This window comes from Camelus bactrianus, chromosome 14 (assembly GCF_048773025.1).
Source record: "Camelus bactrianus isolate YW-2024 breed Bactrian camel chromosome 14, ASM4877302v1, whole genome shotgun sequence".
In the NCBI taxonomy this organism is placed as follows: Eukaryota; Metazoa; Chordata; class Mammalia; order Artiodactyla; family Camelidae; genus Camelus; species Camelus bactrianus.
The window spans coordinates 16,198,058-16,270,146 of NC_133552.1; the positions used below are offsets into that span (position 1 = coordinate 16,198,058).

At 39.8% G+C, this 72,089-nt stretch overlaps 2 protein-coding genes and 1 long non-coding RNA gene across 5 annotated transcripts; 2 read left to right on the forward strand and 1 right to left on the reverse strand.

Moving 5' to 3' along the window:
* The first annotated feature begins 13,371 nt into the window (after positions 1-13,371).
* On the forward strand, positions 13,372-28,807 carry LOC123615776 (uncharacterized). The gene is made up of 4 exons (XR_006723460.2): positions 13,372-13,969; positions 15,499-15,686; positions 18,517-18,712; positions 20,313-28,807. It is a non-coding gene; the product is annotated as an uncharacterized LOC123615776 (long non-coding RNA).
* Positions 28,808-38,996: 10,189 nt separating this feature from the next.
* MED4 (mediator complex subunit 4) lies at positions 38,997-53,018 on the forward strand. Of its 3 annotated transcripts, XM_074378182.1 has the most exons (8): positions 39,000-39,181; positions 45,161-45,227; positions 46,855-47,025; positions 48,157-48,214; positions 49,257-49,343; positions 50,540-50,671; positions 52,391-52,570; positions 52,760-53,018. In XM_074378182.1, exons 1-7 carry the CDS (start codon positions 39,057-39,059, stop codon positions 52,561-52,563), a joined length of 813 nt encoding a protein of 270 aa, XP_074234283.1. In that variant the 5' UTR covers positions 39,000-39,056; the 3' UTR covers positions 52,564-52,570; positions 52,760-53,018. The 3 variants fall into 3 exon arrangements, with proteins under 3 accessions (XP_074234284.1, XP_074234283.1, XP_074234285.1); XM_074378183.1 differs by lacking the exons at positions 52,391-52,570; positions 52,760-53,018 and adding an exon at positions 51,773-52,384 and having other exon boundaries at positions 38,997-39,181; XM_074378184.1 differs by lacking the exon at positions 39,000-39,181 and adding an exon at positions 40,241-40,318 and having other exon boundaries at positions 52,391-53,018.
* A 3,452-nt stretch (positions 53,019-56,470) lies between these two features.
* Positions 56,471-70,459, reverse strand: NUDT15 (nudix hydrolase 15). The gene is made up of 3 exons (XM_074378185.1): positions 69,921-70,459; positions 66,029-66,225; positions 56,471-59,323 (listed from the first exon to the last, which is right to left on the reverse strand). The coding sequence occupies exons 1-3, from the start codon at positions 70,304-70,306 to the stop codon at positions 59,163-59,165; spliced, it is 744 nt and encodes a 247-aa protein (XP_074234286.1). The 5' UTR covers positions 70,307-70,459; the 3' UTR covers positions 56,471-59,162.
* Between the last annotated feature and the right edge of the window lie 1,630 nt (positions 70,460-72,089).

A 72,089-nucleotide genomic window follows, 5' to 3' on the forward strand; every position in this document is an offset into this window, starting at 1 on the left:
AAAGAGGAACACAAGAGAGAGAGGAGACTGTATCAGGAGCAGCAGAAGCAGAGAGGAACTTGGTAACGACAAGGACACCTGGGCTGGTTGATGAACACATAGCCTGGTCACAAGAGACGCCATGTCTCATTGCGACCGTTCAGACTCAACGAGCCCTGCAGCTCTTTGGTAGTGTTTCCCAGCTTCCTGTGCTGCTTCACCATAACCTCAGGATCCAAGGTCGCTCGTCTGTTCCTTGCATGGCAAAAGAAGCTAACCAACATGCTCCCTGAGCAGTTTCACTAGGTCGATTCAACAACCATTTATTAGCATTTGCCGCTCACTCACTCCATAATTTGAGCACTGCTTTCTCTGCTGGTAATTCACCAGCTGAATCTCTATCCTGACCTGCTTCCGTGATACAGTTTCTAACTTGTGAGGCCCTGTTGGCACCTCAAAAAACTACCAAACAAACAAACTCATGATTTCTCCCCTCTCTTCTCTCTTTTCCTCCCTGTCACAAATACGTTCCTCCTCTTGGGTTTCCTGTCTCAGTAATGACGCCGCCTACTCCCAGTCCCTGTGAGGGGTGATCTTTGCCACATCTCTCTTTATCAGCTTCCACAGTGAGTCAGCATCTGCTGATGCATTTGTTCCCTTTGTTCTCCTTATAACAGCCTTTAAGACTGCCGGTGGCCTGGCCCTCCCTCATTGCCTCTCTTCCCTCACTGCTCTCCTTTGCTCACTCTGCTCCCAGCCACACTGACCTCCTTGCCATCCCTTGACCAGGCCACACAGCACCCTGCCCCAGGCCTTTTGCATTTGCTGTTCCTTTTGCCTGAAATGCTTTGCCTGAGCTCTATGCCTCATCTTCTTCACATCTTGGCTTAAATATTCTTGTGCCACCTTCCTCATCACTTTATTTAAATTCTAAGAACTTGACAACTGACTCTCCTTAACTCCTTCTACTGTTTTATTTTCTTCATACCTGTCTAATATGCTGTATCATTCACTTATTGTTTTTATTTATTGTATCCTCTTCTCCCCACCTTGCAGTGTCCTCTGTAACATGTGTGCCCCACAGGGGCAGGAAATTTTATCCCTAAGGTTGTAGTGCCTGGCACATAGTAAACATTCGCTGAGTATGTGTTTAATGAATTAACTAATGACTCGATTTCTCCTTGACATCATTATTTTTCTTTTTAAATTATTTCAAGATACTTTATTCTGAAAACAGGTCACCACACTAAGCTTCTGGCCCATTCTGCCATTGCACAAGCTACAAATCCTTACTCAGCAGCCAAGGGGCACTCTTTACGAGCATATTTAAAGAGTCAATAAAATTCATATAAAACAAATGTTCAAAAAGTTTTCATAGCCTGCCATTCTTGCAGTCTTGCTCCTCTGCTACGTTATGGACATATGCTTCTGACCCACATGGAAAAATGACAAGTCTGGCCATTTGAAGCTGCCATCTGGCATGAGTTTTCCATAATAAGCTCTATGTCTTGGCCCTTCTCAGCCATGAAGGGCTTAGACTTGTCAGAGAGTCTTTCGATGTTCTCAGCTACCCTAACCGTTCTTTGTCCTTGCCACAAAAGGCAGTATCCTGGGCCTTCTGGAAAAGCAGAGTCCCATCTGGTTCCTTCAGGAATAGGTCAAGACTGAATCCTTTCAATCTCCATAATCTTTTTCTTTTATTTCTTGAAGACTTTGTCCTTCTTTCCTAATAAGTAAATATCACTGGAGGATGATTAATTTTTGTCTAAAGCCATGTTGTATTCTGCTTTTTTTTTAAGCAACTGCCATTATAAAAACAACACATGTACATTTCTATAAAAATCTTTAGATGTAGGGGAGGAAAATCACCCAAAGATAATCACCATTCCAATTTTGCCATTTCTTTCTATGAATATGTATTTCTTGCTTTTTTCCAGTTAAGTTTATAATATAACAACATGTCGATGTTAATACAAAATTCTTCATATATATAATTCTGAATAAGTATTTATTCTAATTTAAAATTAGGACAGTTCTTTCTTTTTCTTTTTATCATTCTCCTAAATTTGGATATGTATTCCCAATTTCTTGCATTAAACTAAAATTAAGATTAACCTCTTTGTGCATATGGTTTTTCCTGACTTTGGGATTATTGTCTCGGGGTTCCAGAGAGAAATTATTGGATCAAAGATTATGAATGATTATAGATCTCTACATATGTACAACCAAACTTCTTTTCAGAGGTGTTTTCCTGAAGCACCTTTGGATGCAAGGAATCACTCAGGCTACTGCAGTCATTGGGGAGTTTGTAGGTATGGCAGTTGTAGAAATACTCAGGGCTGGAACCCAAGCCATGAAGCCAAGCCTCATGTAATATCAAGGAACGAACAAGAACTAGCAGAACCATATAGGCTGATAATGAAAGTCATTCAGGATGCAGGGGAGCTCTAGGGACCAGCTTGTCACCTTGTCACCCAACAGCAGTTGCAGCCCAGGAAGCTCTGCCCTAGAGATCTACCATTAACAACTGATCTGTTTCATCATCTGTTCCCATTACCAGTTTATCAACTCCTTTCATATTTTCAACTTTTTCTCCATAGAAGCAATCTGATTGCCTCAGCTAATAGTTGTTTTGCCTATTTAGATTGAGTTTTTATTTCAGGCTACATCTTTGTTCACTTGGACAGATTATATTTCTCTGCTGTCAGTGAAGTGCCCATCTCTGTCTCAATCCTTTGTGAGTTTAGGGGAAACAAGAACATACCCCCTGCCCCCCACCCTGTGTTCAGTTTATGGTAATCTGCTCATAATTATTCAAAATGTTTAAACACCAATGGCCTGTTCCAGCCGATGTGCCATGGTGGAGTGTCCCTGCCAGGCACCATCCCTCGATGCGAGCCCAGCGGGCTCGGTGGTCAGTCTGCTCAGTACCACTTTACATGCCCATCCAAAAGGTGAGAGATCATGGCAACACAATTCGCAATAGCCAAAAGATGAAAACATCCCAAGTGTCCATCAACAGATGAAAGGATTAATCACAGTGTGGCATACCCATATAGTCAAATAGCATTCATCCATTAAAACAAATGAAATATTGATACAAGTTACAATGTGGATCCACCTTGAAGGCACTATGCTAAACGAAAGAAGCCAGAAACTGAAGATCACATACTGTGTGATTTCATTTATATGCAATATCTAGAATAAGTAAATCCATAGAGACAGAAAGCAGATTGTTGGTTGCTAGGGGCTGAGGGAGGAGAGAATGGTGAGCAACTGCTTTACAGATATAACTTTCTTTTTGGAGTGATGGAAATGTTTTGGAACTAAATAGAGGTTGTGATGGCACAGCATTGTGAACATACTAAATGCTACTAAATTGTTTACTTTGAAATGGTTAAATGAAATGGTTCACTTCGATGGTATGTGTTCCACTTGGGAAAAAAAAAAAGATGCTCAGCAGTCCCATTTCTGGAAATACATCCAAAAGAATTGAAATCAGGGTCCCAAAGGGATATTGGCACACCCATGTTCATAGCAGCATTGTTCACAGTAACCAAGAGATAGAAGCAACCAGAATACTCATTGATGGAGGAATGGATAAACAAAATGTGGTACATACATACAATGAAATTCAGCCTTCAAGTGGAGGAAAATCCTATAACAAGCTGCAACATGGATGAACCTTGGGGACACTGGACTAAGTGGAATAAGACAGCCACAAAAAGAGAAGTACCAGCTGATTCCACCTACATGAGGTATCTAAAGTAGTTAAATTTATAGAAATAGAAAGTAGAATGGTGGTTACCAGGGGCTGCGGGGAAGGGAGAAATGAAAGCTTGTTGCTTAATGGATATAGAGTTTCAGTGTTGCGAGATGAAAAATTTCAAGATCTCTTGCATAATAACGTGCATAAGTCTTCTGCTGTACTTACACTTAACACTGCTGAACTACGCACTTCAAATGGTTAATTAAGATGGGATACTTTATCATGTGTTTTTTTATTCTATTTTTTTTAAAACAGTAGAAGGGTGCTATACACGTGCTAATGACAAGTAGGCACTGGCCTTCCTTTTTATTTTTGCCAATTTTATAGGCTAAATTGGTATCTAGTTGTTGTAAGGTCCATATCTTTTATTATCAGCAATGTTCATCCATTTGCTCAACAAAGATCAGATGCTGTGCTAGGTCCTGGCGATTTGGTGGTTCACAGGACAGCCCTGCCCTGGTGGAGTCCCTGGGAGAGGCAGTCCCTACGCCTTCCCACTTTTCATGAAGTGAATTAGAATGGCATCTGTGCTAAGCGCCACAAAGGGGCTCCATGAGTGTTTTATGATTTGTATGGGGGTCCTGGCCTTGTCTGGGAGATCTCCCTGAGCAAGTGAGATTTCCAGTGAGAGCTGAAGGGTGAGTAGGAGTTGGTTAGGTCATAGGAGTTAAGGTATGGGCAGGGATGGGTGAGGTAGGTGCTTGGGTAGTGGGGGAGGGAACATCAGTGTTTCAAGTTGAATTGGGAAGGAGATTTAAAGGATTTTCATCTTTAAAATGAGAGGTCAGTGAAGAGTGTGTATATTTGAGTTATAATCTGATTAGTCTTTAAAAAATGATCTCTCTATGTAGGCAGTGCAATGATGGGTAACTAAAGTGGGTGCAGGGAGGCCGCTTAGTGGGCACTGCACTGGTCTTAATGAGAGACAGTGGTGCCTTGGACTAGGGTAATGACAGTGACAATGGCGATGATACTTAGGAGATGCAATTGATACTACCTTGGAAAATATTGGATTTGGGGATGTAACAGAGGGTGAAGCAAATGATGACTTCCAAGTTTAATATTTTAATGCATTTTTTTTCATTTTTGGCTAGCTTATTCAATTCATTGCTCATTATTTATTAACTAGTTTCAAGAAGCTTCCTTTTGTATGAATGGGATATTAAAGATAATAAATCCCAAGTTTGTTTGCCTTTATTCTTTTGAAGTGCAGAAATTTAAAATTTTCATATAATTAAATATTTTCATTGGTGTTATGTTTTCTCATACTCTTACATTAAATTTACCCAAGTTATTTTCAAAATTCTTTTGATTGAAGGCTGACTATATAAACAGTGCTGAAATGAACAAGTATGAATTTAAGTTTGATGGCTAGGAGCACCTAAATTAGCTCTTCAAAAAGGTGTCAAAAGTAGTCTGGAAGCACCATGCCTCCCCTCCATCCATGAGGTGTGGCCAAAGTGAAAACCATTATCTTTAAATTTAACTTTTGGGTAATGAATATACATTTCATGTAAAGGTACATTGTGAACAATCTCATTCCCACCTCTGTATCCATTCCACTCAGCACTCCCTCCTTGCAATCACTTTTATTCATTTGCAGAACCTATTCATGCAAAAATGCAAATGTTAATATACGTTCCTATTCTTTCTGCTTACTTTTAAAATGAAAAGTATGCTGTACACATTGTTCTGCACCAAGATTTATTCACTGAAAAATATATCTTGTGGCCCTTTTCATAGCAGAATATAGAGTTTGCCCCCATTTTTAGAGCTGTGTAATATCCCGCTATATGGATGTACCCATTTATCTGTTCAACCTACTGAGTTCAACCTTTTTCTGTTGCAATTTAGGACTGAATTAACAGGTCAAGAACAACTCTAAGATAAATTCCCACATATGAGATTTTCTGGAGGCATTGGCTAATTACAAAAACTGCTTCTGGTTCTTTGGAGCCTGAAGATTATGATTTTGTGGGTTTTCATTAAGAAAAAGAATATAAAATTATCCGATTCAAAGTAGGTATGAAATGAATATTTATATAGATTATGAAAGGAAATCACAATTGACTACTAATTTTGAAAAGCTAAAATATCCATGAATATTCTGAAAAATAACATAATAGTTTTTACTAATTAACTACTTAAGGTACCTCTATAATGCTTGCTTTCTCTCTTTTTTTGGCTGCATACACCTTGATTACCTCTTCATGTGGCTACAATTTTGTAATGTCATCTTAAAGAGGCAAAGGAGAAAGATAATTCGGGCTCTCCTTTACCATGTTTGATTGAAATTTTTGAAATTATTTTTGACAGCTGGAATGCATAAAGCATTCAGATCTCACAAACATGCTTGCCATTTGTAGCACTGCAGTAGATTAGAGCCCTACAGCCCAGACATTCTGATCAATTCTATTTCATGTGATTCTCATTTAAAAAAAGATTGTAAGTATTTGGTACATTTATAACTGCTACATTGTCAAGTGTATCCTAACAGGTAAGAATATCCACTTTGACCAGGTATCTGTTAGAAACAAAACATTCTACTTATGGTTTTACATATCTAATGATTAAAATAATTTTCCACAGATTGCCTTCTGGCTCCATATATTTCAAGCCTTGCTTCTTTTCCACTACCTATATTCTGACAACCGGCCCCTTAAGACATGTTCATATTTCAGTGTGACCCTGGCCCTGTAACTTCTAGTCAGAATGGCAGGTGGCTGGGGAAGTGGGTGGCAGGAGTATTTGTGGAAACCATTCTTATACCAGGACATCAGGCAATAACCTGGCTATAATGGAAGTGACTGCATACCACACAAATATATCCTACTAAATCCAAAGTTAATGTATCCAAGTCAACTTCCCTCTAGCCTGGTCCCGAAAGTTCTTGATGCCATTTCAATGCCACGCTTCACAAGAGAAAGTGCAATGGAGAGGAAGTCTGAACGGAAAGAGAGCAGTGGTCTTCACCAATCGTCATTAAAATACCTTATTTTGCAAAGTTTTCAAAAACAACATAACATGTTGAAAAACCCCTGGGACTCTTCCCAGGGCTTAGAAAGGGGCCGGTGCAAGTGAGGGGTCCTGAAACATAGGCTTCACTAGTTCCAGGGTAAGTCTGCCCTGGGCTATGTGCATTTGTAATTTTGGTAGATATTTCCAAATTGCCCTCCAACTTACTCTTCTATCTACAGTGCAAAGACTTCCCTTCTCAAGGTCTTGACCACAGGGTGTGTTATCAAGTTGGTAGGTTTTTGCCAATCTGATGGGTAGGGCAAAACAACTTAATAGTTGTATTATGCATTTTTGAATTATGAGTTAAACTGAGCATCTTTTCTTAGGTTTAAGAGTCATGTGTGTTTCTTTTTCTGTGAACACTCAGTTCATTTTCTTTGCCTTTTTTTCCTACTGGGTTGTTGACCCTTTACTTCTTGATGGCTAGAAACTCATACTCTGGTAGATTTGCTTTTTACCTTGATAAGAATTGCAAATCTTTTTTTTTTAACCTGTTTGTTTTTCATCTTTAATTTTCTAAAAATGTGTATATATATTTTTAATTGAAGTATTATCAGTTACAATGTGTCAATTTCTGGTGTACAGCACACTGTTCCAGTCATGCATATACATACATATATTTGTTGTCATACTCTTTTTCATTAGTGGTAATTACAAGATACTGAATACACTTCCCTGGGCTATACAGAATAAATTTGTTTTTCATCTGTTTTTATATATAGTAGTTAATATTTGCAAATCTTGAACTCTCAAATTTACCTCTTCCCACCATTTCCCCCAGTAATCATGATTGTTTACTATGTCTGCAAGTCTGTTTCTGCTTTGTAGAGAAGTTCATTAGTGTCTTCTTTTTTCTTTTTTTAGATTCCACATGAGTGATACCATGTATTATTTTTCTTTCTCTTTCTGGCTTACTTCACTTAGAATGACAGTCTCCAGGTCCATCCATGTTGCTGTAAATGGCATTATTTTCTTCTTTTTTATAGTTGAGTAGTATTCCATTGTATAAATATACCACATCTTCTTTATCCAGTCATCTGTCAATGGACATTTAGGTTGCTTCCATGTCTTGACTATCGTAACTAGTGCTGCTATGAACATTGGGGTGCATGTATCTTTTCGAATTAGAGTTCCCTCTGGATATATACCCAGGAGTGGGATTGCTGGATCATATGGTAAGTCTGTTTTTAGTTTTTTGAGGAATCTCCATACTATTTTCCATAATGGCTGCACCAAACTACATTCCCACCAGCAGCATAGGAGGGTTCCCTTTTCTCCACACCCTCTCCAGCATTTATTGTTTGTGGACTTTGAATGATGGCCATTCTGACTGGTGTGAAGTGATACCTCCCTGTAGTTTTGATTTGCATTTCTCTGATAATTAGCAATATTGAGCATTTTACTGTGCACCTACTGGCTATTTGTATGGCTTTATTGGAGAATTGCTTGTTTAGGTCTTCTGTCCATTTTTGAATTGGATTATTTTCTTTTTGTTATTAAGTTGTGTGAGCTGTTTATATATTCTGGGAATTAAACATTTGTCTGTCTCATGATTTGCAAATATTTTCTCCCATTCCATAGGTTGTCATTTTGTTTTGCTTATGGTTTCTTTCACTGTGCAAAAGCTTATAAGTTTAATTAGGTCCTGTTTGTTTGTTTTTCCTTTTATTTCTATTGTCTGGGTAGACTGCCCTAGGAGAACACTATTAAGATTCATGTCAGAGAATGTTTTGTCTTTGTTTTCTTCTAGGAGGTTTATAGCATCTTTTCTTATGTTTAAATTGTTCAGCCACTTTGAGTTTGTTTTTGTGTGTGATGTGAGGGAATGTTCTAACTTCATTGATTTACATGCTGCTGCCCAGTTTTCCCAGTACCACTTGCTGAAGAGACTGTCTTTTTTCCATTGTATAATCTTGCCTCCTTTGTCAAAAATTATTTGACCATATGTCTGAAGGTTTATATCTGGGCTCTTTATTCTGTTCCATTGATCCATATGTCTGTTTTTGTGCCAGTATCACACTGTTTTGATTACTGTAGCTCTGTAGTATTGTCTGATGTGTGTATGTTTTTGTTGTGGTTTGTTTTGCAAGTCTGAAGTTTTAATTGTTACATTGTTTACTTTATCATAACATTCTCATTTTTCTTTATGATTTCTGGATTTTTAGTTGTAGTAGAAAGGTCTTTCCCACTTTAAGATTATAAAGAAATTCTTTCATCTCTTCTTCAAGTATAAAAATGATTTCATTTTTTATTTCTGAATCTTTAATTCATGGGAAGCTTTTTAAAATTGATGGTTCACATGAAGATTCAAGGTTCTGTAGAAGTTGGAATTCTATATATTAATTATGGTACTGTTCCTAAGCCTTACGTAAAAAAACTGTACTTCTAATTTATTAATATTAATAATAATTTAAAGCTTAAATATTAATTTGTTTCCTTCATTGACCTAATATTTATTGAACACCTATTATGTGCTGAATTATTATATTTACCCATGTTGAAAACAATGATACTAGGCATGAAAGAGTTCCAAATAAAGACAATACTACTCTCAGAAATAGAAAAGAATAAAAAAATGCAATGCTCAGTGGCCAGAAATAAAAATTCTTCATGCTTCCCAGACATCTTAATATTTATAGCATTACAGATGGTTCTGTCCTTTCTTCATGGCTGGTGCCACATGCTTCCTGTTTGAGGAACTTATCCTTCAGTGGAAATGAGCAACTTTCCTTTGTGGTGCAGGTACTTATTTTCCAAGAAAAGATCAGATGTTCATCTCAGCTGGAAACACCCACTCAGCATGTTTTTTCAAAGGGTTTGTTACTCTTGCATTCCAGACATGTCCAAACTAAACCCCGGTCAGAAAAAGACCCAGCTCTGACTTCCAATGCAACTTGTGGTCTTTTACTCTAGAATTAGATCAGACAAATATGTTATTCTTCATTCAGAATTATAATTTTATAATTATGCAGTAATTTTACATTAATTAATACCTAGTCAATATTGATCATTAAAATAAGTAGTCTTTATTCTTCTCTGGTGTTCAAAGATGACTCACAAACTGAATTTACTCAACACTCAGCTCCATGGTTCTTCCTCTGGTACTTAACAGAGCTCTCTGAATAGATTCAGGGAACTGGATTATTGAAGAAGTGCCACCTCTGAAGCATAAGCAGAAATGAAAGGGCTAAAGTCGTGTTAGAACCGAAAGGTACTCTGAGATCTCTTTGTTCAACCCAGTCGTTTTAAAGATAAGGAAGCAGACATCCAGAGAACTCTGAGCCTGATGACATCTTACCTGTATTTCTCCTAAGTCATCACACCCATAAATAAAGGAGCGACTTAGCCCTCTTCATTTTTATTTAACTCATGTCACTAATCTGTTAGTTTTGTTTCTTTTTAAAAATGTGTAAGTGTAAAAAAGTTGAGGGAAAAAAATCATCCCAAATTTCTCTCTCTAGGGACAATCACTGTTAAAAGGCATCGTGACTTTCAGTAAAGGAACAAGGTTTGGAGCCAAATAGTGCGAGGCAGGGAACCCCATCACGTAAACTTTCTGAGTCTCAGCATCTTTAGGTCTAAAAGAGGAATAATGGTATTCACCTCATAATGAAGATGAAATGCTTTATAGGTAAAGCATTCAGCTCAGTAACTGGCATGGTTGTATTCAGTTCATGTTAGCAATTGTTAGTATTATAGTTGAGATAATACTCTACGTTTTTGTACCATGGCTTTTTCACTTATTGCATCCTATGCATTTTTCCAGGTCATCAAAGAATTTTTTATTAATACACATATTTTATGCCATGGCCCTCTTTGTCAAGAAAAAGTGGAGTTATTTTCCATTCCAAACCCAGGGTTGCGTATACCTTCCCCCCAACAGAAAAAAAAGCTGAATCAGCAGCTGCCAACAAAAGAGAAAGGAATCAAGGTTTAATTAAGAGGAACTATTTTGGAATAAGCAGCTGGATTTACAAGGGTGTGTATGAGAATGCTTTGATGCACGCATCTGAAGAGCAAAGGATATAGAATAATTGATGGCTATATTGGCAGATCAAAGTGTCTCAAGGGCATTGCAGGCTGTGGACAGAGGTAAATCGTTTGCACTTTTCCTGCATTTAATGTATGCATGTTGTGAGCATAATAATAATTTGTACTCACACAGTACCTTTCATCTGGGGAGGAGCTCAGGGTACTTTGAAGATGTTAATAAGAAAAAGACCTGCTAATTACGACTGCTTAAAAAGAAAACCTCTCCTTTCAGCATGTTTACATAATTGCTGGGAAGGTTCTGACTTAAAGAGATTTGTTATCACGGGCGAGTTATTTCATGTTCTCTTTTTATAACATACTGTTGGATTTAAGGTACAGAAGAAAAGATCTTTCTCTGGACACTCACACCGGGTGTAACGAGGTAATTCAGCTGTGACGTGCTTGATTTGAAGATCACACATTTACCCTGAAAATTTGGGGATAGGGCAGAAAGTAGTACCGTGTTGGATATTTGTAATGAATTTTCAGTTATCAGACAGAGTCATAGACTAAACCTAGCAAAGCAAGCTTAGAAGAAAAACAGAGCATTCCCAGCCCTATTTGAAATTATACTTGTTGAAGGAAATTCAAATAGCAAAAATCGTGGAGTTCTTTGTCCCAGTGAACAGGATGATTTTAAGAGCTCTGCAGGCTTCTACCTCAACTTCCCTACACCACACACACTAAAGCAAGTCCCTCCATAGATGCAGTCCCCTCATGAAGCCTTCTCTAATTCCAGGTGTCAGAGTTGGAAAGCTCCTATCTCTCTGCTCCTCGGGCAGGGGATATGTTATATGTTTGAATATCTTACTTGTCCAGCTTCTTAGTATTTATGCCATTTTTTCTTATGTCAGCTAGATGTTTATAGTTCTTTCCCATAGGGAGCGAACTCCAAGAAGGCAAAAAAATATTTATTTTATTCACCTTAATATCCTATAGAGGAGGGCTTAGCACAGGCAGGGTCTGATCCTTAACACAACATACCCATTAATAGTTATTTCTTTTAGTAAAGAATTTTATTATAGCACGTTTGTAATAGGAGAAGAAATCGGAAACAACGTACACGTCCGTCAATAGGGTACTGGCTGAGTAACGTTATGGCACAGCCATACAGTGGAACAACCTCATGTCACTACTAAATAGGATGAGGTGGACTTGGAAAAATGCAATGATTTATGGAAAGAACATTTCAAGTGGAATAATATCTATTTTGGGGTCTCTATTTTGTATAAAAAACCCCAAAAAACCAAAGGGATGATTGAAAGATGTATGGAATGAATAGATAGAGGGGTAGACAAATAGATGGATCCATTTTTTCCAATTCATAGAAACAGGAAGCCCTGAAAAAGAGGAGCCCAGGTATTCACAGTCAGTATTTCTGGTGAGCGGGGCTGAAAGGAGTAGGCTGGCTGTGAGAGGAAACGCCTTCACTTTTTGTTTTTCCCTCTGTATTATTTGAAGTTTTAGCAATGAACAAGCATTACTTAAGGCCATTTTTAAAAAAAAAGGAAACTATTCATTGACTTTAAGTTTGGATTTGTTGAGCCTGCCTTCAGTTGGGCAGATGACCTAATATCCCATATTTCTCAATTTCACAGCCTTTCTCCCTGATAGAGCTCTGGCACTGAATGAGCCAGAAGGGACAAAGTCTTCCTTTTTCCAGAGTAAGCACTTGGCTGAATTCAAACTGACTCCCTTGGGCATCTCCCTGGGGCATCTTTCCAGGGCCTTGCTTTCTAAACTGGGTATACTAATGGGCTGGGACAGATTCCCTGGCCGACTCTGGCCGTTGTCAAATCTCTCTGGTAACTTTCCTAGGCCTTCTGGCCTCCAATGAGACATCGACCTTTTTCAATTGTAAATTAGTCTAGATCAAAATTCAAGCAGGAGGCACTGCTGCCCCTGAAATCCTTCTGCTCTTTCTTTCTGGCCAGTGCACTCTCCCTTCCTTGAAACTCCCGCTCAGCCCATGGGGGATGATCAGAAATAGCCACCTGGGCTAATTTCCTCAGTGACCATTTTCCTGTTTTGAGCAGCAAGAGGGGTATAATCTGTTCTCTACAGTTTGCATAGGTCTGCTTGCTGCCAGCCTGATTCTCCCCTAACTGGGAGGGCAAGAGGGAATTTGTGTGAATATTACAAATTAATCCACTTTCCTGTGATCTGGCCTGGCCCATTTTCAGTAGGGCTGGTTTAGGGTTCATTTGTGGTTACATAAACTTGCTTACAATCCGGGAGAGGAAAGAACACCCTCTGGTGGTGAGATTACATGCCTGCACCGTATGCCCTAAATTTCAGCTCCTGGCCAAATTGTCTAGCCTGCCCTGGTGCGGGGCACACAGGGGCACTTTCAGTCAGAGGAATCTACACTTAAAGGAATCAGCGCCACCTTCAATCTTGAGTGGTACACAGAGATACGGGCAGTAACATTTCCATTTCCCAATTATGCTCTTTTTCTTTTAGTTCTGAGGTACTGGGTTACACATTGTGCAGATTAAAACGTTTAGCTCTGTTATTTTATTACGGGGAAAATCCTCATCATTATATGAACTATAGAGCTTGAATTGATTTTTGTGTGTACAATTATTAATGATGTCTTTTGTGTTGACGCCTATTTCAGGCCCATTTTGTTTTTCAAAGTGTGTCTGTTCTGTAGTAGAGGAGATTTTGGGTGCTCAGAATGCATGACTACGTTCTGCTGCATGCTACAACATTCAGATGTATTCACAGTCGTAGATTCCAGTCTTCTTGTTCGTCAAGCCACACAAATTGTCACAGTCAGCTTGCTTGTCTGGAAACATTATCAGAACAGATGTTTTGGAGAGACAGTGAGCAGGCCTCGTGTGGAATGTTCAGTGCAAGCTGGAGTTCCTGTGGACCCTGGACTTTTGCCTTCCTGAGTCTCTGCCTTTGACTTTCCCTTTGGGAATAATGCCATAAAGGTCACTGTTTCCTGTTCCAAATATTCCTTTTAGTTTCTGTTTCGTGAGAACTCTGTATAAAGCTTTTTCCCTTGACCATTTGTCCTCCAAGGCCTGAGACTGCTTCTGAAGGGGAGAGAGTTGAATAAACCCAAGGTTCCTTCTTGGGAACTGGTCATTATTACCTGCTCCTGCACTTGTCATGGAAGAGTAGAGGGTCCTTGGAGAGGCAATGGTACCAGGATTTGAGGTGAGAGAAGAGAAAGAGGGCTCCATCCATTATTTAACACTTTCATTTGCTTTTTGTCAAAATGTGTGTTGGCCATCTAGTGAGTGGTGATCAGCCATCTAGATCTGCCCGGGACACAGGACTTTCAGTGTTAAAACTGGCAATGTCACAGGTAAACGGGGTGAGTTGGTCACATCAGTGTGAGTTTAGGACTGTGTGAACCTGCTTTTTGCTCCTCTCCCTAGTTAAGTGTCCCTCAGTCCCAGATCTGCCGAGTGCTGTTCCTTATGCCTCCTAAAAAAGAAAAAAAAAAAAACAAAACTATAATGCTTGAAAACAATTATACATTAAGGATTTACTGCATTTCAAAAGTGCTAACCATGGGAAACTTGAACTTAAAAATTACACAAACATGAACTTGCGTCAGGCACGCCTCACCCACTCTACTGTAACGATTTATAAGCAGGTTGTGAAGATTGACTGTTTCGTGCAAAGTCCGGTGGTGGGGGTGGGGAGCTGAATGGATAAACAGATCAACTACAGAAATTACCAGGTGCTAGGCAAGTGGTGTAGGAGGCCAAAGAACAAAGTGATGACTGTGGGCTGGGACAGCTGGGAGAGGCTTAGTACAGGAAGTGGGATGTGAAGAGGGCTGGAGAGGAATCTACGAAGAAAAAGTGGATTTTAAATGAGAAGAGACACTTCCAAGCAGAGGAAACAGCTGCCCATAGCCCAGGAGTGTCTGCGTGGGAACAGCATAGGCTGGTTGCCCGGAAGCTGAATTTTCAAATGGGTGATCAGTTTGAAGAGGGTGTGTAGTTCCATCCTGTATTTCTGTATCATTGCTTCTGCAATTATTACGGGCACACCAAGCACGCCTTTTCCAAACAGAGGGAACACTTCTTTCTCCTCCTGGCCCTCTGCCAGCTTTTGCAGGTTAGGTCCAGCCTCTCTAAAGAATTACCTGACTGTCTCAGTAAATATTTGGGGTGCAGAGAACTGGAGCACTGTCAAAACTCTGTGTGCCGGCTCCACCCTTCCTTCTATTGAGTGCAGCGCAGGGTGGGGCAGCCCGCAGAGTGTGGGCAAGGAAGTTATCCCTCACCCCCATGCAAACAAGCTCCGACACAGAGACGCAGGGTATCAGCCCCTGCGCCCCAGTTCTCAGCAAAGGCAATGACCATTTCTACCTGAAATGGGATTGTTCACGACTAGCCTGCCTGACGTGGACAGCCGTAAATGCTCAATGGTGGGCCTTCAAAGACCTTATCATAGATCGAACACAGCAGAATGTCAGAGCACGAGTTTACCTAAATGACCTTGTCCTTGCACAAGCCCCACTGTTCTTTAGTGAAAGGAACCTCTTTCAATTCAGCAAAGACAATGTGAAGATGTGTTTGTAAACCAGATAAACACTGCCATAAATGGGGCCAAGGGAGACAGAGGCAAAACAGAAAGTGCCTTCAGTAAGATTTGGGAGAAGGGACGCCAGAAAGGTTCTTGTATCTCTTCCACCAGCTAATGACCTGAAAATTTCTTTTCACATAAAGATGAAGCTTTAGTCCGCAAATGGCCCTGGGAAGATTAAGCCTTGCCTTGCTTTCGCACTGAGGATTGTCTGTCACCGTTTTCCCCTGGTGAGGAGTAGATAAGGCCTTCGTGTTTAAAGAGAAGCGTCCGCAGACACGAGAAAACACTGCCAAAAAGGAAGCCTTGGCATCTCAAAACCAAATCTCCGGTATCTAAATTTTTCTGAAATTTGTCATAGCTTTTATTTAAAATGGTCTGAATCATAACAGCACTCTGAAAAGCAGTTTGTTTTTCTTGTTTTGAATTTGCTGCTCCTTAATACTGTCTAGTCTTTACCACCTACCACTTTACTTTTGTCGTTCGATTTCCGTCCCTAGCTCTCAAACCCTTTCTGTAAACTACTTTAATCTGCCCCATTTCTGCTCCTGAATTTCCACCTTGATTCCCACTGGTCATGTTTATTTATTAGCTCACAATGATTGCTTCCTTTCTGGAGAGACATGACTGCCCCAAGATATGCCTCTGTCCTTAGAAGATATGAATTCAAGGTTAAATTGTTGCGTTGATGCCTGGATCTATTTGAAATATGTCATCACCCTCCTGGTTTCATTTATTTTATTTGAAGACGCTGATTGGTAACTACTGTTTCTTTTTTTTTTCCCCACAAGTTTATTTTTATTTATTTATTTTTTGGTTGGGGGAGGAGGTAATTAAGTTTATATATTTATTTTTAGAGGAGGTAGTGGGGAATGAACCCAGGACCTTGTGCGTGCTAGGCACCGGCTCTACCACTTGAGCTATACCCTCCCCCACACTGCCCCATCCTGGAAACTAATATTTCTATGCTTTAAAAAATGAAAGGGAGGAGGGAGAGGGCATAGATCAAGTGACAGAGAGCATGCTTAGCATGCACAAGGTCCTGGATTCAATCCCCAGCACCTCCTCTAAAAAAAAAAATAAATAAATAAACCTAAAAAATGAAAGGGAAATTCCACAAGGCAGTGTGGATTAATCAGATTGATTTTTCTTTTTTAAAAAATCTGGCTTTATACTTCTTTTGTGTTTGTTAGTCTTTAATTATCTACAACTGAGACATTATCTATAATTTGTCTCTTGAGCATCTTCTTACCTACATCTCTTTGTAAATAATTATTTTTTTAAAAATTTTGCAATTGGTTCTGCCCTTGGTGGTGTCAATTAAATCACTATCACTTGATCTGAATGCTGACAGAATATGGTGTCTGCTATTAGGTTAAAGGTTTCCTTGGAGTAGATCCAGTTCTTTTTAAATTTTTTTTTTTTTTTTTTTTTGATAAGCAATGGCTTTCAAGGTCCTGGCTTGAAGATTCTTATTTTAAATTAGGAATTCTTATCTCTACATGATTTGAACAATCCCAGACTATAAGGGCATCTCCCAAGTCTACCAGACAGTTGTCCTCCATTAAAACGGTGCCATTTAAAAGTCTAGAGAAGAATTCAGGCAGCTGTAGTGGACCAGGCAGCTGAACCAAGACCATCTAAAGAAGCTACTAGGAGAATATTCTACCACCTCTGTCAATCTAAATACCACTGCCAAGTCACACTGTTCTCTAAAAGTTCAGTTAGTCCTGGTTTATGGCTCAAAGCACTTTGCATGTATCAGCCCATTAGCCCTTCGGCATTCCTCTGAGTCTGGAAGCTGACAAGTGGAAATAACGCAGTTTCCAAATGTGCACTCAGGCACAGAGAGCTTAAGTAACTGCAACAGGATCACTAATTCAGGCAGCAAAGCGGCACACACATGGGATCAAGAAGGTACCAAAATGTTCCATAGGACTGAACGTAACAATCTCCCCAGCACTGGTGTTCCTTTAAGTAGCAGATACACAACTCTGCACTAGATAAAGCACCTCTGCGTGGGGCTCCTCACTCCTGACACTCCGAGGTAAACAGGCTCACTTTAGGCAACATCATCCACACGGGGAAGTTTTGTCTCCTGGGCCATCTTCTCTCGGAGCCAATTCTCTGTCAGCTAGGGCCAGAGCATGGGCTCTAGGGCTAGAAATGCCAGAACTCAAACCTTGGCTCCACCACTGGGACCCTGGGCGAGCCACCTAATCTCTCTGTGACTCAGCTTCCTCATCTGTGAAGTAGGGGTTAGTAATACCTTGGACAAGGTGCTGTGGGGAGGGAGCTTGTTAGTCTGTGAAAGTGCTTAGAGCACAGTCTGGCACATAAGCGCTCAATAATGTTAGCTGTTTCTCCAGTTACCATTTAATATGGCATTTCTTTCCTTCCTTGGGAAGCCTTCTGGTGCCAGAGCCCTCTTATTCTCTTACTTCCTCTTTCTATCAAAATAGCAAAGGATCCAGTATCAGCCATTAACATTTTAGTGAGAAAGAGTTTTGCTTTACCTCTGCCAGCTAGTTTATTTATCAAGCTGTGTCCCTAATTGTGGAATGAAAAACTTTACTCTTTATGGAATTTTGGATATCATAAATGTTTTGAGGGAGTGGTGAAAAGTGGGTGATATGAGAACAAGAAAAATCTCATTTACCCTTGACTAAAACCCCTTCCTTTAAAAAAAAAAAAAATCCCTTTTCCATTCCTATCCTTTTTCTTCCTGCCTTGACATGAACAACTTTCCTTTCACTCACCCTAGTGTTTTATCCAAGACCTCCAATGGCCAGGAATGCAGGGCCTATTTTGATGAGTCCTCTGCTCTGTCAGCCACTTCTGGCCTCATTCTCATCACTCAACCCTGCTTTTCTTTGATGATACTGTTTTGTGGCCCCAGAAAGAGAAGATCTAATCTGTAAAAGTATAATTTGCATATATCAAACTAACACAGGCTAAATATATGATTGCTTACCAATTATGTCTAATTGTCTACCAGCTTAATAACATAGCCTATATTATTAAGTACATAAAATATTAACTTTTTAGTCTTTATTTGCAAATAGCAAAACTCTGTTCACGTATGCTGGGCTTTCCTAATTAGTTGCTGTCATAGCATTACCATTTGATCATAACCTTGTTCATTGTGTTTTTGCTTCCAGGCAAAACACCAAATTCATGCAATTATTTCATGTAATGAAACACCTGAAACTCAACTCCCAACCCTTTGCCAAGTGGAAGAGACAAAGAGTAAGGAAAGGAGAAGAGACCGAAAGGGAGGGTAAATATGAGATGAAGAATTCCCAAAGGCTTGAGATTACTTTTCCTCGGTCTTTCCTTCAACTTCACCACCCAGAGGTAATATTTTTAAAACACAAGGCTTAAAATAAGCAATTCTCAGATTTAAGCTCTAGTCATCTTTAAATGACAATCTATCCTTCAAAGCTTTTTTTTTTTTTTTAAAGGAAAAGATTACAGTTCATGTGACAGTTTTACATGACATAAATAACTTGACTCAACAGAAACAGTGGCCAGTTTTTCTTACAGCTCTGGGCAAATGTGAGGTGGTTGTTAGTCTCTGAGTCTTTGTTTCCTTACCTGCTTATCACTCTATCTAGTTATGCCCTTTGTTAAAATCTCATTATTTGGTGTTCACAGGCACTTAAATTTTTTACTCAGTATCTCATCAACATTCTATTGTATGTTTTATATGCTTCCGTGTCTATTCATTGTAACCCCAAATGGCAGAGTTTTATTTCCTCTAACCTAATGTCTCCTGTTAACTGTTTTCCTTGGCAGCGTCAATCACGTAGTCTTCAAATAGGATTAGGATCACTTGTACTTGCTCACAAGGGCACCAAATGTCAGAAGGAATGTCCTCAACGGAGCCAACATTAGCAGTTGTCTATGGTTATTCTAGCACGGGTGGGCCAGATGTAAAGAACTTGACCTCACTGTGATCAGTTTAGGACACACAGCTTTTGTTTCTGTTCCAATAACGCAGTGGTTTCCAGACTATGTTCCATAAAAATTTCAGAGGTTCAACAAGGGATTTTTGAGTATCTTAGAAAAAAAGAAGATTGTATCATAACATATGGCTTTGATTTGAGTCCCCAGTTCATCCTCCTCAATCACCACCCCCATAACCAGCAACTACTCTATGGGCAATTATGTAGGAAACTTGGGTACGTTTGGCCAAATGTGATATGATTCAGATTTTACCGTTCAAGTCATATTTTATAGGTATACTAATTTACTGAGTGCTTACTATGTGCCAGCATTTACTTAGATTATTTATATTCGTCCTCTTAACAATTCTGTGATATGGGTACACTTATTATCCCCTTCCATGAAGCAGAGACTTAGGAGGTGAAGAAATTTGCTCTGGTTCTCAGAGGAGAAAGCAACTAAGCTAAGATTGAAACCTTAGACATTTGGCTCACAAGTCCATGCTCTTAAAGGCAATAATCTGCCACCTCCTTAATAGTTAGAGGCAACAGCAGTAGAATAACCTACAAAATCAAGCCTTCCTTTTGTATGGTATGTTTGGCCCCTCCCCTCCAATATTCCCCACCTTGTTGAATGCATGGATTGTAAGCTTGGGGTTTCAGACATCTGTGTGAACCGTGTACTGGGTGGGGGGTGGAGGGAGGACCCTTGTACAGTGAGCCTCAGGGCTGTTTTCCATGGAGTTAGTTGCGAGATGGTCTGTTTTCTCAAGTTCCGTTGGCCAGTAGAAAGGCAAAGACTGCGTTCTCTAACGACCCTCTTAAGGCACAACCTCCCCCAAAGGCCCTCGGGTCAGCGTTGCCCAGGGAGGGGCCCTGCAGCTCCTCTGTCCCTGCAGCTCTTTAGTTCCTGCTCTGCAGACCAGTGTGTTGTCCCCAGAGGCTGCCCTCTCCTGGTTGTTTACAGACCTGCAGAGGTTTTCACTTGGGGTCCGTTTCTCCTTTTCTAGGAGGAATTGATGTGTTACGGAAATGACAGGCCAGCCAAGAAACAAGCACCACTCGGAGGGTTGGAGTACTCAGATGTATTATGCCGGCGGGCTCAGAGGGGCTTCTGCTCCGAAGCTCTGAGCACCTCCAAGACGTGCGCATGAGGTTTTACAGGGTTAATTACAAGCTTGGGGTATGCGGCCAATAGGCATGGAACAGCTTTAGCAGCATCATTATCACAAAAGTAGAGGCAGGAAGGCAGCAAACCAACATTTCAAGGCCAGATATGACTCTGAAAATTCAGCTGGCTAGCCAAAAAAACATGAACAGGGAATCAGCAAACCAACACTAATTAACTTAGATTTACAAGTTAGCCCAGCAGAACTCAGATCAGTAATCTGACACTTGTTACACTTAGACTTGTCAGTTAGCTTGTTAGCCCAGCCCGGCTTTTCTGTCACAGATGGATAGCTGTTCTCTTATTATTCCATTTTGTCAGGCTCAGTCTGAGATGCCCGGGAAGCAAAAGGTTTATGCTTCGGGTGCTCCACGGCCGCTGACCTGACCACACCCTTGATAGTAAATACGCTCCCTTGTGCCTTGCACTGCAGCTCTGAAGTCAGCCAGCAAGCCATGCAGACTCCGCTCCTAGACCTCCTCCACCACTCACCCCTCCACGGCCCATCCATGGTGAGAAGCGACCATTGTGAGGCTGTCTTTACGATGAGTGCTCAGTGGCCCAAGACACCTGTAACACTTCCACCCAGGCAGATGGAGCCTTTGCCTCACTCCATGGACAGGGATGAGGTAGACAGGCCTTCTGTCCTTCTCAGAAAGTCCTGGGGATCCTCCTTGTTCTTGGTCCCCACGAGGTAGCCTTATTTATCCCATAGCAGCTTTCCTTGCTGGAAGTACAGACCAGAGTCCCGGGTGGATGGATTAGGAGAAACTGTGGTAAAACCAGATCCAAGTTTTCTTCTTAATGACTTGAAGTTGGACACCTCTTCAGTGACTCTTTTGGGCCCAAGTCAATCAGTCTATTTTGTCTTCCTTTTTTTGAGCACCATTTCCTGTATTGTTATGGCTGTTTTGCTTTAAGGTCAGGAACCTAAGATTCATCCATTCATCTGCTCATCCATCCTCTTTCCACCCATCCCTCTAGTCACTGACCCGTTGCATACTCTAAAGCATTTCCTGAGCCTCTCCTGCGAGGGACTTCAAGCAGTTAGGGTTATAATGATTAATAATACACAGTCCTTGCCCTTGAGGAGCTAATAGTCTCCTGGGAAGCTTGAAAAATAAATAGCCAATTACGGTTAATCATACAGTGTAGTAAGTAATGTTATTGCCTTTCTGGGCACCAAGGGGGAACATGCACGTTCCTTGCTCTTCCCCTTCTCTCTGTGGGGCTCGGGTGTATCCTGTCCCATTGTGACTTCTGACCAACCTCATGCAGCTTTGCAGTGTCTGGGCTACAGTTTATAAAAGGAAAGTGGAAAATGCCACAGCCTTTGATAATGAATCAACTTTTACTTCTGAAGCGAAAGGAACACTGAGAGAAAACATGTTTTCCAGCTAGAGTCAGCTTTTCTTCCTTTACTTTTAGAAATGAGTTACTTAGAGCACTGGAAAATGCTAGTATATGAATCATCAGGGCCCTTACCAGTTAATTCAAAATATTTATTCTGAATTGCAAATTCACTTTCCAGGCTTCAGTGAGTGCAATGCAGGGTTTACAGTTAGAGATGTCTCAGAAGAACAATTATTTTGTCATGCACCTTAACTTTGAATGCACTGATGAAGCAAACCACCTTGTAGTTCTTTCTTACTGTTCTAGCCCTGGTAGGACGTTTGTATTTCCAATGGGTCATGGAACACCTATGCTGCTTCATTTCATCCTCTGCAGACTTGCCAGAACAACCTTGACTTAGACCTGCCTCAGTTTTCCAAAGGCAGCATTTTGCCCTTCATCCTACTGCTACAAAAATACATCATTAAATTAAAGGTCTTTTCATTCTTGGATCCCTGATTCAGTCCATCCTTTTCCTCCACAAGAAACCCTGATATTTATCACAAACACTCTGAGTATCTTGGCCCATTGTTGGCCTGACCCAATATTGGCTCGAATACCTATTCTCATTCTATTAAAAAAAAATCCTCTTGGATAGAAAAATGAATGCAATTGGCACCTGACAAGGTTCTAGACACTATGCTAAGCCCTTTCACTATGCTGCTTCCTTTAATTCTCAAAATAACTCTGTAAGGTGGGTAGAGTGGTGCCTGACACACAGTAGATGCTCACAACACGTTTGTGGAATGAATGAAGCAATTTTTCCATTTTACAGACTAGAAAACCACAGATTAAAAAAGTCATGCCCTTTGCTTGAGATCACCCAGTGGTCAAAGCGGGCCAACCTCTTCCTTCTCCAGGCCCTCGGTACCACCTGCTTCAGAGCCGACCACGTTCTAGAAGGCGTGTGCTGCGTCACCAGTTGAGATCTTCTAAGTCATTGTAGTCAGCCCTTACTAAGCCTCCTCAAATAATTAAAAGTCCTTTATCCCTCAACTGTGAACACATAAAGCAAGACTTTATCTCTGTGTCTGTGTTGAATAAAGGCCTGTCCTGAATCTCCTCGGTCTCAGATATCAATTATCCAAAGAAGCGTAGAGAAACTCTCAGGAAAGTCATGGGGCAAAACTAATTTTAATGACTTGACGTAAGAGCCCGCGGAGTAATGGTGGCTTACTCACATTGTCCCCGCCACGTCGCCCTTTGTCCGCCCTGCTGGCTTCATGGCCCTTCCCAGGCTGCAGGCCTCCTTCTTCCTCCCTCTGTCTCCCCAGCACCCGGAGGGGTCCTGATCCCTCCACCCGAAGCTTACTTCTGTCTGTGATCTGTCCCCACACTAAAGGACCTCTGTGTCTCCCCACGACTTGTGAAAAGCAAGGCTGCTCGCTAGCTTTCACCCGCAGTCCTGTCTCTTTTCTAGAGTTACTATTACATTAGTGGACATTGGTGGCATTGTCGGATAGGCCTTAGCCTTGTCTTCTGACTGGCTTGGACGTTTGCTGCCCCATCTTGGGTGTGCTCCTGAGCATGTCAGGTGAACTCTGGGCATAAGAGGGAGGTGGTGTAAGGTCCTATTAAGTGCTTTTGATAATCACTCCCATCCCCTACTAGGCACGAAATAAAAGAGGAACCGACACTCTCTCACCTTCCTTGGCCTTAGTTCTGAATCTCTTTTACAAAAAAGGAGAATCTTGCAGGTCATGACTACGCACAGAGTCTTGTTTCTCTCCATGAGCTGCACTACAGGCCGGGTTCCTCAGGCCCAAGCAGCCCAAACCTGAGCGTCCCCTTTTCCCCAAGACCCTTCCCTTCTCCTGGATCCCTTGCCTCAGTTAACGCCACTGCCTCCACCGCATCATTACCGGACCTAATCATTCAGCTTTCTCCATCCCTCACCCCCTCTCACCCATCCCTAAATCCAATCAGTGGGCCAGTCCTCATTATTTTATCTACTAAATATTTCTTAAATTGTCTACTCCTTTTCAACGCCCACTACTCCTGTCTTGGTTCAGACCCACATTGTTGCTCTCTTAGACTGTTGCACCATCTCTTTAACTGATTTCCCTTCTCCTGTGTCTCCCAGTTCCCCCTCCAACCCATTCCTCACATGCTTATGTCTCTTTCTTGCTAAAATACTTTCTGTGACTTCATATAAAACCAAGTCCAATTTTATTGCTGATTTCTAGCTTGGAGTCTAATCAGAGAACATGGTCTATAAAACCTCTATTTAGGATATTTTATTAATATTTTCTTTGTATCTAAATGCATGATCAATATTAGAAGATGCTCCAACAAAATAGGAAAGAATGTATATTTTCTGTTTCTGGTTTACAAAAAGAAAAGTCTATATTCACTGTTTACAGTGTCCATATCCTGTTTCTACTAAATTGAGCTCAGTGACTATATTCTTCAACATACAGTTTGTCATTTTTTGTTTATTTGATACTTGCAGTGTAAAAAGGTACATAGCAACAGCTATAGTTTAATAGTGTTTTACCAAAAGTTTTTCTATATTTCTATTTTTTTTTCAAGTTGGAAGATGTGGTGTTTGATGCATAATTTTTCTATCCTCTGTGAATGAAACTTTTACCAATTTGTATTTATGAAAAAGAACAGGTCTAAGATTGTTATCTTGGAAACAGAAATGCCTTTCATGGAATGACTTCTCTTCACTGCCCCAGCCTTCTCTTCTGCTGTTAATCACTTCTCGCTTTACATTCTGCTTCGGGTACTTCAGATCCTTCCTGATACACCCAAAACTTTGCTCCTTCTGAAATACCCTGCAGAGCTATGACTCAGCTTTATATCTGAGCTCAGCTGTGGTATCTGAACCCCCAAATTAATCTCAATGCTCTTTGTGAACTCACAGAACCTGTGCTAACCTGACTTCTCACCACACTGTGTAATGTGTGTATGTCTGGGCTTCTCACCAGAGGGTGAGTCCTCAAGAACATGGACCAGACCTTGATCTCCTTCTGCCCCCACACAAGGCAGGAAACCTGGTAGGCGGCTCAGTTCCCTTGCACGGTGCCTGACCGAACTCTTCCAGCTCCCACCCCAACCTGAGCCTTATCTCATCCTCCCCGTGTGCAGTAGGGTTCATCATCTGGGGTTTTCACCAACCCTTCCTTCCCCCTTGCTGTTTGACCTGACTTCTCCAGAATATTCTAGTGGGCTTCTTAACGAGAGTCAGCTTCCCTCCCCTGTTCTTTTGCCTCGTGCATCCCTGGGTAACTGCCTCTGGGTTTGGGCTCTCTTGCCTCAGAAGGGGTTTCGTGTGATTCAGCCCCATCCCCTGGAGAAGGAGTTGGAGAGAGATCAGAGATCCTGGCTGTCCGGTGCTTTCTGTTCTGAATCTATGCTCTCCCAGCCACGTTTTGATTGCCGTTGGGCTTACTGAATTGAAAAACAGTTGATTCCTGGACAGGGACACGGATGATCACTCAGAAGTTACCGTTCTCATGATAACTGCATCAATTTGCATGGTTTTAATTAATTAGCTTCTTGAAGAATTCGTGTGTATAACAATTACCGGTTTACTCAGATTCTTTAAGTTGCAACAAACAAAACTCAGTCGAGCCAGCCTACGTGTGGAGGGGGAGAAACTACCTTGTGTGGAGCAGTAAGAGAGACGGGGATCATGAGAATTCATGAATAGAGCACGTGATAAAGCTGAGGCTTATGGAAATGGAACCCAGAAAGTTCCAGGAAGTGGGCCGGCCCTAGGGACTACAATGCCCCGCCTTCTCTCTCCCACAAGCCTATGGTCTCTTTGTCCGCAGTACCCTTTTCTTCCCCTATACTCTGCACGTCTTTAATCTTCCTCATGGCATCCACATTGGGTTTTGTTCCTTTATAAATTTGGCTTTCACAGCCCATCATGCTCTCTTCAGCTTCTCTCTGCATCAATTTCATTCTTTCCTTATTTTTTTTGGCCTCATTTCCATAGAGAGAGTTGGCTCCACATCATCTTTTTAAGCTGTGGGTAAATGTATCTGTAATCAGCCGACTTTGCTCCATCTCTGTGGCTACTATTTTGGTCAAATCACTATCATCTCTCCCCTGAATTAACACAACGACTTTTCCTACCACCATCTTCCCCGGTTCCCAATCCATTTTCCACACCCCTCCGAGAGTTCCCAGTGTGTTCACGATAAAGTACAGCTAATTTAACACCCCTTTTAAGATTTTTTTCATGATTTAGCTGGTCCTTAAGTACATTTCCAGCCTCATTTCTTCTCACTTCTCAATCTTGTACTCTGCCTCCCATCTTACTGAAAATATTTGTTTCTTAAAATATATCATGTTCTCTCTCACCTCTGGTTACGTGCTGTTCCTTCCATCTGGTAAACTCTTCCTCTACAACTGGCCTTCTCCTGTTAGTCTTTAGCTCTCAGCGTAAACATCACTTCCTCCAGGAAGTCTTCCTTGACAAGTTGCTTGACACGCTGCTATATGCTACCTTGGCACTGCACTTTCCCTATTATAGCAAAACAATTTATGTTTTGTGTGTTTAATTGTTGGTCATTCTAGGTAGAATATAAGTTCCATGATAAGCAAAGAATATGTCTGTTCTGCTCACCATGTTCCTGCTGCATAACAGGCACTTAATAAATATTTGATAAATGAATGAAGACCCACCATAGGTCACCAGTGCTATTAGATATTGGGGCATATGGATGTTCATGACATATGGATGGATGCACCTGAATTCTAATTGACATATCTTAAGCAGGTCTGTGAGAAGAGGAGCCTCCCTTGGTAGGCACTGTGGCCCTGATAAGCAACATGGTTGGAGTAGTTAGCACGGTTACCCAAAATCTGATCTCTTTTTGTGACCCTGAGTATTTCATGACTTTATCAGGTTGTAGGAATCTTGTGAAGTTCAACCCAAAGCAACCCTACTGACTGCCCCCTCCACTCGCATTGTAATAAAACTAAAATATCATCTCCTTGCCATGACCTGAACATTCCCATGATGGGGTCTCTGTCTGACACTTAATGCATCCCATGTACTGTGTCTCACTCACTGTGCTCCAACCCCCTGGGTTCCTCAAACACCTCCAGGTGTTTCCTGTCCCAGGGCCTTTGCACTTGCTGTTCATGCTGCTTGGAGCTCTCTCTGCCCTAGATCATCACACAGTGAGAACTTCCTTTTCATTCTTTGGTTCTTAGCTAAACCATCACCCCCCCTCAGAGAGGCCTTCCCTGGGCACCCAGTGTCACCTGGCTCCCCACCCCCTCGTAACATTTATCATAAACTAAAATTATCTGGTATATTTGCTTGTTAATTCTCTGCCTGCCCCATTAGAAGTTAAGCCCTAGGAGGGCAGGGAACTCGTCTGGCTTATCCTCTACTGTGTCATCAGAATCTAGAACAGTGCTTAGGATCATAGTTGCTCAATAAATTGATGAATGAGTGAATGAATGAATGAACAGGAAGGCTTGTGCCCAATATGGGCATAAGACTTTTTCTATCTGAACCCTCTTCAGTTTTTTACTACAGTACTGTTTCCTGATAGAAGTGCAAAAAGGAGACAGTCTAGCCAAATACACGCCAATTGTCCCTAGCAGAGGCCTCCCCGTTGTCTGCTCTCCCCGGCAGACTCCTCCAGGATCCCTCCTCCCACTCCCACCCACTTCCGACCTGACCCTTTCTCCTGCAGCCTAGGGCAGTGCAGGCCTCAGCAGCCTTTCTTTTTCCCTGCTGTCCGGGGCCACGCTGAGCCTACCCGGGCCTCTGGAGTGTATGCCAAACAGAAACCACATGTCCAACAACTGTGGCTCAGAATAAGAAAGGGGCCTAATCAGAGCTGCACAACCCTTGGACGTCTCCCTGCCTTTCTGTCCTTGGTACATAGACGTGGGCCAGGCCCCTCATTCATGCTGGGGATGTAAAGTTTACTGACCACTACCCTAGGATGCAAACAAGCCCAAAGGGCACAGTTTTGCAAAGAGATTAAAATATGTATCTGTCAAAATGGTCACTTGCCAGGTGATGTTTGTGCTCCATAATTCTACCACTTCACATCTAAATCCGGTGTTAAACACACTGCGGGCTGGGTGTCAGACGACTCAGAGAAGAACCACTGACACTGTTAAAATCAAAGGATCTAAAGTTCCTTTGAAACCGCAAGGCCTTTGTTGAGGAGCGTGACAGTCCTCCTGCCAGAACCGGAGAAATACCTCTGAGGCAGGCAGAGAATCTGGGGCACTTTGCACAGCCCGTCAGCCGGGCAGAAGCATTGTGTACATACAGTCTTGGAAATGGACTGCCTGGTTATCCAGCAAATAAGCATCATTATGTGTTTGTCTGGTTGAGAAGAGATAAAAAGCATGGATCAGGCAGAGTGAAATGTGGCCAGCATTTGGCAAGGGCTTTCTAGTGAAAATAAAAGGTCTTAACAAAGAGTGGCTTGTGATTTTAGATACCCTAGGAGAGAGAATTTGGTGTTTGTAATTAGAAATTTTATATCGGGTGTTTGTTAGGTTCACAAAATGGGCAGGCCACGTTCTGAAAGCCCGATCTCTGAGGACAGGGAGTCTGCTGTGTTTATCGCTGGCGGCGCTGCCCTGAGGGAATGGCTCGTGGGGTTGGAGGAGCAGACCTGGCTGAAGCCCAGCAAGTCGAAGAGCAATGAGTTATCCAAGCAGAGGCCGGGGCCAAGCCCCAGAGATCCGAAAGCACAAAAGGGCCACTGTTCTCCCTGACGAGGGCGGAGAAACCCTCTTCGACCTCATGCTTTTACTCAGACATTTAGCAGTAAGCAAGCTTACTCATTTATATGCCTTTAATGGTAACAAGCTGGCCAGCATCAGAATCAGATAACGTTGAGTTGGGATGAATTTCAAAGTCAGTGGAAAGAATGGGAAATGACGTCCTTATAGCAAAAAGGCTGAGTGGGCTGGGAATTCGGTGGTTCTGAGGGGGCTTCGGTTCTTCATTTCCTGGCACTTGGACATTTATCTCTCTGTCTTTGTGTGTGGGGTGGGGGTTGGAGGGGTGGGTTACAGTGACTTTTGCACACAGGGTCACGCAGTACTTTGTGAATTGTAATAAACATTCAGAGACAAGGTGAAGGTAATCTGAAGCCAATTTTGCCAATGGAACTATAGTGTTCAGCTCATAAGGTGTTTTTCTAAATTAAATCAAAGCAGTAAATATTTATCAAGCATCTGCCTACCATGTGAGAAGCTAGTATACAAAAATGAACAGGATTTAAAATGCGAGGAAATGAAAAGCAAACGGGCAGCCTGGAGATTATAGTTAATCTTTTCTGAATCGTCTCCACAGAGTTAGAGACAGGAAGTGAACTAACTTACTAATAGCCAAAGAAGAGACTTTTTCTGGGAAGGCTCCCTCAGTGTAGCCAAAACAAATATTTTGATCTGGGAGAACAAAAGCTAAAATGAACATAGAACTGACCTTCACATTAAGATGCTAGGTAACTCTAATAACTTCAATCAAAATACTGAACATTTGCCATGTGGTAGGTACAGGTTTTATGAAATTAAAAAAATATATATATCTGGCATTCATGAGGACAAATTTAAACATATTCTGTGAAAAATGGGTATTATACTGCGCAAAAATATGTTCCTTTGTCCTCAAACCTCTTCTTTTGTTGTTATTGTTATTTAGGGTTGTTAGGTGGAGAAGAAGAAAAAAATTGTTGTATTTGAGGTTCATGAATTTGGCAGAGTCTATCATGGATTCCTTGTGCATCAAATGAAGAAATGTTGGCTGGGTGATGGTGTGGTTAGGTGGACCTGTATGGCTAATAGTCCGTACCCCAGCAGCAGTGATTCACAAATTGATGTCTGCTGTATCCCAGAAGGTGCTTGAAGGCATCAAGAACTGAAATATCACATATCTTTGCTTCGGATTGGAATAATATCAACTTCATCCAACAAACACTAGCTAAGAAAAGCAGGAGAGGACATTTTGAGTGTATATAATTCATTCACTCCTCCAGCTTCCTTAAATTCTGTCCTTAAATCAGGTTTGACCACCAGAAGTCCAGATATACTGTCTTCTGGTGGCTCCTGGGCCACATTAAATTAGCCTCTCACAGAATGGCCTTCCCTGGCCCCAGAGGACTCCGGGAGGCAAGGCTTCAGAAAAAAAGGGGTTTGAAAAACTACTTGATATAATGGAACTTTTGGAGAAACAAATGGAGAATTACTGCAAAAGATTCCAAGAAGAAAAGGAAATAGAAACACTGGGAAAAAGTAAACACTGTATAGGAAAGGAATTACAGTAATAATTTCCTACTTGGTTCTGCCTCGAACAACAATTACTAGGTTACAATATTGTAAACATTGTTGAACAGTTAAACACAGTTTAAGGGGAGTTCATCTGAAAAGCATCAAGAATTTTTAAAATAAACTTTTATTTAGAATAGTTTCAGCTTTACAGAAAAAATTGTGTATACTTTTGCCATCTGAAAAAGTCCATACTTTATTCAGATTTATTCAGATTTTCACATTTAGTTGTCATGTCTCCTTAGGTGCCTCTTGACTGTGAGAATTTCTCAGATTTTCCTTGGTTTTGATGATCTTGACATTTTTGAGGAGTCCACTGTTTTGTAGAATGTCCCTCAGTTGGGGTTTGTCTGATGAGGTTATGGGTTTAGAGGAAGATCATGAAAGTCAAATGCCATTTTCATCGCATTGCATCAGGGGTCCTTACTGTCACCTTAACTTATCACTGTTGATGTTGACCTTGGTCACCTGACTGAAGTAGTGTTTGCAGGATTCCCCACTGTAAGGTTACTCCTCCCACTACTTCCCATAGCGTACTCTCTGGAAGCAGGTTGGAATGAGCAGTATACACTTAAGGAGCGGGGAGTCCCGCACCATCTCCTCAAGGGCAGAGTACCTACGCAAATAACTTGGAATTCTGCATGAGGGATTTGTCTGTTCTCCCCAATTTATTTATGTATCCAATCATTTATTTACATCAGTGTGGACTCATGGATACTTAGTTTATATTTTAGGTTATACCAATATTATGTTACTTATTTTGTCACTCAGATTGTTCCAGCTTTCACCATGGGGAACTCTTTCAATTGGCTCCTCTGGCCCTTTGACATACCCTCATCATTGCAGGTCCCCCCCCCCTTTTTTTTTTAAAGCACCTCCTTGCTTTCTGGAACTACTAGATGTTCCAGGTTCATCCTGTATATTTCCTGTCCCAGTGCTAGAATCAGCCATTTCTCCAGGGAGCCCTAGTTCCCTTTAATGAAGAAAGTATTTGAAACCTAGAGCCGAGATCTAGACCCTAGGTGTGCTTGTTGCTAGCAGGAGGCAGGGGTCACTGCTTCTAGGCCCTCTCAGCTGACAGGTCAAGGAGATGAATGGTTGTGCCCTAATCAGTGTACACATACCGCACACGTAACTATTTCTGTATCTCTGTTAAGTAAACATGGTTCATAGGGATGTGCCCTGCTCTGATTCCTCACCACATGGGTCATTCTAGCCTTGCTTGTCTGTAGTCTCCTCCAACAGTGAGACACCTGGCTCCTATGTCTGCCATCTATTTACCAAATTATTCAATCCCAATATACGTGTGTAGTGGCTTCAGAATTGTTAGCCTGCACTCCCTTGAGAAACAGCTTTATCAACTAGACTATGGTGTTTATACACCACTTACTTTGCCTTTAGTCTTACAGATGAAAGTTACTTAGATCGGCATCTTTTACACTCACCCCATTCAGTGAAGCTATTTCATGCATTTATAATATAATTAGATGATACGTCACATTCTTCATCCCATCCTGGGATCTCCCAACCACCTAAATGATTTTTTTAATTTGTACATATTAAGGTTTACTCTTTGTGTTGTAAAGTTCTTCGGGTTTATACAAATGCATAGTGTCATGTATCATTACAATATCATACAGAATTGTTTCACCACCCTAAAAAAATCGTCTGTGATTCACTTTTTCGATCCTCCCACCTCCTGAGTCCCTGGCAACCATTGATCTGTTTACCATCTCTATAGTTTTGCTTTTTTCAGAGTGGAATATAAATGGACTCTTACAGTATGTAGCCTCCTCAGACTGGCCTCTTTCACTTAGCAATATGTATTTAAGGTTCTTTTTTGTCATTGCATGGCTTGAGAGCTCATTCCTTTTTATTGATGAATGGTTTTACATTATACGGCTATATTAATGTGTTTTTATCTATTCTATGGCTTATCCAGCCTATTGAAAGACAGATTGGTTGCTTTCCATTAGGTATTTTTTAAAAAATAAATTGCAAACTTTAAATGAATCAGCAAAATTACATGATGTCCAAAAAAGTTACTGTAACACTATGATGCCTTGGGAGAAGTAGAGCAGTTGTAACATCAGTGGCTACAAAACATAGTGTAGCGGAGCAGAAAACAGGTTCTGAATTCAAACTGACAGGCACTGCCACCTCCCAAGATTTGGGAGCCAGGCTAGAATTTCCTCCTCCTGGGCCTCATGTCCTTGTTCGTAAACAGGAGTAGTAACTGTACCTATAGTGGCTCAGTAGATGTTAGTTATTATTATAACTTATAAAAATATTTTCACATATCATGTAGCAAGTACTTTATATACATTTTTATGGCTTCCAACAAAATTTCAAAGGAGCATAATTATTCCCACTTTATAGATGAAGAACTTGATATACAGAGACCATAAATCAACCTAGACTGAGATTTCTTATATTATAAAGGCTCTAATCTCTTTAACTTTACTTCAGTAATTTTTGACAGCAAAAGGAAAGCCTGCTTTTATTCAGCCCTAGACATACAATCTTCACTTTGAGTTGCTGCACTTCATGAAGAACTAATAACTAGAATGTGTGAAATAGGTGATGATCAGTGTGATGAAAAATCTGGAAACCCTTTCAAACGAGGCATAGCTGAAGGAACTAGAGATGGTTAGTATGGAAAATTAAAAGTTGGGATGGAAATATAGCAAAATGCTAAAAATGTGTGTCTCTTAATGATAGGATGACATATGATTTGACTTTTTCTTTGTATTTGCTAGATTTTTAAGATGAACATGCATTATTTTGTTTTGTTTTTATTTATTTTTTATAATTACTTTTATACTAAGAAAAAATACTTTAACAAATCAGTTTAAAGAAAAACTTGAGTGATGGATGTTAACTAAACTTACTATGGTCATCATTTTGTAACATATACATATACCAAATCATTATGTTCTACACCTTAAACTTACACGATCATATGTCAACTGTATTTCAATAGAACTGGAAAGAATAATACCTATATATAAACATCCAGCACAATATTTAGCCCCTTTTTAAAAAAATGAATTATTCAGGGTTTGTTTTAAAATCTGAGACTTTTGAAATGTGTATTTGAAAACATAATCATTTTTTCCTTGTGAATTTTGTAAATACAGTTTATATTGAGAGGAAAGAAAGGAAGGAAGGAAGAAAGAAAAACTCAATAGTTTGTCCTGTGAAAAACAGATCAAATATTTTGCCTATGACCTCAGAAGATAGAGATTGGGCTCAACGTGTGAAAATTCTCTTAATGCACGGCTTTATATTGGGCTCAATATCAATGGAATTGGCTGACCTGTGAGGTGGCCAGCTTCCCTCCACCAGAAAGGGTTTAATCACAGGCTGGGGTCAGGCTAGACCAAACTATCACTAAGATTTCTTTCAATTCTTATCCTATAACCTGGGCTACTAATTATGAGCATGACATTTTTTTTAATGCTGTATGTAGCTCATGAGGTACAAATTGAAGCTGCATTTAGTTTATTAATCTTCAGGCACCCAAGAAACACTTAGCAATTTGTTTTACATTTAAGAAGAAATGGACTTAACATTTCCTTAGAATCAAATTTAGAATGTCTGTTCATTCCAACCCGATTTCTTCCATCTTGTGTTAGTTTCCCAGGGCTCCTGTAATAAACTGACACAAACCAGGAAGCTAAAAACAACAGAAATTTATTCTCTCACAGTTCTGGAGGCGGCAAGTCATCGGCAGAACTGTGCCCTCTTGAGGTCCCCAGGGAAGTAAACTTGTCTCTCCCAGTTTCTGGTGATCGCAGGCATTCCTTGGCTTGTGGCTTATAACTTTCATCTCTGCCTCTGTCCTCACACGGCCTTCTTCTCTTTCTCCTCATATAAGAACACATCATTGGATTTAGGGTCTACTTGGATAAGCCAGTCTCATCTAATCTTGAGAACCTTAACATAATTAATTCTCCAAGGACCCTTTCTCCAAATAAGGTCACATTCACAGGTTCTGAGATATGGACATATCTTTTTGGAGGTCCACTATTCAATCTATTACATATTTGAGTCAAGAAATTGATGAGGTATTTTAACCATTCTCTTTGTGACACTGATTCCTTACTCTAGTTCTTCTTTCCTCTCTCTCAGCCAATTTTCTGCCCCATCTTCAATACTTAGCCCAGCCAGCTTCTGCCTTCTTAGGAGTTTCTGCTTTCGCCTCTTCCAGGAAGCCTTCCCTGACCACTATTGTTTCGTTTGCCTTCTACAGGCCCAAAATTTAGTGTGATCCCTGGCACATAAACAGAGCTTAATAAATATTTGTTGGTAGAATAAATAAATCTACCAAAGGAGGCCGATGAGGATGCCCACCTTTCTTTTAAGTTACTGAGAAGTGGTAAAGTTTTCAATGATGCCTGGAGAATTTCAGGCAGAAGATAAGACTTTATTTTTAGAGAGTTTGTTAATTCTAGAAAACCTTTCCACTGGAACCACACTATGAACATTTAAAGAGAATGAGATTAACTTAAACAGTTTTTTATTCTCAAGGCACAAGAATGTAGGGAGTTAAAGACAAATTGCCACCCTTTCCATAGAGCTCATGACTTTAATTAACAGTGAGTAATTTTAGACAGTGGGAGTTTTTTGTTGTGCTGTGTTTTGGAATGAGGAGGATAAGGTTCTTCTGATGAAGGCTTCCCAGGGTAACTAGAACAGGAGGGTGGGGATGATGAGGGGCCTTGTTCAGATTGTAACACTTCTCTTGATGTAGAGGAGCTCCAGTTGGATTTGCCAGAGATAATTTGGCTTATGAAAAACATTTTAAACAGCACATTTTGAGGCTTTATAATTGATTTAAAAATTGAAGTTGTTGTCCTAAAAACCAGCGACTTACTGGGAACCCACTCCTTCTCCCCGGTAGCTTTTTTTTTTTTAATTTTATTTTTTATTGAAGTATAGTCTATTTATAATGTTAGTTTCAGGTGTACAGCAAAGTGATTCAGTTATGCACATACATACACATATATGTACATATATTTTCAGATTCTTTTCCATCATAGCTTATTACAAGAAATTGAATATAGTTCCCTATGCTATACAGTAGGTCCTTGTTGTTTATTTTATTTACAATAGTATGTATCTGTTAGTCCCAATCTCCTAATTTATCCCTCCCCCCACTTTCCCCGTTGGTAACCATAGTTTGTTTTCTATGTCCATGAGTCTATGTTTGATTTATAAATAAAATTTGTATCATTTTGTTTTTTAGATTCCACATATAAATGAAATCGTATGATATTTGTCTTTGTCTGACTTGCTTCATTTAATATGATAATCTCTAGTCCATTCACGTTGCTGCAAATGGCATTATTTCATTCTTTTTGTGGCTGAGTAGTGTTCCATTGTGTGTGTGTGTATGTGTAAATACATATATATGTGTACACACACACATATACATATATATATACACACACAACTTCTTTATCCAGTCATCTGTCAATGGACATTTAGGCTGTTTCCATGTCTTGGCTATTGTAAATAGTGCTGCTATGAAAACTGGGGTGCATGTGTCTTTTTGAACTAGAGTTCCCTCCAGATATATGCCCAGGAGTGGGATTGCTGGATTATATGATACGTCTATTTTTAGGCAACTCCTTCATTAAAAAAAAGAGGCAGAGTAACCAGTGGCAAAGAACACAGACCTTGGAGCCAGACCCTGCATTCATATCCCAGCTTCACCATTTGCTAGCTGTAGGACCTTAGGCAAGTCTCTTAATTTCTCTGCCTCCAACTTCATTATCTGTAACATGGAGATAGTAACATTATTTACCTCTGAAAGTCTTACAAAATTAAATGGTTTCATTTTAAAAAACACACTTAGAACAGTGTCTGGCATGTTAAATACCTAAAATTTTACAAGAAGGTAGTACTTATCCTCTTTGAATCTATAGACTGAGAAAATACTTTACATTCAAAGTTACCGTGAATTCAGTTATTATAATAACTATAAAAATATATAAAGTATTCATTTTTAATTACAGTTGACTCTTGAACAACGTAGATTTGAACTGTGGGGGTCCATTTATCTGTGGAATTTTTTCAATACAGAAAGTGCATTTTCATTTTATAGATCTTTAAGTTAACTAAGTGTAGGGAAAAGCCTGTGTTTGATTACAGATCACAACATGTAGAATCAAAAGAGCTAGGGTCTGAGTCCTCATTCTAACCAATCCTGTCCCAGCTTTCCACCTTGGGTGAGTCATTTATCAATTCCTTTATTTCTGAGGCAGAAATAGCAGTGCTCTGACCTTCAAGTGAGCGGAGGTTAGCACACCTAACCCTAGCGTTGCTCAAAGGTCAACTGTATATTACAAAATAATTCATATTTTGTGTATCACACTTAGATCTGCAGTTTGCAAAAGAGTACATCTGCAGAAAGTGCCATTACTTATTGGTCTACAGACAATGTTCAGTGTGCGTATGAATTTGCACCAAATTCAAGGAGGTCTAGAGTCACGACACATATGCACTGTCTGCACGTGGACCCTCATTATCTGTAAAGTAGGGCCTATAATTGGTCATTGTTAACTAATTAGACTCCTCCTAGAATTTTTATGTGGAAGCTACACTAATATGATCTCCCCCTACCCCCCCATAATTATGCCGCAAGGTAAACCTGTAAGAGTTTAGTAAACAAAACCCACACAGGCAGCAGGAGTTCAGCCCCTTGGAAGCTTAACATAAGAAATTATGACGGGGAAGAGTATTGCTCAGTGGTAGAGTGCATGCTTAGCATGCATGAGGTCCTGGGTTTAATTCCCTAGTACCTCCTCTAAAAATAAATAAATAAACCTAATTACCTACCTCCCAAGTAAAATAATTGAATAATACAGTAATAAATTAAAAAAAAAAGAAATTATTGACTAGAGCTACTGGGAGGCATGCTTAGAATGCAATTATAATTAAGAAAGCTTAAATCTAAGTTAGTCCATTGCCTAAGAATTGACTGTATTAAAAGAAGGGGTTAGCCCGGAGCAGAAGTAGGGGATGGCTGGAAAACAAAAGGTATCTGTGAGTCTCTTGCTCTGTCTAAGGAAGGAAACACACTGACCTATGAACACAAATATGACGACCTCTTTAACTACGGAGGTGCAAATCCTGATGATTGCGTCAACTAAGTTTTTATTTATCTTTATCTACTCTGATCCAGGTTTGTCAAGCAATGTTCTTGTGGTAATTTATGGCTTCCTGTGTCAGTTTGTCTATGTATATAACTGTGCTCATCATAAGAGAATAAAGTGGCATTCTGGGTTATACAGCAGTTGCTATGAATAAATTTATTTAGCATGAGTCCCCAAGGAAATCCTCAGCTCCTAGTGCCCAGCAGTCAGGTTCAGCACCTCCAAAACGACAGACCAGAGGACAAGACAATGGAATGAGGGGACCACAGGTACCCCTGACTCACTCCCAGCTGTGGTCTATGGGTGACAACTTTCCAGCTTATCTTTTGTAAAGGCAATTTGGCCAAGATACAAGATCCCTTTCCCAGTGCTGTTTGATTTTAGGTTTTCCTGCTAATGAAAACCCCCAACTACATTGTTCTCCCCTGGAAAAGTGGGCAAAGGTACATTTTTGGCTGATTTGGAATGTGTACTACATCAATTATTTAAACTATTTTCATTAACTACCACTTATATACTATATTGATTGATTCAGTTCAATAGTCATCTTGAGCAATGAACAAACATTTTGTTGGGAGATGTGTGATTATAAAGATGGACTGAAATTGTGGAAGCAACCCAAGTGTCCATGACAGATGAATGGATAAGTAAGGGAGGAGGTAGAACTGGGGAATTTTTGTCTAATCGATACAGTTTCGTTTTTGCAAGATGAAAATAGTGTGGAGATGGATGGTGGTGATGGTAACAAAATACTGAGACAGGCTGGGACCCGAGACCCTTTGCTGGAGTGCGTGCACCTGGAAAAACGTCTCTGAGCAACAGAATACAAAGAAACTAAGGGACTAAAAGATAACTGCACACGTGTACAGTTGGGCAATTATGAACAATAAGATACAAAAAGGCTACAAACCAACTGCTATTCATGAAGTACTGAGAGCAAAAGCAGGGTCCTGAGCATGATCTCTGCACACAGCACCACCAAGGGGGTGGGCAGGCCACTTGAGCCTGTCTTCCCATCTGAGTGACTGATCCACTCCTACCCTCACCTCATTTAGGGAACAATACCGCCCTCCTTGGACAGTGAGCAAGGCCACCTGTTGCTTGTTTTCACTCCCTTCTGCTGAAACAAGAGTCCCAAGAAAGCCTTGCCTGAATTTCTCATCTGGCCTTTTAGCAATTTCCGTTAATTAAAGAGTTCAAGGACCTGGGCTGGTAACAATATGAATGTACTTAATGACACTGAAGTATACACTTAAACATGGTAAATTTTATGTTATGTGTATTTTACCACAATAATAATAAAAAATTAAATAAGATGGTTTCTGGTTCCTGTCTTAAAGTGCTTCCATCCTCCCGGAGAGCCCAAACAGGAGGGTGGGGAACAGCTTATAGGAATGCAGACGATTGGTTAATATCAGGAGACCCTCAGCCCACTTTTCGAAGAAACTGACACAAGAGGAAGGTCGTCATGTAACTCCCTCAATGCTTAAAATCCGTTGAGCAGAAATCTCCCACTCCTGCTTGAATGACTTGAGGCTCAGGAGACCCTGACCGCCCTCTGGGTTTGGCTCCCAGGGTTAGACCAAGAAGCCCTCGCGCGCCCAGCAGATGGCGCCAGCGCTCGCAGTGCACCTCCAGGCGCGCAGGGGGCGCTCCGGCCCGGCCTCTCTTCCCCCGCCTCGGTGACCCTTCCTTCCGCCGGCCGAGCCCGCCTCTCCTCGCCAGCGCCCAGCTACGCAGACGCCGGCTGCTGGCCCGCGGGGAGCATGGCGGCGTCTTCCAGTGGCGAGAAGGAGAAGGAGCGGCCGGGCGGCGGTTCGGGACCGGCGGGCGGTAACAGCACGCGAGAGCGACTGCTGTCTGCGCTGGAAGACCTGGAGGTCTTGTCGAGGTGAGGCCGTCGGCCCGAGGGCCTGGCTGGGGCCGGGCCGGGAGGACTGGCTCGGGGCGGCCGGCCCTGCCGGGGCTGGTTCCCGGGGCTCGGCGAGGAGGGCCGCGCCCGGGGACTGCGGCGCGCACTCCCGGGGGCAGTGCACAAGGGTCCGCAGCCCTCGGGGACTCGGGCGGCGCCTTTCCCCCTAGGAAGACGTTTTCATGCTGACAGTGTTCCCCCGACTGTCAGAATCGTAGCAGACCTTGGGGATGGCCCCGTGTGGGCCCTTCGTGCACCGCCCGACGTTTAAGAAGCTCCCCCTGGGTGCCGCGCGCTGGGAGACGGTCCTGAGGGGGAGACAGACGTGTAAACAGTCCGCCTCAGTCCGCCTCCCAGCAATTTCACTGGCCTTAATGCTGTTTAGCCCAAGAGTAGAGCTATCTTTTTAAAAAGACCTCCCGTATCACTTTTCTGCTGTAAAATACTTGGTGGGTTCCCATTGCCCAAACTCCTTAGCTTAGTGTGCAGTTGGCCATTCTTCACCTCCTCTTAATCCATCCTGTTGTCCTTATTTACTGCCACAACCCTCCCCTCACCCCATACCCTTCATTCTAGCCTCCCTGACTGCTCCCCATTCGCAGGCCAGTTCCCACTCCTCCCCCAATTTGATGAATCACTCATTTATCCTTCAGAAACCAACTCGTCACCTTTTCTGTAGTCAACATTCTTTGCCAGCTTTAGAATAAGTCTTACATACAGGCATACCTTGTTTTATTACACTTCACTTTATTGCATTTTGTAGGTACTTGATTTTTTACAGATTGAAGGTTTGTGGCAACCCTGTGTCAAGTCTATTGGTGCCGTTTTTCTAACGGCATTATTTTTAGATTAATGCTGTTTTTTAATGCCTGTTTTTTAGACACAGTGCTGTTGCACACTTAATAGACTGCAGTATAGTGTAAACATAACTTTTATATGCAGTGGAAGATCAAAAACTGTGACTCATTTTATTGCAACATTCACTTCATTGCAGTGGTCTGGAAAACTGAACCTGCGATATCTCCGAGGGATGTCTGTATTGTATTATCTGACCTTATCAGCACTTTGCTGTGAATTTAGTCCTTGCCGTAGCAGCATTACCTTCCAGATTCCTAGGTCAGTGCGATACCAAGTGATGTACTAAAAATCTAAGAACACACGGACACCAGAAGTTAAATAGCTTGTGTGTTTAATTCACCGTTTAGACTATTAGATTGAAATACTGCCTGGTGACAAAAAGGGCAGGTGGAATTTCCAGTCAGTGAGTAGTCAAAACAGTGAATAAGAAGCTCGTTGGCATAAGGCAGCCGTCTTAATGTGTTGCCTCTGTGTGAATGTTTACACAGATTAATGGCAGTGCTGTTTCTTTGTCTTGATTGGCTTTGTAGTTTGTGGTGGAGGACCTGTCAGCTTCTCCTTTGGTTAATTCTATAGGGTGGATACCAGCATGATTTCTTAGTAAAAAGACCGTAGCAAGACTGAGCTTTCGTGGTATGAAGTTTTCAGTTAAGTTATTCAAGTATCTGCTTTCTGTGACGTAACTACCTTTAGGACAGCCAGTTGAAGCCTCATTTAGTTCACTCTAAGTTCTTATTCTGTGTAAGTTATTAAACACCAAATTAACATCCCATAAATGCTGACTAACCCACTGCTTTTCTATATAGGGCCAGCTGTCATTTGAAAACCAAATTGTGCATTCACCTTCAGCTCTAAACTAGTGCATTCACCCAAACTAGTACTTTTAGAATCATTGGTCAGCCAAGCTCAGTCTCTGAGTGCTTTGAAGTACCTTGAATAGGTAGCCATGTGGTTCTGATACAGATCTGTGTTCCATTAGGTTCAGAACAACTAATGATTAGTTGGAAGATACCTCTGCTGCTCCTGTGTGAGCCATTTTTTCCACTTCCTTGAATTCTGCTTGAAGTATTCCCTTGAGCTCTTTCTTCTTTTGGGAGAATTCTCACCTGAAGGCTAAGTCTAATACTTGATTGGCTTCTAACATCCTTGCTGAGGAATCTTGATGACTCTGATGAGTGTGAAGTTAGTTGAGTTAAAATGTTCCTTATTGTTTGTTTATTTTGACCAACCACATGGTATGGATGGTAGCGATTAATTTTTCTGTAAATATGTTGACTTTGTGAAGAAGTGACACCCCCTTTGGTTAATCGTGGATGCTGCCTTTTGTTCTGAGTAGCCCTTAGTCTTAGAATTTCAGATCTTGCCTTAGTATATCCAATGGTCTGTTCCTTCCTACCCTTCTACTCTGGAGCCCAGTGAAGACATTTGTTTTTTCAGCTTTCCTTGCTGTGGCATAATTTGTTCATCTGTTTTGCTGAGTAACTCTAGTATATGTTTCATATTCACCAAGTTCAGGAACTGTGTTTCTGAGCCTACCCATCCAGGAGAATGGTCTGTGAGAACTTCTTCTGACATTGGACAACTCAGTAGTCAGTCTCAAGATCCTGCTTCTGGATTGTTTGGCTCCTGGGCTCTGTGTCTGAGATGTGTTTCCCTGATGTTGTCGGTACCTGTAGGAATGCATATACTTGATATTCATGTACCCTTCACCTGAGATGGTATAATTAAGTAATTTATCAGTTATGTTAAATTTGAGACTAAATTGAAATTCTCTTGTATCCAGATTTGACCAATTTATCCCTCTCCATATTTGCTCCTTAACTTGATTATCAAGTATAGCATTTTCTGTTGGATGAAGTGTATTTACTCTCTGAAGTAGTGAATCATCATGTAAATTTTCCTCGAGAACGTCCGTGTTTCTGAAACTTTCTCCTTCAGCTTTCCAGCTGTACATGATGACTTGACGTGCTGAGTTCTCTTTTGCTTCCTCTACCAGAAGCTGTAGTTCTGTTTCCCATTCTTCAGGAATGCTCCAAAGACTTGGATTTCTCATTAATTTGTAGCCTTCCTTACTGAATCTGTTGACAGATCGGTGATAGGCTTCCTTCTCGAGGCACTCTGCTGCCTGTGGTAATAACCGTTGTCTTAGAAGTTTTTCTTTTTCTCTGATTTTCTCATGACTTATCTGCCACATTGTTTTATTTGTTCATCTCTAAAGAAAGTCGAGTGACAGTGGGTGAGAATTTCTTTTATAACCCTGGAGATGGTTGGTGGGGGCGGTGGAAGGGATGTCACTTTGCTGTGCCACTCATTGGAACTCCTCCACAGAATGAGGCTGCTCCAGTGTGACTGGCTTTCCAAAAAGTCCCATTATGTGCTCAGACATAGTTACTGTACTGATTCTGTGATATGTGAAGTTTGTCATTATCCTCTGAATGAATCTTTCTCTTGTTTGCATTTTTTTATGAAAAATGAAAAACTCTCTATTGTAACCTCTTGGCTTTAGAAAATAGTGGATATGAAATTTTTTTTTAACTGTTAACCTGATTATATAGCCTTTCAATATATTACTTTGTAAGATGTGATACAATCAGGCGGTCTTTAGAGAAATGTGAAAAATAGAAACCTATAGGTAGATTATAGTTTAAGAAGTTTTTATTAAACTGTTTTTAATTTAAAACTCATTTGTGGAACAGAAACCATGTTGAGAGGAGTCTTAAGGTTTCCCCACCAGCCTATTAATTGTTTATCTATTATTTACCTGAAGTGTAGTATTACTAATAATACAGGCTCTAACCCCTGTGTGTGTTACATTCCTGTGGAAATGTGGGAGGAGGCTAATCTGGCATGCGGGAATGCCACTCTTCCTGTGTGGTGGTACAGGGCTCTGTCTCCCACTCCCGGAACCAGAGAGGACGCAGGAGGTCCTTCAGTCTCCCTTCACCCTGGGGGAGGACACAGGTTTCCATTTCATCCTAGACAGTTACTGAACACTGAGTCTTAGCGACCTCCCCCACCCCGTACTCTGTGCCTAAGGCAAGCCCTTGTCAGGTTTTCTGTTGACTTATATTCCCAGATTTGCAAGAAAGGCAGAAAAAGGCTCATTTTGCATGTCCCAATATACCCTCAACCCCCCTCACCACCACCCCTTCTCCCCACAGAAACCAGCTTTTATTTAGACCAGGGGTCTCAACTCTCTACATCTCATTAATAGGGTACAAAAAGGGGCTAATATAACATGCTGTTTTCATAAAATGTCTATTTAATCCATTAGCAAGTCCTGTCAGCTCTACCTCCAAAATATATCCTAAATCTGCCCATGTTTCCCTGTTTCCATTACTAAATTCCAGGTGGCTAGGATCTAGTCAAATCCAGTGTCATCTTTTGCCTGCGACACAATGAGTCACCTAACTTAATTTCCATTCTAGCTCTCTTACAATCTGATCGCCACATAGCTCAGCAGGTGTTTAAAAACATAAATCAAGTCGTGTCCTTCCCTGTTTAAAATGACCCAGTGGTTTCTCACTGCACTCAGAACGAAATACTCCTTTACTACGAGCTACAAGGCCCTACACAGTCCAGCCCTTCCCTCCCTCCCTCGTCCTGACTTTCTGTCCTGCTCCCGGGTGCCCACTGTGCTCTGGCCACGTTTCCTCCAATCCATCTTTGGGCCGACGAACTCACTGTGACTTTTACCAAGTAGTCTTTCCTCCCAGATCTCATGGCTGGCTTCTCTTGTTTAATTCATGTTTTACTTCAAAGCTATTCTCTTAAGAGAAACCTTCCCCGAACACCCAGTGTAAGTAGCCAAACCATTTCAACAACTCTCTGATATAACACTGCTTAATTTTCTTCCTAACCCCTATCACTCTGGTTTTACTTGTATATTTTCTTGACTTCCATATTAGAATTTCATGGCCATTGTTCACTTTTATAACCCAAGCATCTAGAAAATGCCTGGCACATAATAGGCACTCAGGAAATATTTGAATGCATAAATGAAGGCTTTTCATTCCCATATCCTTTTTTTAAAATTAACTAGCTAATTAATTCATACATAATGGTGCAGGGAAGTAGTAGTGGAGAAGGCTGGGTCCAGTTGGCACCATCCACTATAATCGCCTGGGCTAGCGAGAGGATGGAGAAACGTGTAAATATGAAGGTAAAAATTGTGTGGCAGCCAGTAGGAGGGTACAAACACTGGGGCTGATAAGTAGCGTCAGGTAGCTAGCTAATTGGGAAGCTGTCCCCTCCTGGATAATCTCTGAATTAAATCACATCTATCAACAGGTTTGAAACATACATAGATATTACCTGCTATACATTTTTTCTTGATCATTCTACTAATTTTCACGTGGGAAAATTGGCATAGCTAATCAATGAGCCTTCTAGAAATACATTATTATGTGTAAGGATCCCTCTTAGCTGATACCTGTTTGGTTAATTAAAAAATTTGCAGGCACAAAGTTCTCTGCCACAAGTATTCAGTTCTGCCCCTGTAGTGGGAAAGCAACCTTAGGCAATATGTAAATGAAGCATAGCTGTCTTGCAAGGAAAGTTATTCATAGAAACCACAGATGTACTGGATTTGGCCTGTAGGCCCCTTATGTATGAGTTTTTCTTGCATAAACCATCTGTAGTTATTGTCTGCATTTTCTACTTCGGTTTCTTTAAAGTGGAATGAGAACATCAACATTTATCAGGCAGTGCTGGGGCAGACTCTTGCTGAGTTGACTTTACTTCCCCTGGTTTGTTAGTTGCCCTTTGCACACACCTGTTGAGTCTTTACAAGCTTAGGTTTTTATAGAAACAGTTCTTAGTCATACTCATATTTCATTGGTATTTATATGATTGATATTAATTTATATAATTAATGAGTAAAACTTGAATAAATGGGGCTGGTAACAAACACACCTGAGTCTTGGTGAGAATGCACTGTAGCTGTTAAGAGCTGAAGTCCACAAAGTGGACTGGGGGGCAGTAGCTCTGAGAACTTAGCTTGCTGTGGGTACATGAATCCAGAAGGTCAGTCAGGTAGAGATCAGAGAAGAGAGCCTCTGTTGTATTTACTTTGCAAACTTTTTTGTTTTTATATTTTAGAGAACTTATAGAAATGCTGGCAATTTCAAGAAACCAAAAGTTGTTACAGTCTGGAGAGGAAAACCAGGTAGGTGATTTCTTTTTTGAATTAAAAACAAAAAACCTTCATCATTTCTGCAGTTTTCCTATTTATTTACTTTGTGTGAGAACAGGAAGATCAGATTCTATTAAATTATTAATTGCAACTTTTAAATTGATATATTCTTTGCATCATTTACATAAAATATAATTGAGATAATTGACATAACATTGTATTAATTTAAGATGTATATAGCATAATGATTTGATATATGTACATATTGCAAAATGATTACCATAGTAAGTTTAGTTCACATCCATCACCTCACATAATTTATTTTCCTTATAAGAACTTTTAAGAAAGTTGCAGAGAAAGTGGCATCTTTTCATGTACTTGTTGGCGATTTGTATGTCTTTGGAAAAATGTCTATTTGGTTCCTCTGCAATTTCTTAAGCACTTTTTTTAAGTTGCTGAGATTTACTCTCTTAGCAACTTTAAAATTTACAATACTGTATTTTTAATTATACTCACCATACTGAACATCAGTTTCCAGAACTTATTTATCTAATAGCTAGAAGTTTGTTCCTTTTGACCACCTTCACCCATTTTGCTGCCTCCCCCCTGGCCTCTGGCAACCACCAATCTGATCTCTATTTCTGTGTTTCGCTTTTTTTAGATTCCACGTATGAGATCCTACGGTATTTGTCTTTCTCTGACTTAGTTCACTTTAACAGAATGCCTTCAGGGTCCATCCATGTTATCCCAAATGCCAAGATTTACTTTTTTGTGGCTGGATGATATTCCTTTGTGTGTATATGTGTGTGTATACATCTACACTACACTTTTTATCCGTTCATCCATTGATGGACACTTACTTCCATGTCTTGACTAATGCAGTGGGCATGTGGGTGCAGATATCTTTTCAAAATAATGATTTCATTTCCTTTGGATGAATACCCAGAAGTGGAATTGCTGGATCATATGGTAAAGTTCTATTTTTAATTTTTTAAGTAACCTCCATACTTATGTGCACCAGTTTAGGTTCCCACCAGCATGTGCTGATAGCTTCCCTTTCTCACATCCTCGTCAACATTTATCTCTTGTCTTTCTGCTGACAGCCGTCGTAACTGGTGCAAAGTCATATCCATTTGTGGTTTTGATTTGCAATTCCGTAATGATTAGTGATGTTGAGCTCCTTTTCATGTACTTTTGGCCATTTGTATATCTTTGGAAAAATTCTTTTCAGTTCCTGGTGCTAGCTAAAATCATCTCAAATAAATTTTATCTACCCTGGGAAGTGAATAAGCCTACTCATTTTGGCATATTGGTAGTTATTTATTTTATATGAAAGAATAGCATGTAATTTTAAAAAGTAGAGAAATGTTTTTTAATGGAGGTACTGAGGATTGAACCCAGGACCTCATGCATACTAAGCATGCACTCTACCACTGAGCTATTTCCGTCTCTGCCCAGAAAAAGTAGAAAATCTTGATATTAATCTGTTTTCTAAAATAATTGTAGGTAGGCCATTTTTCTTAACAATGATTAGAAATAATACTTTGAAAGTGTTAAAATTTTATAGCCTAGCCAGTTAATTCATATGTGGATTTCTTTGTTTCACTGGAATGTAGTTTTTCAGTATTTTGTCATCTGCTTTAATCAACTCTCTTGACAGGTCTTGGAGTTGTTAATTCACAGAGATGGGGAATTTCAAGAACTAATGAAATTGGCACTTAATCAGGGAAAAATCCATCATGAAATGCAAGTTTTAGAAAAAGAAGTAGAAAAGAGAGATAGTGATATTCAGCAACTACAAAAACAGCTAAAAGAAGCAGAACAAATACTGGTAAGTTGATAGAGGCTGGTTCTTAATGTAAAAAAAGATACTATTTACTCTATTTCTGAAAAACAAATCTATTAGTATTTTAAAGTGGCAGAAAACCTCAGTTTTCCACTCTAAAAGCGACAACTTGTTACTTTGGTTAGATGAAGGACCATTGTCATTCCTTTTTTTATTTACTGTTTTCAGATAGTCTGCATTACTTTTGAACCATATTTTCATTATTTAAAGATTTCACGATTGAACAGAAATGGGAAGTTTTACTTTTATCCTTTCCTGATACTAGTTTTCATAATTACTGAGTTTAAGATAGTGAACACGAAGACTGTAAAAAGACTGAATTTTATAAATTTAGATAATAGCAACTAACAGTTACTAAGCACTTGTGCACCAGGCCCTGTGCTCTGCACTTTGTATGTATTGTCTCATTCTTCTTAACAATTATATGAGGTCAGTACCATTATTCTATTTTACAGATGAAGAAACCATGATTTTAAATGAATGCCTACCTTGCCCAAGCAGGTAAAAGTAGGGAGATGCAACTTAAACCTAGATCTCTCTGACTCCATGCTCTTTACCCCACTGTGTTATAGTTGAGGATGCATATACCAGGTCAGCTTCATTTTATACTTTAGTGGGCCTTTGCCCGGGGAGGGGGTGGGTGGAGGAGTTCACGATAGTAGTCATTAAGCACGGAGCTAATGGTAATGTATAAATGAATGAGACTGTCAATCCAAGAATGTCTTGTAAACTAGGAAAAAAGTTTTTTGTTTTATCCTTGAACTAGATACAGGAATAGGATGCTTTGGAGGTGGTATGTGGTCTGTTTTCTGCATGCTTATGATAGAAGACATAAAGAAAAAATGCTAGTAAACAATCCGGTTAACATTTTGTTTCTAACAACTAGTTTGTGAATGGAGACTGATTCATGAATATGATGTTTCTTTTTTTCATTGACTGTAACTGATGTAAATGATACCCAAGTGGTGTTCTGGAACATTACAAATAAATTGTGGGGATTTCCAAATTTTGCATATTGTTCCTGTGGGATGAATGATTTCGTGAATGAAGCCAAAAGCTGTGCTTGGTATAATCCTGAATAATCCATATTCCCTTTTAAAATGTTGTTTAAATTAGGCAACAGCTGTTTACCAAGCAAAAGAAAAACTCAAGTCAATAGAAAAAGCAAGAAAAGGTTAGTACTGTGGGAATACGGAGTGACTTTCTGAAAAATCCAAGTTTTAGTTTCAAGAAACTGATGAGAGTATTATTGATAGTCATTTGCTGATACAGTAAGTTTTCATGGTCAAGTGTCTGCTGTGTTACAGCACTGTGCTGGGTGTTCCTTGGGAAGTGTCACATCCCTTTTCAGGTTATAAGAAGCAGTAATGCAAGTTATGGCTAATACCCAAGTGTATAGTAAAGACAATGTTTTTTTTCTTAAATTGTGGAGAGAAGAGAATATGGGCTGGAAGCAAATGGGATTTGAGTTGGATCTTATGTCACAGGACAGGGAATGAGAGAACATCCATTGGACAACTGGAGTGAGACTAGAACACCACGAGTCAGGACTAGATACAGCTTTGGGACGTGTGCACATTTAGCAGTGCTTCCGGAAGCTCAGCTGTCTTCTTGGCCTGTCCTGCTTCTCTCTTTAAAAGGCTTCCATTTTGGGTCTTTTAGTTTGCACACGAAAGGTCAGAATTATAAGGAAAACTTTGGTTACTTGCTTTTAATGATCTGTGGGCATGATTTACTTTTAGTCACTCAGACTTGCCTAACTTTCCTCCTCTTTTCCTACTGTGGATTAACTACTGTTAATGTTTGCTGTGTGTTCTTCCAGGTTTCTCTTAGATCTGTAATACATATGTGACAAGAACAATACAAATACATGTGTGTACACATATTCTAGGATAAAAACCAGGATAGGCTATACGTATTATTTAGTAGGGTACTTTTTTCATCTAATGAATATATTGTGAACATCTTTCTACTTAGGTCCTCCTATAGATTTAGGGTCACACTAAGCAGTCAAGTGGTTGGTGTGAACTGCTGCTCTAGTTTAAGTTTAACGATACACTATTACTAAGTATTATTAGGGAAGGTAGGGAACTCATCATATTGTCAGATAATTTAAAATGAAGTATGATGTTTAACTATGATGTAGGTATTTATAAACTTGTACGTTTGCTAGATTAAAGACTAAAATGTTAACACTCTTCTTTGGACTCACTCAGGTGCTATCTCCTCTGAAGAAATAATTAAGTATGCACATAGGATTAGTGCAAGTAATGCTGTGTGCGCCCCACTGACCTGGGTCCCAGGTAAAAATAATTCTTTTTACTAAATACATGTGGTTTTGAAAATTCTTGGTGACTGTACACGAGTAGAACAAATTTAAATATAGAATGTATTTATTTTTAGAAACATTTTCACATCTTTAGTGTCTTATAATATAGGCCATGAGTTTTATCAGTTTGGTTTTTTACAAAGCTATTGCCACTAGGAACTGTGTTTCTTTCCTTTAAAAAATTTTTTTTTAAAGTACAACATAATATGTGATGATTCTAAAGCTATAGATCTGTATGCCTGTAAAAGTAGGGCTGGCCAAAAGCTAACTTTTTCGAGCCATTTGGATTTCCACAAGGGGTCCAGCTGGGAAACAGACAGCCCCAGCTCTTAGGTGATAAAGATGAAGCAGCACTGGATACCCAGCAGCAGATACACAAGACTGGAAGGAGTTGCAGTAATTAGAGACAGCAGAGAGAGAAGCTGGAACCTACTTTGACAGCAGATAAAACATCAGTACGCCAGAGCCCTAAGGCAGAGCAGCAGTGTTCTGAGAGGAATAATGGGAGATCATTATCCCAACTTCGTAACTCCTGATGGTGGCGCTTTACTGTGCCCCAGACACCAAGGGTGGCTGCAGTTGTGGGGGGTAAATCATCTGGAGTTGGTGAGAAAATAGTACCAAAAAGTTGGTCCAAATCTGGCCACGTTTTCATCAGTCCAAAACTAAACCGTGTGTTCTCATGACTAGAAATGAATGTTACTGGCTCCTGATACTCCACTGGAAAGTTAAAGAAATTCAGTCCTTAAATGACAAGATCAAAGCAATAAGCATTTCAGTCCTTTCTATCTTTAAAAAAAAAATGTGTCATAACCTACTCTCAGTTTGTACCATTGATAATTTCTTACTAGAAAATGTAGATAAGTTAGAAGAGTCAAGATCATTATAATTTTCTTACTTTGTCATTTGGAATGTTTGCTAAAATTAGACTTTTTCTCATTTTTGTTCATATAGAGAATAGGATATTTTGAAGATCTAGACAAGAAAATGCATGTATTTAAAAATGGAATATTTATGTTCTTAATAACAACTGCTAAGATGACCTTCCTTTTCCAAAATTGAAAATGTGGCTTGGGTTTTTCAAAGTGAACCAAGGAAAATCAATACTCTAGAAAAGGTAGCAATGCTATTTTGTATGTGATTGAAATAAAAGCAGTCTCTATTTTTTAGGGGACCCACGGAGACCATACCCAACTGATTTGGAGATGAGAAGTGGATTATTGGGTCAGATGAACAATCCTTCCACTAATGGAGTGAACGGTCACTTACCAGGGGATGCCCTAGCAGCAGGCAGACTGCCAGGTAACGTTAATCAGAGTAATGCTTTCAAACAGGGTTTTTCCAACATGATGCAGACATCTGGCTGTTGAACAAGTTTGAGGGTCTGGACCCAACTTATATTAATAGCTAGGTTCTCTACCACTTTATCTTGCTCTCTACTTCCTCTAGTTTAAAGACTGTTCTAGATGGAGGTTATGAAATTAGTATAAACTGACTTTTCCCCTCATTTGTTAACGTGCCATTTTCCTCAGGCTTTAGGCTCCTATTAACTAAGCTCTAAACATAGCTTTTAAAAATGAAACAGTGTACAAATAGAATAAGATGTGTATATATGTTCAATCTAAAGAATACCAAGTGAACATACTTGTGAAAAACCTCAAATTAACAAAGCTTTTAATGGACTTTTTAATAACTAAACAGTATCATTTTTGTAAGACAGCTCATTCTGAGCTTCAGCCTTCCTTAGGTTTTGCATGTAGGTTTGTAGTGTTCTCTCATTTTTTTTATGTTCCTCATCTTTTATCTTTTGTAGGTGACTTGTTTTGATCTGGTAGAACATTAAAAATTTTTTTTAAAGACATAAAAAAATTACTTTTTGAGTATTAAAATATTCTTTTAATACTTTACATATTTCATGCTTCTCCATTTTTTACTTTGGTAAAAACGTGTCCCTGTGTTGCATCATTTTTGTTAACTATCTAAGGTACAAACTGTGAACTCACTGTGCTTTAGTTTCCCTTAGTACTCTTCCTTTTCTCATTGTGATTGTACTGTATCATATGCCAGTCATGGTCCAGGCAGGGGGCAGAAACCACACCAGCAATATGAAAAAGGAAAATTTAAAGAATTACTAACTAGTAACAAGATACTAACTACTAGATGGTAAGGTAAAGAGAACTGTATTTTTTTAAATGTAGTAGTGACAGATACAGGGAGCAGCTATTATGTGTAGGGCCAATGCAGATACCCAAGGAAGGGACCAACTTGAGAACAGGCTTGTCCCCACCTCGAGGCTGATGTTTAGCCCTCGGTGGAGAAACTGTAGCTGTGGACCACTGGGTGGCAGAAAAGTCAGATGAGGTGTCAAAAGCCAGAGCTGGCAAGCAGGAAACTATCCACTAGGGTCCCAAGGAGACTTGCTGGGAAGCTACCTTTGAGACAGCGTTGAAGCTTACTGGGGAACCACTCTGTGGAATGCCACCGACGCCCTGCACACAACCAGGAACCACAGGAGGAGGGAAACACAGGGTCTGGAAGGGAAGCCGGTTCCTCCTGTAGCGTCCCTGCAGTGCCCTCTACTGACACAGCTCGCCACTGCAGCTGCTGGCAAAGGAGAGACGGTTTCAGGATCCAGAGAGGAGTGGGATTGACGTTTAAGAGGCAGTTTAAACTTGGAATACTTGGTATGTAGTATATTCCAGCTATTTATAACACACACCGAGAGAATAGAGTACTATATATGAGCTATTATAATATATATGTGCATAAAATACAGATACGGGAAACATTTGATTTGAAATTAGGAACGCCTTGCAGAAGGAAAAGTATGTCAACTGACTTACTAAAACATCAGATTTGTCCTTGATAAATTTGACCTTCATTAATTTGGCCAAATGTATATTTTGATTTCTAGCCTTAAAAACTTTTACTTCAAATTATTTGCATAAAGGGAAGGGTAACTAAGAAGTAAGTTAATTATAAGTAGAAATGTTCTCATATATGCTTCTTTCTTTTCTCCAGATGTCCTTGCTCCACAGTATCCATGGCAGTCAAGTGATATGGCAATGAATATGCTACCACCAAACCACAGTAATGACTTTTTGTTGGAGCCTCCAGGGCATAATAAAGAAAATGAAGATGATGTAGAAGTTATGTCAACAGACTCCTCAAGCAGTAGTAGTGACTCTGATTAAAAAAAATGTAAGACAAAAGGCATACAGAAATACTGGCTGTACTGAAATTGTGCCGCCCGTTAAGCATCACACTGGACTTTCTTTTTAAAGCCAAAAATCATGGTTTCAGTTCTAAACCATTAGGTGAATATTTAGAGAATAATCAAAATTTACTGCTGGAAGAAAGATTATTCAGTACTGTCTTGTTCTATTCCAGTTGTGTTGGACGTCTACATAGTGGTTCTGGAAATAAGATTTGAGGGGAACAGCCCACACACACATCACTACTAAGCCTCCTGGAGTTATTTAGAAAAGCATCAACAGAGGCAGCAGATCATTGAATGTGCGTATCTCACAATAGCAGGAACCCTCGTTTGAAAGTGAAGGCTGTTAGCGTCTGTTACAGGAGAAATTGTCTTGGTTTGTACTATTTGTAATTACTATATTTTTTGTAAATAAACTCACTTTTGTTTGTACTTTGTATACTTTTTAAAATTTAAGCATACTGTCAGTAAATCCAGCTGCGTTTTGCACATACGTCAGAATTTGGAGGGTGAATGAACATGATGCAGTGCGTGCATCTGAACTAGGAATCCCAACTCGGTAGGTGTCTCAAAGGAACATACTGCCTCTCTTAGAAGAAATAAAATGAAGTAGTTTTAACTATTGAAAAACTTACAATAATGTCTGATCTTAAGAATAACAAATTATATGAAAGGCTTTAGAATGGAAAACACTGTCTCTGGCCGTCATCTTCGCTCTTAATGCAGCTCCCAGAAGGAATCACTTTTCATTTCTGGTGGTTAATCTCCATGTTTAAATAATATGCTTATACAGCTTATATTTGGATTTATCAGTTCTAGACAGTATTGTACCTTTCCTTTTTTTTTCCTTCCTGATTGCAAAAGTAATACAACATCCATTGTGGAACATTTAGCAAATATGGTACAGCACAAAGGAGACACGATGAAATTAATAGCATTCTACTCAGAGATCATAATTAACATTTTGGTGTAGACCATCTTAAAAATCCACATATATACATTGTTTAAAAAAAAATAATATGTATTTTGAGGTACTGTTGTATTTTTTATTAGTGATCTCCCTACAAACTGACAGTTTATTTAGTGTTATAAGAATGGGCTTTTTCAAAATTCCCTCTGCTCAAATTTTTTTTCTAACCTGAGGTTTTCTGTACACAAACTACTGTTCCTCTCTAACGTTTAACAGTAGGGTTTCATCTTGATGAAGTATACACAGTAATGTTGATACCTGGTCAAACTTAGAGTAGGATTCCAAAGTTTAAAATAATGGGCCCCTGTAACCTGCAGTTGCCTTTTGGAAAAGCATAACTCACATTAAGGATGTCAGACGTGTCAGAGCACAATGACCATACTGGTTACACATAAAACTCAAAAGTGGTATTTCTCAAAGTGTGGACACAAGCCAAGCGTATTGCTGGGCTGGCTGCTACGAGGCAGATTCAAGAACCTGCTCCTTACCCGCTGAATGGGCGTCTGTGTGAGGCCTTCATGTTCCAAGTCTGAGCACCAGGGCCTTTCTGGCCCATCAGTCACTGCCATTCACAATTCAAGAGTCTTAGAACCTCTTCCTTTTAGGGGTTTTCACTTATAAACCAACACAGACAAAGAACATAACGAATAAAACCAAACAAAATTAGACTGGGCTAAGGAATATAAAAATTCCTTATGAGTGTGGATGGAATAGTGGATTGGCAAACGAATGGGAATCTCAAAGCCAAGCTGCTGTGTATGTGCTCACTTGGCGTTTACCCACAGAGCTCTACAACCCCCAGCCAAAAGCCTTGGGTCTAAATGTATTTCAGAATTTGGATTTTTAAAAAATACTCTATAAAGTTAACAGAACTTACGTATCAAATGTTACAGAATATCCCCAGCAAGATATGAAGGGGCGTCTTACCAACTAAACACATTAAACTTTCATCTTAAGGAACGTTTAACACTTTATTTAGCCACATCCCCCCACAGTACAGGAATTTGTCTTCCGCATCGTTCCTCACCAGGAGTAAACCGGCATTTGGATTTCAGCTTCCCCACCTTCTTTTTGGGCTTTGTCTTTTAACCAGGGCAGCTGTTTCTATTTCAGATTCTAGCCCCATCCCTATACCAATAGAAACAGCTCTCCTTTGTGTCCCTACAGATACCTGGAACGCAGTATCTGCATTCCCTCCTCTGAGTATCCTCAGTACGACTTGTCTTATTCCAGCCCAGGCCAAGGATTAAATACTAGAAGGTCAATTTTTTACTCAACCAGTATACTTTGGGTATTTAGTATTCCCAGTCACCACTGGCTGCTGGGTATATAATAGAAAGACTCGGTCTCTGGCCTGAAGGAGCTTCCTTTCCTGGGGAGGCAAGCGATGACCAGAACACAGCAATGGTGTGTGTTGGGGTTTACAGCACTGAGCCAAACTGAAGACCGCAAAAACGCAACGGCAGTGCCTGGCCACGGTAAATGCCCACCAGGAGTCACACTTGATTCCTGAAATGTGAACATGTTTCCTCTTATTCACACAGTATTTAGGTAAACTATGTGCTGTAAGTGAGCACCTATTTTAAGCCATTTTTAAGGAGGAAGCTGTTTTAGGAGCATTTTATCTGCAGAATCTATTGCTTCACAAATGCTTTAGGAATGAATTCAACCCATTAGAAGTTAAATCAAGTTCATAGAAGACAAAAGTGGGTGACTTTAGAAGAACACAAGTGTCACAGATAAATTAAGCCTAGAACCTTACTAATTGAAAAGCCACCTCTGAAGTCAAGCTACAATAGAAATAGTTAAGGCATAGTGTGTCAGAGTTGGCTTAAGTTTAGAAGGCTTCAGAGGGAGGGATACTTGGAAGTGAGGTATGAAAAATGAGTAAGGTTCTGTTAAGGCAGATTAAGGGTGGGGGTGACATTCACTTCAGAAGGAGCTGCAGACACACTGGCAAGGTATGGTACACTTGAAGTACAAAGAAATATGCCTGGAATATAGGGTGTGAGAAAGTGATGGGGGTAAGATGGGAAAATTATGGAAGACCTTGCATGTCAGGTTAAGAGTTTTATGGGGAACTTCTCAGAAGTCTGGGAAGACAAGAGGCATGACCAAATCCATGTTTTTGGAAAGTCACTCCAGGAGTACTGCTGAAAATAAATCAGAAGATGAAGATGGTAAATTTTATATCATATCCCCAGTCAATCAATCAATCTGATGGAAAAGCTGCAGGAACAGGCTGGGGAGAAAATGAAGATCTGGACCAGGGAGGAGGCACTGGGACAAGGAGATGGAGGATGGATTCAAGAAACATGAAAGAAACAGGATGAACAAGATAGAGTGGCTGTTTTATGTGAAGAAAGGGAATCTAATCTGAGCAATTCAGCAGATGTAGAGTCATTCCCTGCGAGGAATGAATACAAGAGGAAATTCAGTTTGGAATGTATCAAGTTAGACAGACGTGGAAAACGTAAGGCAGAGATGACTGGTGTGTGATTGGGTCTGGAGCTTAAGGAAAAAGTCAGCTGTAGACAGTGTTGTTTGGGGAGTCATCAAGAAACAGGTGGAAAGTGAATGTGTAAAGAAGAAAAAAAAGAACAGAGGCCAGGAATATGAGGTCAAACTGAAGCTGGCGGAGTCTGGCTTACCTGCTACTTTGCTCCTCTTGCCCGTGAGTTGTTCTGACAAATAAAGTGAGTTCCACTGCTGCTTATAAAGCTATTAAGCAATACTATTATGCAAAAAGCCAAATACTTACACATCTCAAACATAAAAATGGACAGAAATCTAGAATGGACTCTGGGATTAAGGAAGTGTGACAGACTCAATTTACAAAACAAATATTATTAAGCACCAACCATGGTACTTGGCACACAGTAGATGCAAATGAAATGCTTATGGAGTACATAAGTACAAACTTACTTGCTCAATTTATTGAAGTCCATAAAATGGAAGGCTTGGTACAACCTCTTAGTCAATGTATAGTTATTTTTAATTTGCATTTTTCATGAACAATACTCAAGTGCAGTACTGACTTCTAAGTATAACATAAATAATTATTAAAACAAAATAGTGAGGCAACATCGTGTGAGTGATTTTACGCTGGAAGACTGTTTTCTCCCATACAGATGACTCCCTGAGCTTGCTTTCTCCACGGTCTCCAGATAACACGATCCCTGATGCCCAAAAAGAGACTTGTTTCATGTGAAGTTACATTTGCCTTATCTGGAAGCTGGCAGTCCAGATAACCAAGAACTGCCTCTTCCAAGTGGATATCAGGGAGGCCAAATTCACGTCATGCTCCGCTGGGAAGATCTCAGCTGGGATGCCGCAAAGGCCAGTGAAGGGGCACTTGCCTGTATCGGGAGAGGGCACATCTCAGAGCTTGATGTAGCAAATACATGAAGAGGAACCCGAGGGCTTGATTTCAGACTCTCCAGTGTCCTGGCAGAATGAGATGTCCTTCAGAAACTCTAGCTGACATTTCATTTTATGAGGATATTGTTAGTAGTCAGCATTAGTTTTTTTTTTCTACTAAAGGCAATTCTCAAACTATCTAAGAATTAACTGATTACTTAAGAGTTCTAGATCCTGCTCTGTTCACTCATTTAGAGAAATATTTACAATGTGATTACCAGATGCCAACTGAGGATTTTAGGTGCTGGGACAAATGCAATCCCTTTCTAATATGAGTTATCTTTTTACTATAATTAAGAGCCCAGGTTGGGTTTTTTGGGTTTGTTTTTTTCCCCCCATTGAAATAAGCCTCATGTCAAATTCGGTAAATTTAAAACAAACAAACGAAAAATCTCACAATTTCCTAATGAGTATGTCTACTAAAGTAAAAAATTTAAAGTAGCAGATATGGAAAAAATTCCACAGGTTAGTGATAAGCTTACAAAGCTATAATAAAACATCTGCTTGTATAAGTACTAATATAAAGAAATATCTCAATAAACTCCCAACCAACTATATTTGAGGTAAAGCTCTGGAGGAGTTTCATCTGTAAGACTTGTCTGGTTTCTTCTTATCAAGCCTCCCTTGTCTACCATTTAGGGAGGAGCCAGGGACAGACAAAGATTAAGTCAACTGAGGAAGGGAGTAAAAATGGAAGGATGTAGAGGACTCAAATAAGAGTAGAAAATTGTGAAATTCATCAGTGTATCTGAAGTTCAAGGAGTATACACTAATTTACTTGAGTTCCTTGCACATCCTAACATTTAAAAACTATGAGAAAATTAAACAGAAAATGAGATTTGTAAATTGTAAACTATACAAAGTACACATATTTTGAAAAAAGAGAACAATTAAGAACAGAACTTTAAAAATGATCCTCATTTTGTTGGAGAAAGAGCCTTCCGTAGCACTTATTACAACAGTAGTTGAGTCTTTCCAAAGCCAGCTCTAGAAGCAAGGATTTTACAAAAGCAGGCTCATAAAGAAAAGGATGTGAGTTTATGGTCTAATCCAGCAGCACTCATACTTTTGGGGTTTGAATCCCTTTAAACTCTTAAAAATTATTGATGACTGCAAAGAGGTTTTGTTTTTGCAGGGTTTTATCTAGTGATATTTATATAATGGGAATTAAAACTGAGATATTTTAAGAATTTTTAAAAATTCATTTACAAACAATAAAAACTCATAAAAAAAATTGCTTTAACATAAAAATAGCCATTTTTCTTTAAAAAAAAGAACCAAAAAACACAGTGAGAAGAGTGGAACTGTTTCACATTTTTACAGATTTCTTGCAGGTCAAGTCTAGTAGAAAAGGGCCAGAATCTCAAATCTGTTCTTGAATTCAGCCCGTTACAGTATCACATATCACACAGCCTCTGTACATTCAGGAAAGAAGAGAATGAAAGAAACAAATGATGTCTTTGTATGACAAAGACAGTTTTGACCTTGAGTACCCTTGAAAGGGTCTCAAGGACTTCCCCAGGCCACACTGTGAGTACTGCTGCCCCAGTCTAATCGCATTTTACACACGTGGAAGTTGGGTCTCACAGAGATTAAGTGAGAAATCCAAAATGACAGGGCCGGTTAGTGATGGGACACAGGTCCTGGACTGTTTGCCTTACTTCTCTGGTTTAGGTTCTCAATCAGAAGCCTGGGAAATGCACCCTAATGATTTGTCCTGCTTGCTCTAGTTGCGGGACTGTCAATATATCACCAAATTTTTTTTTATCTTAAATAAAACAGAAGAGGAAAATCAACAAATGTGATAAGTTCTGCACTGGGTACACTGTGTTAGCACTTGAATTAGGGTCTCTCTTTGAACTGAAACACTAAGACAAACCCTGCTGCACTCTCCATGCAAACTGATTAATGACAAACAGTACAGTTAATGTCACAGAGAAATATGGAAAGTAGAATCACCACAGTATCACCATTTACAACATTTTCTGAGTCTGAAAGACAATTCAAGACATAATCCCAGAAAAATTTTCACAAGCACTGGCTGAAAGGATGTTGGGTATATTAAGAGACGGCAAATAAACTGGCAATTATAGGAAACTTTTCAGATAAAATGGAGTTGTTCTGAAATGTAGACTTTTTTCATTCTCTAACCAGACCTTACTTTGTCTTTTACGTGAAAAAAATAATCAGGGAATCTTCTTGTTCACCTCTAGGTGATTTCCTTTATATCCTACCAGATGATCCAAATCTTCTTTAAATGGATCGTAACCCTGTTCCTTTAAACAACGCAGTGCCCAGAAAAGCTGGTCCAGGGGAGGAAATTCTTCCCAAGGAACCCATTCCCAACCTAGAAAAGAAAAATACCAAAGCAATTTCTTTAGCTGTGAAAGACACAAAGGATATTTATTTTAACAAATTAACCTATACTAACAAAATTAACTAAATTTTAAAATGATTTGCCACTAATTAGTGCAATAGTGATGCTACGCATTAGCTTGGCTATACAAACATAATTTGCATTTAGAATGACAATCTTAAGAAGACTGGTGATCATGTAAAACATGCTGTTATTTGAACACAAAGTCAAGTTTACAATGGCCACACTGTGATAAAATCCAGATTTAATACCATTCAATTTTCATTTAAATATTTGGCTAAGCAAAACACACAGAACTTTATATATTACAGATCAGACTACATTAAAATAAACCCATGTCCTCACCTATAAAATAAGGTTAGATTACAAAATTTCCATGCTATCCTCCATTTCTTAAAAACGTAATGGAAGCTGAGCAAAGAATAAAAAATATCGTCTGTGCTGTGGTATATTTTACATAGAAAGACAAATAAGGAAGGAGTTGATTTTTAAAAAAATCATTGAAACACAAAACATTTAACTGTCTATTAATTGTAAAATAAATGAAATTGTAGCAAAATATTCTAGAGTGGCATTTTCTTTGATGATTTAAATGTAAATAATATGGAAACACAGATGCTCATGACAGGTGAATGTACAAATTATATATTAAGACTACATAAATTTTATGATTATTAGAACTTCATATTCTAAATAAGTTTATAACTACATGTATATACTTATTTCATTAAGTATTTTTCTGCCTATAAATACAGGTATGGAGTTTCACTCTGGGAAGACAGGGGACACAGAATCCAAGAAATTGGAACAAGTTTCAGAAAAGCTGATCAGCACCTGTGACCACAGAGTAAGAGAGAGAGAGAGGGAGGGAGCGAGGGAGGGAGGAGACACAGACAGAAACAATGTGCTGCAAGACGCTGAATTACCTGAGTCTCAAGAAAGCTGTAGTAGTTTTTTCTATCTCCTAGTAAATGAAGCACCTGGATAATCCTTCTAATTATAATCAGAAGGTTGGAGGAGAAATGCAGTAACCAGTAAACTGAAGCAAGCTACCCAGATCCAAGACCGGATGAACACGGGGCAGAGACTGCCGGCCTATCTCACAAACAAAACGAAGACCCCCGAGCCATCACACCCTGGCCAGGCTGCAGCTGGGTATCAGTTCCCCCAGCAAACCTGGTACAATTCTGCCTTATACTTCTGAAGGCATGAGTAATTTTTACTAGGTCAGCTGAAGGCCTTTGGATACTTTCTGGGTGTTACTGTGTGTGATATTGTGATACAGAAAGTATATATTTGGTCTTCATCCCTGTTTTCTGGCAGGGTTCCTAAAATCTTTGAAATTTCCTGAGTGATAGAGGTCAGAGAAGCCTCCTTTGTTTTCCATAATAAGCCCCTTTCAAAACCATACCTGATGCTAATGAGATGGCTGGAGGCCCCTAGATAGCTTCAGAATGGGGGGCTGGTGACAAAAAGCCCAAGGGGGACAGAGGGGCTGAAGCCTGGGTTAACCACCAATGGACAATGATCAAAACAACTATAGTAATAATAATCATGTAAAAATCCAATCATATAGGAACCTCCACAAAAACCCTAGACAACTGGGTTCAGACAGTTACTAAGTTGGTGAACATACTGTGGTGCTGGGAGGGTGGCAAACTTGGAAAAGGCATGGAAGCTGCACACACACCCCCTACCCCACAAATTTCTTCCATTTGGCTGCTCCTGAGTTGTATCATTTATAATAAAATGATAAGTAAAGTATTTTCCTGAGTTCTGTGGGCCATTCTAGCAAATTATTGAACTTGAATATGGTATTGTGGATACCTTTGATTTATAGCCAGGCAGTCAAAAGTAAAGGAGGCCTGGACTTGAGACTGGTGTTTAAAGTGGGGGCAGTCTGTGGGACTAAGATCTTCAACTTTTCAAATCTGATGCTAAGTTAGATAGTATAAATGATATATTCAGTTTGCTGCTGCAAACAAGAGACATAGAGTGGCAAATTATACATTAAAACAAGAGCCTACAATGTGCTGCCTATAACAGATCCCCTTTAGGGCAAAGGACTCATACAGACTGAAGGTGAGGCGATGGAAAAAGATGTTTCATGCAAATGGAAATGACAAGAAAACAGGGGTAGCAATACTCATATCAGACAAAATAGACTTTAAAACAAAGTCCATAAAGAAAGGTAAAGGATACTATATAATCAATATAATCAATGTAAGAATCAATACAAGAAAAGGATATTACACTGACGAATACATATGCACCCAACATACGAGCACCTAAATACACAAAATAATACTAACAGACATAAAGGGAGAAATTAATAGGAATACAATGACAGTAGGAGACTAACATCTCACTAACATCAGTGGACAGGTCTAGAAAGGCAGAAAATCAGTAAGGCAACAGAGATCCTAAATAACACAGCAGATAGCTAGACTTAATTGACATTTTCAGGACATTACATCCAAAAAACCCAGAATATACATTCTTTTTAAGTGCACATGGAACATTCTCTAGGATAGATCACATGCTCAGACACAAAAAAAGCCTCGACAAATTTAAGAGGACAGAAATTATTTCAAGCATCTTTTCTGACCACAATGGTATGAAATGAAAAATCAACCACAGAAAAATGAGGGTGGAAAAACAAAGATTGCACGGAGACTAAACAACATGCTACTAGAAAATCCAATGGGTCAATGATAAAATCAAAGAGGAAATTTAACAATACCTTGAGACAAATGACATTGAAAACACAAACACAAAATTATCTGGGATGCAGCAAAATCAGTCCTAATAGGGAAGTTTATAGCTATACAGGCCTTTCTCAAAAAACAAGAAAAACCTCAAATAAACAACCAAACCTACCAACTAAAAGAATTAGAGAAAGAAGAGCAAACAAAACTTAAAGTCAGCAGAAGGGAAGAAATAATAAATATCAGGGAGGAAATAAATAAAATAGAGATAAAAAAAAAACAATGGGAAAAAAAATCAATGAAACACAAGAGCTGGTTTTTTTTTGAAAGAGTATACAAAATCAACAAACCTCTGGCCAGACTCACAAAGAAGAAAAGAGAGAGGAGCCAAATAAACAAAATAAGAAATGTAAGAGGAGAAATTACAACTGATACCAAAGAAATACAAAAAATACTATGAATAATTACATGCCAACAAATTGGACAACATAGAAGAAATGGACAAGTTACAAGTTTCTAGAAACATACAGTTCAAAACTGAATCAAGAATAGATATTCTGAACAGAGTGATCACTAGAAGTGAAATATAATCTGTACTAAAAAAACAAAACAAACAAAAAAAAAAAACTCCCTGCAAACAGAAGTCCAGAACCAGATGGCTTCACTAGGGAATTCTAACAAAGAACTTATACCAATCCTTCTCAAACTCTTCCAAAACACTGAAGAGGAAGGAACACTCCCAAACTCATTCTATGAAGCCACTATCACCCTGATACCAAAAAACAGGCAAAGACACTATCAAAAAAGAAAATTACAGGCCAGTATCTTTGATGAATATAGATGCAGAAGCTCTCAACACAGTATTAGAAAACCGAATCCAACAACACATAAAAAAGATCATACACTATGGTCAAGTCAGATTAATCCCAGGGTCACAAGGATAGTTCAGCAGATGCGTATCAACCAATGTGATATACCACATCAACAAAACAAAGGACAAAGCCCACATGATATTCTCAATAGATACAAAAAAAATTTTGATAAAAGTCAACATCCATTCATGATAAAAACTCTTACCAAAGTGGGCACAGAGGTAACACATATCAACATAATAAAAGCTATTTGTGACAAACCCACAGAAACCTAATACTTAATGGTGAAAAACTGAAAGCCTTCCCACTAAAATCTGGAATAAGACAAGGATGCCCACCCTCATCACTTCTATTCAACATAGTATGGGAAGTCCGAGCCACAACAATCAGACAAAAAAAAGTAATTAAAGGGATCCAAATTGGAAGAGAAGAGGCAAAATTGTCACTATATGCAGATGGCATGATATTATATATAGAAAACCCTAAAGGCTCCACACAAAAACTACTAGAGCTGATAAAAAAATTCAGCAAGGTAGCAGGATACAAGATGAACAGAAATACCTTGCATTTCTTTACACTAACAATGAAATATCAGAAAAGTAAAAAAAAAAAAATCCTTTTAAAATTGCATCAAAAAACAAAATACTTAGGAATAAACCTGACCAAGGAAGTGAAAGACTTATAAGTAGAGATCTAAAACACTGATAAACTAAAGATGATTTAAAGAAATGGAAAGATATTCTATGCTCTTGGATTGGAAGAATTAACATTGTTAAAATTGCCATACTACCCAAAGCAACCTACAGATTTAATATAATCCTTATCAAATTACACCAGACATTTTTTACAGAAATAGAATAATACTAAAATGTATACAGAATCACAAAACACCCAGAATTGCCAAAACAATACTGAAGAAAAAGAATGAAGCTGGAGGCATAACCCTCCCAGACTTCAGACAATACTACAAAGCTACAGTAATCGAAACAGCATGTTATTGACACAAAAACAGACAAATGGATCAACAAAACAGAACAGAATCCAGAAATAAACCCACACACCTACAGTCAATTAATCTTTGACAAAAAGCCAAGAATATACAATGGAGAAAAGACAGTCTCTTTGGCAAGTGTTGCTGGGAAAGCTAGACAGCAGCATGCACATCAGTGAAGTTAGAACACTCTCTCACACCATACACAAAAATAAATTCAAAATGGCTTCAAGACTTACACATTAAGACAGGACACCATAAATCTCCTAGAAGAAAACAGGAAAAATATTCTCTGACATAAATCATAGTGATTATGGTCAGTCTACCAAGGCAATAGAAATAAAAGCAAAAATTAACAAATGGGACCTAATTAAACTTATAAGCTTTTGCACAGCAAAGGAAACCATAAACAAAATGAAAAGGCAACCTACAGAATGGGAGAAAATACTTACAAACGATGTGCTTGACAACAGCTTAACCTCCAGAATATACAAACAGCACATACAGCTCAATACCAAAAAAACAAACAACCCAATCAACAAGTGGGCAGAAGACCTAAACAGACATTTCACCAAAGAAGACATACAGATGACCAAAAGGCACATAAAAAGATGCTCAACTTCGCTAATTATCAGAGAAATGCAAATCAAAACTACAATGATGTATCACCTCACACTGGTCAGAATGGCCATCATTAAAAAGTCCACAAATGATAAATGCAAGAGAAGGGGTGGAGAAAAGGGAACCCTCCTACACTGTTGTTAGGAATGTAATTTAGCACAGCCACTATGAGAACAGTACAAAGATTCCTTAAAAAACTAAAAATAGAGTAACCATATGATCCAACAATCCCACTCCTGGGCACATATTCAGAGGGAACTCAAATTCAAAAAGATACATGCACCCCAATGTTCACAGAAGCACTATTTACAATAGCCAAGATGTGGAAGCAACCTAAATGTCCACTGACAAATGACTGGATGAAAAAAATGTGGTACACACACACACTATGGAATACTACTCAGCCACAAAAAGGAATGGAATAATGCCATTTGCAGCAACATAGATGGACCTAGAGATTATCATAAGTGAAGTAAGTCAAAGACAAATATCATATGATAACCACTTATATGTAGAATGTAAAAAAAAATGATACAAATGAATATATTTACAAAACAGAAACACACTCACAGACATAGAAAACAAACTAGTGATTACCGGGGAGAAAGGGGGAAGGGGGAGGCATAATCTGGGAGTTTGGGATTTACAGTTAGTAACTACTGTATATAAAATAGATAAGCAAGGTCCTACTGTATAGCCCAGGCAGCTATATTCAGTAGCTTGTAATAACCTATAGTAAGAATATGAAAAAATATATGTATGTATAACTGTATCACCATGTTGTATACCAGAAACTAACACAACACTGTAAATCAACTGTACTTCAATTTAAAAAAATATATATATATTTTCAGTAAGTTTAACATTTTACTCTTTAGCTCCCTTTCTCATGGCGTCTTACAAAGTTTGAAGAGAGATGATATCATCACAAATAATATCATTTATTGTCATTAAAACTTTCAGAGCACTCAATTCAACACAGAAGGTAACAGATAACGGTTTTGTGAGGTTAATCATTCTCTGTAAAAGGAAGTTATAATCTGTCTTGTACAGGTGAGAAAACTGAGGAAGGAATATTAAATGTTTTGCTTAAAAATCAGTTTGAAACGAAATGAAACGCTAACAATAAAACTAACACTGACTGAGTACTTACTTACAGTGTTCGCTAGGCCTGTTACGTGCACTAACTCATTCTATCCTTACAACAGCCCATCTGAGGTAGTTACTGTTATCACAGATGAGAAAAGAGGCCCAGAGACCTAAATAACTTGCCCCAGGTTACAAACCTCTAAGCAGAAGAACCAACTCCAGAGCCAGTTCTCTTTCCAGCTCTGTCCTTTTGTCTCCACGATGTAAGAATATTTACATCCTAATAAAGTATAATTACATTTTAATCTATTCTCTTCACATGGCAATATAATGTGATACTCCTTCAGACAATATGCTCTCAAAGAAAACACATTATTATATGTAATTCTCTTACTTTCATTTTTTTCAGGCTCTACATTCTTTGGTTCTGAATCATGAGTCGTGTCCACCTCTCCTTTCATTAATATGGTGACATAATGATAATTCTCTTTCTCAACGAAAGAATTCACAACCGAGGCAAAGCGAACATTTTTCAAGTGAAGAGCTGTTTCTTCCCAGGTTTCCCTTTGGGCACATTCTTCCCAGCTTTCACTGGAAAACAGAGACACATCATTGTATTCAATTACATTTACATAACATTGTTTTTTGGGTTTTTTTTGCCATGAAATTCTTGGCTAGAAATTTCTAGGGTAAAGCAAAAAAGAACTGTAATTGGTTCATGCTTTAAAACAATAAATCAACAGCCCTACCTTTAACATTTGTTTATCCTGTCTCTAGGTATCTGAAGACCAAAAGGACTTCACATTGAACCAAAAAAATGAGTATTTAGCCAATTCAGCAGTAGTTCACATGCCTGGAGGCAACATGAAACCAGCAGGTGGTTTAGTATATCAGTTAAGAACACAGGCTTTGGCATCAACTAGACTTGGGTTTGAGTTGGAAGTCCAATATCTTCCATCTTGGATAAGTAAAGAGAGAGAATGCTACTTTCTTAAGGGGTTGTTTTAAGTGTATCAAGAAGTCGACAATGTCCTTTCCAGTAGGCTCAGAATTTTAGTTTAAGCCTCAAAATTGAGAACGATAGGCAACTCTAAATTCTAAAGAGTCAAAAGATGCCATTTGAACTTAAGGGTTTGCTAAGGAAGGCCAGAGTAGTCTTTTGACCTTCACCCTAACCAGTCTATGTAAGAGAGACAGGAGATCTTCAGGAGGGAGGAAAGTGGTAAGTTTTCAGCCTAGTTAAGAATGTTTCCCTTCCTCCTGATGAGGGGCCAACTCTGCCCCCAACCAAGTGAGAGATGCTCCAAAAGAATTAGTCACTGAGACTGGGTGTGGCTCTTGAGGAGGTACTGGTGTGTTACTTCCCTGCTAAGGACTGAGCTGTGGAAACTCAAAGGCCTCCCCCAATGCAACAGAGTGGAGGTGTAGGAGGGAAAGAGCTCTTGAGTAAGTCTGAAATGTGTCCCTTGGTGTTTAGTGACACATGTGAATACAGAGGCTGATGCTCATTCCCACTTTGGGAATTTGGAAGGCAAGGGACAGGCTAAAGCAGCTCACGATGGCTGAACAGGGAAAACGGGCAGCAGTGAAAGCATCATTACCAACATGTTTCCCTTTGGGCCCAGCAGATGCTATAGGGGACGGCTGGGGATCCCAGCAGGAAGAAAATGTAGGGTGGTGTGCTAAAAGCAAGAACCAGGGGAGGGTCACAAAGACCTATGTCAGTCACCTGTGTCAGGGAACTGTGCAGTGCAGCAACCCTTGCAGGACTTCCAAACAACCAACAAACACACCCTAAGAAAGAGAGCACATGTGTGAACACTGCAGCCAGAGGGCACGTGGGTCACAGCAGCACTACTCGGGTAAAAGTTCTGCCCCCTCCTCTCCTTTCTGAACACACTGGAGAAAGAAATCAGAAACAGTGAGAAGAGGAGGAGGTGGAGAAAGAGCAAAACAATGGTCCACATCTTCTTCACCACTACGAAGGAAAGATAAATGCTTGGAAAAGGATCATAACAACCAAAATGTGATTTATTTCTATAATCAAGTGAAAGGAATTTGCAGAAAATATCATAGAACAGCAGAGAAGGGAAAGATCAATTACATTTGAAGACAACAGAAGGAGAAAATAAAGCCATTTCCTGTTTGTTTCCCATAGATTTAGTCCACTCAGTTTACCAGTTATACAAAGATAAGTGAAAGCATACATGTGAAGAACTTAGCATAATATCTGGTACTTAAAAAGATCATTAAAGTTCCATTTTGGCTATTATCATTCTGAGTCATTATCAATATCTGAGTCAAGACACCAACATTTTCTTGTGCTATTATTAAGCTATCTCTACTATTGCTCTAGTAATTATACATTCTAAACAGTGCTTAGTTTGTGCTCTAAGTTTGGCTTAATGCTCCCCAACAACTGACAAAGTACAATAAGGTATACCTGTCTGGACAATTTGATTTTTAATCTAGAAATTTTATTATTTATGAAATGATAGCTTATCTTAATTATCTAAAATGATAAACTTGATGCTTTTAAAAACTCTGAAGAACGTTAAAAAAGTTCCATGTGCTGGAAGAATTCCATAAAGATCAAAATCTTGATTAAAAGGCACTAGGATGAAGTCTCTATTCCTAATAATCACTTTATAACAAGTGGTTTAGAAGAATATAGTCAGAATGTGAGAAATTCTTCGACTGACCCATATTCAATATGGCATGGGAAGAAAGGGGAGGGCAGTTTCTGTTAAGATTGAAGGACTTAAAAAAGGTATCAATCACATGCAACATGTGCCCTTCCTTTGATCTGCATTGGTACAAAACGGTAAAAAGATATTTTCAAGACAAATGGGGAAAATGGTACAGACTACGTATCAGATGTTATTAAAGAATTATTTTAAGGTTTGAAAATGGTATTGCAGTTACATTTTTATAAAAGCCTATTACAGTTACATACTGAAATATTTCGGGGTGATATAGTAACACGCCTGAGTTTTCCTTTAAAATAGTCTAGAAAACAAGGGGGGGGGGTGTCTGAAGGGAGAGAAGAACAGTAAAGATGAAGCAAGAACAAGCTGAGCAATGTGTACCTGAGGATTCATTCTTTTCTCTACTTTTATGTATGTTTGAAACTTTCAATAAAAAAGGGGAAAACAAGCTCTAGGTCTGCCCGCTTTAGATGCTGTTTATCTGCTGCTAACTTTATCCTTATTCTCACTTTGAGAAAGGCTGGGACCTCGAACCCTTTACCAGAGTAGCTGCACCTGGACAGAGGTCTCCTGGAACAATAGAATATAAAGCAACTATAAGGGGCTAAAAATAACTATATGCATGCGCAGTTGAGGCAGCTATGAACAGTAAGATACAAAAGGCCACAAATCAACTGTCATTTCTGTGGAGCTGAGAGCAAAAGCAGGGCACTGTGCATGACCCCTGCATACAGCACCACCAAAGGAGTAGGCAGACCACCTAAGCTAGGCCTCCTGCCCAAACGCCACCCACCTTACTTCACCTCATTTAAAGAACCAGTTCGCCATGCCCTCGGGGAGCGAGCCAGGGCACCTGCTTCTTACTCTTTCCCGCCTGCTGCAGCACAGGCCCCAGTAAAGCCTTGCCTGAATTTCTCCTCCAGCCTATCAAATTCTATTGATTAAGAGTCCAAGGCCCAGATGAATCCACCTTCTAGCACAACCCCAGGCTTTCTTCGCTCCTGTGTAGGATAGACTTCGTCAGTCTGATCCATACATCGTATCACAGAACGCCAAAGCAGAGAGAGACCTCAACGAGTAGTCCGTCCAACTTCCCCATTTTAAAGACAGAGACACTGAGGCCCAGAGTTTCACTGGCCCATTCGTTTGGTTAAAGCGCAACTAAACTTAAGGGAGCAGGAACCAGTAAACATATCCGCAAGCGTTTATACCACCAGCAACCCGTGCGAATGTGTTAACTGACACGACTGGACCGCTCAAGGTTTATAAACACCCACTTTCCCTCCGTCAAGAGCGAGCAGTGAAGGAAAAAAAAAAAAACAACACACCTGACGAACCAAGTCCCAGCCGCGCCAGGTCCGGAGAGGAGCTGAGGACAGCGCAGGCGCAGTTCACAGGGAGCGAGGCGAGCCCCCCCGCCACCCTCAACCGGCGCAGCACCCCCTCCCCGCCCGAGGGAGAAAAGAGGGACGCGCGAGAAACGACGCAGCGTCGGCACGCACGCACGGACGCACGCCGTGAGCGGCATCGCCCCTCCGTGCATGTTCCGCTTTCCCGGTCAGCCGGGCGGCTGCTTACCCGAACTCCAAGTGACCCCCGGGAAGCTGGAAACTGCCGGCTCCGAAGGACCCCTTCCTCCTCCCGAGGAGGACGCAGCGAGGATGCCTGCAGCTGGTCACCACTACTCCTACCCCGACGCCCGGTCTTCGCCCCCGCGCCTCCGCGCTGCCCGACATCGCGCGAGAGTACCCGGCTGGCCTCGGCGGGAGGCGACGTTCGCCCCGCCCCCTTGGCCGTCGCAGGTGCGGGCCTTCAGATGAAACCAGAGACCCTGGCTCCCGCCGCCCGGCCTTTGTGGCAGGTGTCTCTATCTCACCTAGGGGTTTCAGCTTGTGAAGGTGGTTTCTTCCCGAGGGACTGCGCGTTAAGGGCTTCTTTGAAACTTTCTGTTGCGCTTTCAACATTCATTATGTATCTACTCAGATTCCTCCAGCCAGCTACTTTTATAAACCTCTGTGCTTTTACACTCTTCTTCTCCTTCTCCTTCCTCTTCCTCTTCTCCTCCTTCTCTTCTCCCTCTTCTCCCTCCTCCCCCTCCTCTTCTTCCTCCTCCTCCTCTTCTTCCTCCTCTTCTTCCTCTTCTTTATTATTATTATTATTTATTATTATTATTATTTGAATGAGCTTGGCTACAGTAAACTCACTTGGCTATAACTCAGATCAGTACAGTACCAGAGCAAGGACAAATAGTACAGAAACACCCTGGTACAAATAACAGTATTAACAAATCATAGGAAGAAAATTAAGGACTAATCAATAAATGATGCCGGGGCCAATTCGTTACCTATTTAGGAGGAAAAATAAACACTGGTCCAGGTGTTTGCACATCGTGCACCACCACCAACAACAAAAAAACCCAGTTGAATTGGAGTTGTTATTAAAACAAACCGAAAACAAATGACTAGTTTCTGGACGGGGAGAATTTTTAAAATTAATATACATTAAGTTTTACTTATAAAGTAAGGTATGTCAAATGGTACAAAAACTATAGCAAAAACAACCTTACCTTCCAGCACTGCTTCCATTCACTTTTAACTCTGTTATTTCTCATATTTGCCTGCATATTCTGAATATGCTTATTCTGCATGTTATGGTAAATGAAGACTGAGTAAACATTTTTACAGCATCTCTCCTTCCACCCAGAAACACAGCGTTCAATGTGTTGTGCACCACAGATACTCCATAATATTGTCCCAAGTAAAAATTGGCAACATCTGAAAAGGATAATATATCATGACCAAATGGGGTTATTTGCAGAAATACAAGGCTGACTTAACATTTGAAAACTCAGTTAATGTAATTCACCATATAAAAGTGGGAAAAAGGAAACATATAATCATCTTACTAGATGCTGAATATACGGACGAAATTCAGTACTCATTCAAGATTAAAAAAAAAAAAAAACTGGTAATAAAAGGGAATTTTAACAACCTTACCTAAGGCATTTGTAAAGACCTACAACTAACACATATTTAATGATTGTTAGGGCTGAATCATATGCCCCCAAAGTTCACATGTTGAAATCCTAACCCCCAATACCTCAGAATATAACTGTTTTTAGAGACAGGGTCTTTAAAGAGGTAATTAAGTTAAATTGACAGGCAGATTCTAAAATTTGTATGGAAATGCAAAGAACTAAAAAATATTTTTTTAATTTTTAAAAAGAAAGAAATTTGGGCGATTCACACCACCTGATTTTAGACTTAAGATAAAGCCACACTAATCAGGAGATTAGGTGTCGGTAAATGTACAGACACATAGATCAATGGAAAAAAAATAGAGAAGCCAGAAATATACCGACATATTTATGGTTAATTGATTTTGAAAATTTTTCAAAGGAAATTCAACAGAGAGAAGATAGCGTTTAAAAAAAAATGAAGCTAGAACAATGTGACGTACAAATGTTAAAAACAAGAGAGAAGAGGAGCCTTGATCTATACCTGGCACCATGTATAACAATTAAAATGGACTGTAGACCTACATAAAAACAGCTGAAAGTATAAATTTTCTAGAAGAAAATACAAGAGAAAATCTTTGTGATCTTGAGTTAGGCATAGATTTCTTAGATATGATATCAAAATCATGATCCATAAAAGAAAAATTGTTCATTTGGACTGCAGCAAAACTTAAAAGTTACTCTCTTTGAGAGACACTGCTGTGGACTGAATTGTATCTCCCTACAGATTT

What these genes read in the sequence shown, in the direction of transcription:
- MED4 (XM_074378182.1), top strand. Translation starts at nt 39,057, where the DNA reads ATGGCGGCGTCTTCCAGTGGCGAGAAGGAGAAGGAGCGGCCGGGCGGC. An exon ending in AAGAAGCAGAACAAATACTG is followed by an intron (nt 47,026 to 48,156) that starts GTAAGTTGATAG and finishes TGTTTAAATTAG; the next exon opens with GCAACAGCTGTTTACCAAGC. An exon ending in CCCACTGACCTGGGTCCCAG is followed by an intron (nt 49,344 to 50,539) that starts GTAAAAATAATT and finishes TCTATTTTTTAG; the next exon opens with GGGACCCACGGAGACCATAC.
- NUDT15 (XM_074378185.1), bottom strand. Translation starts at nt 70,306, where the DNA reads ATGTTGAAAGCGCAACAGAAAGTTTCAAAGAAGCCCTTAACGCGCAGT. An exon ending in GGGGGTCACTTGGAGTTCGG is followed by an intron (nt 66,226 to 69,920) that starts GTAAGCAGCCGC and finishes TCTGTTTTCCAG; the next exon opens with TGAAAGCTGGGAAGAATGTG. An exon ending in AGAGCCTGAAAAAAATGAAA is followed by an intron (nt 59,324 to 66,028) that starts GTAAGAGAATTA and finishes TTTCTTTTCTAG; the next exon opens with GTTGGGAATGGGTTCCTTGG.